Source organism: Xiphophorus hellerii, chromosome 16 (genome assembly GCF_003331165.1).
Source record: "Xiphophorus hellerii strain 12219 chromosome 16, Xiphophorus_hellerii-4.1, whole genome shotgun sequence".
NCBI lineage: Eukaryota > Metazoa > Chordata > Actinopteri > Cyprinodontiformes > Poeciliidae > Xiphophorus > Xiphophorus hellerii.
In genome coordinates, this window is record NC_045687.1 from 3,459,410 (window position 1) to 3,530,206 (window position 70,797).

The 70,797-nt window shown below is 38.0% G+C and overlaps 3 protein-coding genes and 2 long non-coding RNA genes across 10 annotated transcripts; 3 read left to right on the plus strand and 2 right to left on the minus strand.

The window, feature by feature from the left end:
• The first annotated feature begins 5,055 nt into the window (after window positions 1-5,055).
• ntf4 (neurotrophin 4) lies at window positions 5,056-19,181 on the plus strand. Of its 2 annotated transcripts, XM_032588489.1 has the most exons (3): window positions 5,056-5,531; window positions 5,772-5,847; window positions 16,165-19,181. In XM_032588489.1, the coding sequence occupies exon 3, from the start codon at window positions 16,184-16,186 to the stop codon at window positions 17,201-17,203; it is 1,020 nt and encodes a 339-aa protein (XP_032444380.1). In that variant the 5' UTR covers window positions 5,056-5,531; window positions 5,772-5,847; window positions 16,165-16,183; the 3' UTR covers window positions 17,204-19,181. The 2 variants fall into 2 exon arrangements, with proteins under 2 accessions (XP_032444380.1, XP_032444379.1); XM_032588488.1 differs by lacking the exon at window positions 5,772-5,847 and having other exon boundaries at window positions 5,057-5,531.
• Window positions 13,317-15,121, minus strand: LOC116736176 (uncharacterized). Its single transcript, XR_004342499.1, has 2 exons — window positions 14,749-15,121; window positions 13,317-13,780 (listed from the first exon to the last, which is right to left on the minus strand). It is a non-coding gene; the product is annotated as an uncharacterized LOC116736176 (long non-coding RNA).
• A 1,315-nt stretch (window positions 19,182-20,496) lies between the features above and the next one.
• On the minus strand, window positions 20,497-59,287 carry ppfia3 (PTPRF interacting protein alpha 3). 3 transcript variants are annotated; one of them, XM_032587850.1, is made up of 32 exons: window positions 59,106-59,285; window positions 56,476-56,512; window positions 55,894-56,344; window positions 48,566-48,667; window positions 48,228-48,467; window positions 48,095-48,154; window positions 45,035-45,163; window positions 43,763-43,855; window positions 42,868-42,920; window positions 42,691-42,784; window positions 42,482-42,616; window positions 41,631-41,714; window positions 41,370-41,501; window positions 40,775-40,837; window positions 40,613-40,692; window positions 39,038-39,206; window positions 36,749-36,939; window positions 35,541-35,778; window positions 34,433-34,566; window positions 33,758-33,912; window positions 33,582-33,681; window positions 32,873-32,954; window positions 32,594-32,794; window positions 28,745-28,810; window positions 28,304-28,330; window positions 27,966-28,141; window positions 26,969-27,066; window positions 26,462-26,637; window positions 25,849-25,917; window positions 25,612-25,774; window positions 24,330-24,394; window positions 20,497-23,007 (listed from the first exon to the last, which is right to left on the minus strand). In XM_032587850.1, exons 3-31 carry the CDS (start codon window positions 56,239-56,241, stop codon window positions 24,339-24,341), a joined length of 3,714 nt encoding a protein of 1,237 aa, XP_032443741.1. In that variant the 5' UTR covers window positions 56,242-56,344; window positions 56,476-56,512; window positions 59,106-59,285; the 3' UTR covers window positions 20,497-23,007; window positions 24,330-24,338. The 3 variants fall into 3 exon arrangements, with proteins under 3 accessions (XP_032443741.1, XP_032443742.1, XP_032443743.1); XM_032587851.1 differs by having other exon boundaries at window positions 24,330-24,391; window positions 55,894-56,512; XM_032587852.1 differs by lacking the exons at window positions 20,497-23,007; window positions 24,330-24,394; window positions 25,612-25,774; ... (1 more) ...; window positions 26,462-26,637; window positions 26,969-27,066 and having other exon boundaries at window positions 28,016-28,141; window positions 28,304-28,587; window positions 55,894-56,512; window positions 59,106-59,287.
• Window positions 39,213-41,037, plus strand: LOC116735770 (uncharacterized). The gene is made up of 2 exons (XR_004342426.1): window positions 39,213-39,451; window positions 40,589-41,037. It is a non-coding gene; the product is annotated as an uncharacterized LOC116735770 (long non-coding RNA).
• Window positions 59,288-63,178: 3,891 nt separating the features above from the next.
• LOC116735969 (uncharacterized) lies at window positions 63,179-68,114 on the plus strand. 3 transcript variants are annotated; one of them, XM_032588165.1, is made up of 7 exons: window positions 63,179-63,507; window positions 64,286-64,342; window positions 64,455-64,511; window positions 64,614-64,688; window positions 64,776-64,832; window positions 65,191-65,238; window positions 65,314-68,114. In XM_032588165.1, exons 1-7 carry the CDS (start codon window positions 63,280-63,282, stop codon window positions 67,540-67,542), a joined length of 2,751 nt encoding a protein of 916 aa, XP_032444056.1. In that variant the 5' UTR covers window positions 63,179-63,279; the 3' UTR covers window positions 67,543-68,114. The 3 variants fall into 3 exon arrangements, with proteins under 3 accessions (XP_032444056.1, XP_032444057.1, XP_032444058.1); XM_032588166.1 differs by having other exon boundaries at window positions 64,286-64,333; XM_032588167.1 differs by lacking the exon at window positions 64,286-64,342.
• Window positions 68,115-70,797: the final 2,683 nt, after the last annotated feature.

Here is a 70,797-nt window from a genome sequence, read left to right on the forward strand (position 1 = left end):
CCTGACTGACCGGCACTCTGGCCCACAACTTTCTCCTGCTTTTTGTGGCTCCCACTCAGACTTTCAGTCATGCGCCCAGAGGTGGAAATATCTAAGTACGTATTGGACAAGTTGAGGCAGGGAAGGCGATAGAGAGTAAGGGTGGAGGTCTGCAAGGTTTTCAAGTGACTGGCGGTAAACGCCGAGAGGTAGGAATACCGAACGGGAGACTCCAGGGAGTGTATGCGTGTGCGCACAGACGTGTTTGTGTTTGTGGTGAAGACGAACTCGCGAACGATTCTCAGTAAAATGACTTGGGAGCTGCTACTGTGTGGAGAAAACAAACAGAAAGAGAGAGTCTGTGCTTGCGTAATCAGACAATAAGTGTGAGCATATCAACGGTTGCTTCCATTTGAGGGCACTGGCAGTGTTAAATGTCTCGTTCCCTGAGTGAAGACTGCACTTTAGTCTGTCTCTCTATACAGAATAACCCGTTTTAGCAGCTTGAAAACCCTCTTTTCATGACCCCCCTCCCCAACCCGTCTCCTCTCTGGTCCCTATCTCTCTCATCCCTAAACTCTTTCATGAGCAGTCTCTCAGGGGCACGGCGGTAACTCAACCCAACGCTCTTTTGTCTCCATTCTTTCCCTTATCCTTTCATCTTTTTAAACATTCAAGGGAAAAGGGGTTCAGTGAGACAGAAACCACCAATTGGTAAAGGAAAGAAAGAGATAGCATGTGAGAGAGTGACAGAAAAAACAGGGGGAGGCAGAGTTTCTTCCACTTTGTGCTCATCATCCAGTTTATGGCTCTCCTTTTCAACAAGGCCATTCAAGGTGGGGAGGCTCAGTGGCCATTCTCGCAGGTCAATGGCACTGAACTCTTGTCTGGTATGTGCTGCGCCGAGGACCTGCTGAACTGTCTGCCGGCCCGTTTGTCCCTCCACGGACCTCCGCTGCGTCTCCTGTCCCCCAGAGACCCGTCGGTGTACGGAGCAGCCAGCCAGCTGCTCCCGTTTCCAGACATTTACCTTTAAAGGTGATCTGTTAAACTTCCTTGAACAAGTTATGATAGCTCTATTAACTATATAAAAAAAATTTTTTTAACTTTTTGCAAAAAAAACAAAATCACCCTTAAGCCGTGATGTTTCGCTCACACATGAAAATGGCTGCAAAATGGTTGCACAATTACACAACTGTACATCATTGAAAAGCAGAAGTGGATTCTCCTGCACAACCAACAAGTTTAATTTAATTTATTTGGTTGGTACAAGTCACATTAATTTTTCTTGCTACAAACAAAGGTTAAAATGAAAAATGTTGTTGAGGATTTAACAAGAATGCATCAAATGTTTTCTGGTTGGTAAGTCAACAAAAAAAAACACTTGCCTTTTCCAGCAGCCATTGTACAGAGTATTTAGTGGTAAAACCACTAGCCTGACCTCTAAGCCTGTCACAGGTTGCTAAGTAACAGGCTAAGCTTGGCTGGAGTTGCTAGGCAACAGAGTAGTGCCAGTTGAATGAGACTTAATCAGGAGGATTTTGAAACTGCTAATTTTCCAGACACCAACCAAAACATTAACCGGCTGTCAACAGCTGGGTCATTTTTTAACTGCTTGGGCTGTTTTTCAGTTGAGACCCAAACCAACCATGTAAAGTGTGAATTATACATAACATGTGTCCTTTAAAGACAATCGCAAAACAATTTATGTGAAAATAAATCCTTACATTAACAAAAGTATGTTTCACACCAAAACAAAACTTAAAAAGGTGCAGAAAGACCTCAGCAATGATCTTCGAGAAGAAATAGTTTCTTAGCATCAATCTGGAAAGGCTTAGTCAGCCAAGTTAGCAAGTTTTCAGCAGCCATTGTACAGCGCATACAACGGTAAAACCAGCTGACCAAACAAACTGTAGCTCAGCTAAGGTTGCTAGGTAACGGATGGAACTCTGCTGGGGTTGCTAGGTAAATGACCAGTGCCTGCTGAACTGTTACATTATAATGTTTTTAAAAAAGATCTCCAAAAAAACATTAATTTATTGGCAAAAACGACTGGCTGTTGTTTTTGTTCTTTTTTAATTGTTTGGACTGTTTTTAGAAGCAGCTGAAACCCAAATGGACGTATAAAAACAGTCACAATATGAATTTTGCATAAGGCCAAGATGTCCGTGCTCATCCCACCTGCGCTGCAAGAAAATACACGCCTGTTTGTGCTGCAGCCTCTGCCAAATCACATAGCACTGCAGCACTTAACCATGAAACCAGCGCCTCTAGAAATCTGCACGGCCACAGGTGGCTGAGCCAAGCAGCAGAAGGAAAAACACCCAAGAATGAAACTCAAACGCAGGACAGCAGTCTGTTCAAAATCCGTTGCAACATAATGCATTGGGAAAAAAAACAACTTTGCCTGCAATGCCAATAAGTATTTTTGTTTAACAACCAACTGACTTTATGCTGCTACCGTCTGGATCCAGACCAGACGTTATTATGATCTCGCTAAGTGACATTTCTTTCTGAATTAGGAACATGGAAATCTCAGTTTTGCATATTTCAGTTGATCTGCAGCAGCTTTTCGACAGTTTATCTAATAATTTTCTGATTTAGATAAGAATACCGGTGAAGTTGTTTGGATACAGAGGGCCCTCACCCATTGCCGGTTCAGTAATTCAGTAAAGAAATTCTCCTGTAGTTGTGGATTTTTCATAAAGGAAATCTAAAATATTGAAAAGAAAATGCAGCTTGAGAAGCTGAAATATGCACAGCGCACAATTCAAGGATAAATTAAATAAATTAGGACAAAACTGCGACTTTAAAAAAAATCTACTCACAAAAATGTTAATGCAACACAAAGTGATTACCTTGTTGTCATGGTAACAAGGAACACATCCACCTGTTGACTTATACTCTAAAAATCTTCTTTTAATTGCTGTATTAAAATTTGACTAAATAGTTCATGCACCTGTTGATTTCTTCATTATAAAAGCCACACAGTATAATGCTGCCACTTCCTTGCTCATTTAGAGCATTGTGATTTATTTTCTTCTTTTAAAATAACATCTATTAAACTGCAGAGAACTGATCTGAAAGAAATAGCAGAAATACGAAAGTGTGAAAGAATCCAAAGGGAGGTTGGTACACATGATCCGTAAGCATGTCCTAACTATTATCATTAATTTAGTTGCTTTTATTATTATCAGTAATGTAATCAAGAACTTTATGTATTTTTTTAACTTTCCTTTTCTATCATATCAACAAAACCCCATTTTGTACTACCTAATGGACCGCACTGCGCTCTGTTTATGATTTTTTTCCCCACACATTTCGTTTTGTTTCTGTTTATTCACTTAATCTTGATACATGCATTTAATTTGTTTACATCACAATAATGAAAAAAAAAATTTAAAAGCATGTTCCACACTTGTGAAGATGCACAATTTATCACTATGATCTAAGATGGATTATCATATAGTGGTTTAAAAATGCAGTTATTCTGACATATTTTATTAAAGTAACTCATGAATTAGGAAGAGGGGGGCAGTAAGGACCCCAGGCCTCAGAAGTCTTAAGTACACCCCTGTTGCAACCAGAAATAAGGATTTAAAGGAAAAAATTTTAAAAGGTCTAAATTATGTTTCTCTCATGTTAATTTTTTCCCACATGTGCACCTTTGTTTTATTTGTAAAAGCCAGAATCAGTCATGTTTGCCACATGTTGTGATACTGAAAATCTGGCAGAAGCAACCAGGAAGCAATCTCCACGCAGACTGTTATTTGGCATTGAACTGAAGGTTACATCCTCCGGTTGGCTTGTGCCAAAAGGAATCATGTTGCAGCTCCTTGCGCTTGCAGATGGGAACCTTAATGAGTTCGGGCTTCCAACTTTGCTACAGCCTGTTTGCAATAAGTAACTCAAATACAAGATCATATAAAACTGAAACGTTTCTGGCTGCAGGCCAAAACCGCGTTGGTTTCTGTTGCAGTTTGAGTTAAAATGAGCAGAAAAAAATGACAAATGCACATTAATATTGTAAAAATTGATAGCGTTTAGCATAAACAGCCTTGATTGTTCCTTTTTTGTATTACAGTTTAAGTCAGAAGTTTACACACACTCATCTTGTGTTTTTAATGAATTTACAAAAATACATGCAAAGGTTTCAACTTATAATGGATTTAATTTAATTGACTCTGGGTCAAAATTATACATACACCCCTGTTGATTTTGTTTCAAACTCATGGGAGTCCTGAAACATCCCAACCAATTTCCTTTCATCTGAGGTTGACAGTTGGAGAATCCCTCTAGATTACAAAATGTAGATTTTAATAACTTTGCTTTTTATTGTTGTTTAAATTAATGATCATGGAATATTTTGTTGCTTAGAAATAACTTCAGAGTGTAAATCAACATTTTTCCGCCTTATGAGCAACTCATGCATCCTGTCAGGTTCCTGTGTGTTTCTGTTGACCAGAAAATGCACAAATTGGAATTACAAAAATTAATTTGCTTAAAGTAAACACACCAATTCCAATAAATACATTTCTGTTGTGTCAAAACTAACTTTTTGATCATTCTTGAATTACAATCAGGGTCCGCACAAAATCGGTCCAGGCGCCTCAAATGGACCTCGGGCCACACTTTGAAAACTGTAAAACTTTCAGCATCACTTGAGAAAATCCACAATAAAATGTAACTTTTACAGCCAATTCTTGATATAAAAAAATATTTGAATTAGTAAATAATATACTTGATTTACTCTTTAGATAAAGACGTCAAACGCAAGCTTCAAATGAATAACTTCCGTGATTGGTGTATGTAAACTTCTGACCGCATGTGTTTATGTTAATATTACAGTTTACATTTGTTGTATGACTTCTACAAGTGTTTCTCGTTTAACACCGTCTTCCCCCTCCCCAAAAAAAGGTTAGTTGAGTCAAGTTAGCATATAACACCGGAAGTGTCCTATTTCAGCTTCAAAATAAAAGCACTCCGTCGCTCCTACACAGGCGCCGCTCTGAAAAGAGTTTTATTCAGAAGTTCCAAACCGGAAGTGTTGTTGGTAGCTTAAGCTAGCTTGTAGCGTGGGTTTCAGGCGGAGCTCAGAGCCATAAAACATTAGCCGAACTTCTTCCCCAGCTCCACTCGCTCACCTATTTGAACTGAAACACACTTTCCGAGAAAGCGCCCTCCACGGCGGACCAACATATGGGAATATTTCGAGGCTCACTTCCATTTTTAAAACTTCCCACGTTGCATTTTCCCCCTCCTTTCATTGGAAGCGCTCCCTGGAGAACAGGAGTTTTTTAAAAATAGTTTCTCAAGCTGCGCTACTTTTATTTATTCCATTCTTCCAAGTGGGCTCCTCTCTTTGCACGCATGCGATGTCACGGATTACTAAACGGAGAAAGAAATGTTTGACTTTGTATCCAGTGTTTCCAAGTGAAAGTGATTTTTGAGTATTTTTTTTTTAAAGAAACCAGTTGAGCAACTGGCGACAGGACTCTATAATCAATGTGGTGTCAGCTGGAAGGACGCGGGGTCCGGATCTCACCTAAACGGTACATATATAAATCCTCCTTATTGTTACTACTATTATTTACATGAATAAATGTTTTAAACTAATGCAAACTGCTATAAAAATAATCACATTTAGCCCCATAAACTTTAATTAATCTATTTTCCTCTTGTTCAGACATGCGGAGACATGCAAGCTTTGTAGCATTATTCTCCCGCTGTGTTTTTGAAGTTCTCCCACTTCATTTTTTTTGCATTTATCTTGGCCGTCTTGCGCTTTTTAGGCTGCTGCGCATTTTGTTTTCTTTGGCAGTCACTCAGGTGAGGTGAGAGCTACAGAGTCACGGTCCCGACCCGCAGGTAGATCACACACACAACGCCGTGTTGATGTCTAAACTCCGGCTTGTCAGCGAGATAATGGGCCGAGCTGGCGCTGTGGGTGGCATTCCGCTTTTTAGCGAAAAAATGCAAGTGCGAACAGCGCAAGGAGAAAGTTTTTCCTCTTATAGTTGGGGGTCTTTGCATGGATTGAAACGATCACAAAGTTTGAATTAATTGGATGTTTGCACGGCGGGACGCCAAACATTAACCTGGATGGGTTTTTCTCCCCCTATGTCACTAAATTAGAAACATGCAGAAGTTGCACCCGTCTGAGTTTCAGAGGGTTTCTGAACAAATATGTGCAAAAATAGAATGAAAAAAACCTGGTAAGTGAGACAAAAATCATGTGGAATGTGTTTAAATTGGCATTAGAGGTTGCAAAAGTTGATCCAAAACATATAAAATCTTTTGGATGCAAACTAAACATTCAAAAAAAATAACCTTCTGCCTTTTTAGAGATTAGAGAAAGTTTCTGTTTTGGTGGAAAGTTTGACTTCTTTAACAAAAGGTCATCCATTTTCCAAAGATTTAAAAACCAGAACTTTTCAGGATTAAAACCAGACAAACTCAGCATCTCCTCAATCAGATCAATTAGCTTTTAGTGTAAAGGTCCTTAAATTTAAAAACTTGTTCATCTCTTCTGGTGAATTAAAGTTCAGTTTTATTGGAGCAAAACGTTACATTCTCAGAACAGAAAAACTCGAAAAGCAAATAAAAAGCTTAATAAAGAGACTGTAATGATTTTATTACAGATTAATAAAAGAGAAATTAAGATTATTAGCAAGAGAAAATCCAGAAAAATTAATTGCTGGATGTTATTTGTTTATGCATGAAAGAAGTATTTGTTCTTCACCTTTATGGGCTTTTTAAGCTTAAAGGAAAGTAAAAGAAAATCCATCCTGCTGGTGATGCATTTATGGCTCAAAAGAGGTGGGATTTCTTAGCTTTGATGCATTCATTGAGTAGGAGAAAACATTTTTGACTCTCGTTTTTAAGAGGGATCTGCTTCAGTTTCCTGCAGCTCCTCGAGTTGCACAACTTCAAAGAGTCCTGATTAGCGCAGGACGGGGCGCAGTCGCAACTCTGAGCACGCAGAGCGCATTACGGGGCCGCCAGGCTGACGTTCGCCACGCCGGAGGAGGGCGACTACTCTGCAAACACGCTAACGAGCAGCAGCCTCCGCCAGGCGCGGAGCCGCTTTGTGGCGTCTGCTCGCCATAAAGCACCACCATTTACGTAAAAATATTCAGTTCAGCTCACGTTTCCCATGTTTCTCCATGAAGTTGAATGTATTTTGTAACTCTGGAGGAGCTGCAGAGATTCACAGCGGCAGGAAAAACAGCCAGCAGCATCATGCTGTGGGGAAGACACAGATCAGGCGAACCTGAAAGTACCTTGAGTTTCACCCTGCAACATACAGAGTGGGTTAAGTCGAACCATGATCATGCATTAGAATGGCCTAGTCAAAGCCCAGATCAGAATCTGTGGCAACACCAGAAAACTCAGGTTTATAAATGATCTCCATACATTCTGACTGAGCTGCAACTACTGGGCGGCTCTGCAAAATAAATGTTTCACATTTTTATTAGTGCACAACTTTAAAGCTTTCTGCACTGCAAAAACACAAAGTCTTACCAAGTATTTTAATCTAGTTTCTAGTGCAAATAAGAAATAAGACAAAACTAATTTACAAGTAACTTTTAATCAATATTAAAGAATTAAAACAAGATCCTATATCTTGGCGAAAAGTTACTTTTTAGTTAGGTTTTACTTTTTTAAGTGCATTAAGATATTTGGACAAGAAACTAGACCAAAAATACTTGGTGCAATTCTGTGTTTTTACAGTGAATATAAGTAAACCACATTAAGATCTGTTACGATTTGTGAATAATTTTGCAACATCCTGCTAGATGTTTGTTTTTTTGTTTCACTTTTATTTGTTTTCTATTGTAACAAAGAGATTGTTATTCAAATGAATCAAAATGTAAAATGTTTTATCTAAATGTGTCTAAATACAGCTCTCCTTCAAATATTTGTTCAAAAAATAGAAAAATCTGGTAAATTTGTTGAAATTTTGTTGGATTACACTTATAGAAATAATCAAATTAAATTTAACCAAGTAAATATATTAAGTTATAACGGTAAACAAAGGAAGTTTGACAAAACATTTTGATTAAAAGTATTTTCATTTTTCAGTGTACATAAGGAGGGGAAAAGTTGATATTTTGACACATTTTTATCATATTTACTCACACAAAAGGCAGTTAAAGAGTTAAAAGAAGCACGAATGTCCAAACTTCTTCTGTTTCTGAGCATTTCCATGCAAGACGTCCAATTAATCTGCAGTCATCGTCTGCGCTAATCAAACAATAAGATCACTGAAATGAATTCTGGTTAAGGTCATAGTTGGGTCTGTTTATGGGTTTCATGTTTAATTCAGGGTTTTTTCCCCTCTTCTTCTCTTCATTTCAAAGAAAATCAAACATGGAGATCAGGACCTTCATGCAGACCGGTTGGGTCTGAGCCAGAAGGGGTGGAAGAGCGTCGTGGTCGTCGGTTAGCGCCGCGGCTAAATGATGCGCGTCATTGTAGCAAATGGAGCGCGGCGATGAAGTGCCGCCGCGTTTTTACAAAAACAACACTTACGGGGGAAAAGCCTGCCTGTCTGCTTTCAACAGTCTGAGAAATACTGAGCTTAGGATGGTTTCTCAGGTCTGGATAAGTAAGAAAGCAGCGATTCTTCTAGAGTTTACTCACAATTCTGTTATTTAGAACATAAGAAATATACATTTTGTCAAAAAAACAGCAATTAAAGCTCAAATATCAACATCTACCTTTGATTTGCCACATTAAACCTGAGTTTTTAATCAAAATTTGCTGATAAACAATCAAAAATAGAAATTGACCATTTTACTCTTTTTTTAGATCCTTTCATGGTTTTGAACTGGATATTTGACAAGAAAAATAATTTTATTCATAGAAAATCAACCTGTTCTTTAAAGAATCATCATCCAGTTCTGATTTGAACCAAATTCAGCCAGTTTTGCACTGCAAAAACTATTCCAAAACTAACTTGGAAGTAACTTTTCAGCAAGATATAAAAACTTGTTTTAAGTAAATAATTTGTTAATATTGGTAGTTCCACTAGCAGATCATTTCATTGGCAACATGGGAAAAATGTCTTGTTGTAACTGAATTCATTTCCAAGTAGAACTAGTATTTTTTTTAATCAATATTAAGAATTATTGATTTTAAATAAGCTCCTATATCTTGCTAAAATTTACTCCTAAGTCAGTTTTGTCTTATTTCAAATGTACTAAGATATCTGCTCTAAAAATTAGACCAAAATCTGGGTAAGATTTGAGTTTTTACAGTGCGATTCATGGTTTCTGTAACATACAACTAAAAGAAAAAAACATTTTAGTGCCTGAATTTATAGAATAGTTATTAAGGAACATAGTAGTGGCAGAATAATGCTGTGGGAATCCGGTCCTTGATAGAAGTTGATGGAAACCAGTAATAGGATGCAAAACTTTAAAGACTGAGGTGGAGGTTCACAAACAAGCAAATCTACCAAAGCATATTTATATGTTGGAACGGCCTAGTCAAAGTCCAGACCTAAATTCAATTAGGAATATGTTGCAGAACTTTAAATTGACGTTGACATTCGTTTTCCATCTTTGTTTGACATTTCACTGTCTGGTTGAGACAAAGTACTGACCCGGTTCGACAGAACTGATTACAGACATTCACACATAGATTTACAACAAAAACATCTCAGAGGTCAATTTTTACAAATCTAACGTCACAAACATCACGATTCTGGATATAAATGTAGAACAAAACAGTCACTGCCCAGCTGGAAGACGATGTTCATAAGGTCCAGGGCCGGCCAAAGCCTTTCTGGGGCCTTCAACAGATTTTCATTTGGGGCCCTCATACCAACATGTCAACACTAGATGCTAAGCTTTTTTAAATAAACATTTCATCGCCTGAAATGCAATAACACAGCATTCCTTTAGCCACAATTATGCCATTTGAAGACTTCTGGGTGGAACATATTTGCAGAAAAATAAGTTGTTTTTTTTTTATCTCAAACTTGATATTTTTGTATTTGTACAGTTTTGGCTTAACATTTGCTCTAAATATGTTGTTCTACCATCAGTTATATATTTTTTTTGCTTTCTAGAGCCTCGTTACTTAATTAGTTGACGATTATTTAAATAGTCCAATTTATCACAATTAATCTGATTATTCATGCTTGCTTGATGCTGTTGAGGGGCCCCTAGTTGTGTGAAGGCCTTAAGGAGCCGCTTAACTCGCATATATCTTGGGCTGGCTATGTTTGTGGATCATATCAATAACAAAAACTCAATTAGTAAATTTTCTATAATCAAAACCTGCAAAGCCGAGTAATTAATAGTCGGAAAATGCTGGAATCCTGGCTCAGCGCCACCCAACTGGCACGCTTCTCCACCGTTTAGAGATCTGTCAACATTTGTAGCTTATATGCAAATTTTCCCTTCATTAAAAGTGAAATTTGGCAGACTGGATGGATCGGTTGCTGGCTTGATGTGATTTATGTTCGGAGCACCCGAGGGAACCTGGTCCCTTCCCCTGCTGCCACACGCATTGTGTCCGGGGCGCGGCTGACGATACGTCCATCAGTCGTCACAGCAACTCCCTCACTTTTTATCTCGCGTCCACCTGAGCTTAGCGCCCGGCTCCCCGCAGCCCGAGGAAACTACGATCGGCGCTCCAGTCATGCATCGCTGACATTCCCGTCATTCTGACAGTTTCAGCTCTTTCTTCTCGCAAACAACCAAATCGGCGCTGCGTAGGCCGATGCACTGCAAAAACAGAAAGTAGTAGTTTTATCTAGATTCTAGTGCAAATATAGTTCAGTTTCAATAAGAGAAAACTAACTTACAAGTAACTTTTCAGCAAGAAATAGGAGCTTTGTTTCAGTAAAACATCCATTTAAAACATAGCAGTTCCTCTGGCAGATTATTCCACTTGTAACAAGACACTTTTACAAAGTTATAAAGAGAAATAATTTACCAATAAAACTAGAACTTTATCAACATTAAGTAATATTTGCCTTAAAACAATCTCATATCTTGCTAGAAAAAAGTTACTTTTAAGTCAGTTCTGTGTTAAAGATTTCAAGCCAACTTGTTCCTGGACTTTATTTACTACACTGCAAAAATACAAACTTTTAGTAGGTATTTTTGGTCTAGTTTCTACTACAAATGTCTTATACTTGAAATAAGAAAAAATTAGCATATATGTAGCTTTTTAGCCACATATAGGAGTTTGTGTTAAGTCAAGACTTCCTTAAGACTGCCAGATTATTTCAGTTATGGGGAAATGTTTTGTTAAGTTAAATAATCAGCCAATTTTAATCAAAATTAGGGAAATATTGGCTTAAAACAAGTCATCTTGATGAAAACTTACTTATAAGTTAGTTTTGTCTTATTTCAAGTTTACTAGAAAGAAAACCAAAACCACTTTAGGATTTGTGTTTTTGCAGTGTACCAGTAGAACAAATAAGTCAATTTTGTTTTATCTGTTTTATTGACTGTTTAATTTAACTACACTGCAAAGAAAAAAAAAATCTTACAAAGTGTTTTTGGTCTAGTTTCTAGTGCTAATATCTTAGTACACTTGAAATGAGACAAAACTAATTTACAAGTAACTTTTCAACAAGATATAGTAGCTTGTTTTAAGTTAATAATCCCTCAATATTGATAATAAAAATATTATTTCACTTGTAAGTGAAATACAGTGGAACTAGTTCGTTATCAATATTAAGTAATTATTGACTTAAATAAACCTCCTATCTTACTAAAAAGTCACCTGTAAGTTAGTTTTGTCTTATTTCCAGTGTACTAAGATATTAGCATTCTAAATTAAAAACTCTTGGTTTGATTTCGTGTTTTTGCAGTGTGCGTGCCGCCTGAATGAAAGCCCGCTGTGGCTGCCACAAAGACGGGGGTGACTGGAATATTTGTCGTGTTAGTCAGAGGGCAACCTCGTGTTGAAATGCGGATGAATCATGCCTTCCCGCCTCGCTGCGCTTCATTTCATCCACACAGACTCACGGACGGCTGAAAGCGTCCGTCTCCGTCCCGGGAAATGTTTACATTTTTCAATGGCTGTGTAACCGTTATCACAGCTCCTGGGAGCGCCCTGGGAGTCGGTACTGGCTCCGTTTGTAATAACAGTTACAGCTGAAATGATGCAGGTTATGGCATGCAGGATATTTAATGTTGCCATCTCTCAATAACGGAAGCTCATTCAGCCTAATGAATCAGTCGTTTGACGTTCCAGAGTAGAACAGAATCGCCCTGCGGCTGAGTTCAGCAAGGATACCTGAGGTTTAGGCGTCGTGTGATCTGGTGTTTGATTTACAACTAAAATCCTGTTAGTCTTACAAGAGCTACTGGCAAAAAGAAGCAGCATTTTTTAGATTTTATGTCAATAAAACCTCCACCTTGTGCTAACAAGTTCAGCTTTCAGGTAAAACAATGCCAAAACACAGAAATAAGTCAGTTTTGTATTTTTCATGTTCACTGGAAAAACATTACATTTTACCAAGTATTTTTATACTTCAAATATCTTCAGACTCTTGAAAAATGATAGAAACCAGCTTACAAGTAACTTTTCAGCAAGATATAGCTTTTTATTAAGTGAGTAATTCCTTAATATTGATGAAAAAGTTCTTGCTAAGTGAAATAATCTGCTACTGGAACAAGTACTTTTTTATTTTAATCAATATTAAGCAATTATTGACTCAAAACAAGCCTCTATTTCTTGCTGAAAAGTTATTTACTAGACCAAAAATACTTTTAAAGAAGACTGGGACAAAATTTCTGTTCAGCAGCAAGGCAAAAAAAAACAAACATTTTTGTATTTTTGGTCTAGTTTCTAGTGCAAATATCTCAATCCACTTAAAATAAGACAAAACTAACTTACAAGTAACTGTTCAGCAATATATGAGCAAATAATTGCTTAATATTGATTAAATCAAAAACCACTAGTTCCACCGGCAGATTATTTCACTTACATCTAGTATTTTTTCATCAATATTAAATAATTACTAACTTAAAGTCTTATTTCTAACTGGAAAGTTACCTATAAGTTAGTTTTGCCCTTTTTTAAGTGTACAAAGATATTTACACTAGAAACTTTACCAAAAATACTTAAAATTTGTGTTTTTTGCATCATTGCTGTTAAGGAATTTATTTATATTTTCTTTAGAGTGTTACTTTAAGTCAAAGGGTGTCCAAAGTGTGGTCTGGGGGCCACTTTGTGGCCCTTGAAATGTTCCTGTGCAGCCCCCAACCACAAGACACAAATATGACCAAGAAAATAGGAAAACAAGGAAATCTGTATGCCTTCTTCTTAAGAAAACAGATTACTGTGTTAATATTTTAGTAGTAAAGTTTAAAAAACAACTTATTTTTGTATTTTTATTTAAAAAATAATTCAATTTAGGGCAATTGAAAAGGGCAAACAAAGTTCAAGTCATATCATTCAAGCATCTTCAAAGAGGAGAGATCTCCAGTAGCAGTCAGTCTTGCAACCATTCTGGAGAGACCTCTGACTGAAGACAGTCTCATTACAGTCATGACATGCTAGCAGCTCAACATCAGGTAGCAGAGATGATATTTCATTGCAAAAATGTCCTGTATGACAGCATCAGTTGTTGGGAAGCTCTGCTCATCCTCATTTGCTTTTGCTGCGCCTCGTTAAATCTCTGTCAGGTTAGAGAGATGAAGTCTGGGATACGATCCTGACCCGTTGTGATGGGTGGATGAAGTGGTTTGAATTTCTCTTTCAACTCCTCTGGGGTTTGGGGTCATAGTTCAAGTATTATTTGAGCTTTGAAGGTGCTAATCAGATCCTCCTGAACAAAACAAACAGGAGGCACCTTGTTGCCACAGTTACGCTTCATAACAATAATCCTAAAGTAAAAAAGTAGGAGTAAAAATCCTTCCAGCTACACAGCTGGAGGGATACCAGGGATCAAAAAATCAGAAGGAATAATTGCACAAAAAAAAACAACAAAGCCTAGATCGTAGAGAGAGAAAAGTTTCCTATCTTTCTGTCCTCATAACGCATAAAATACTAACTTACCTTCTTAAGTTTTGAATTTGATGTGAAAGGCGATTTTGTTCGTCTAAGGGCATATGTCACATAAATCCTTGTAAAAAAATCTAACAATTTTTGTAAGAAATTCACATTTTGCACGTTTTGTACTTCCATTTGGATCTTTACTGCTTCTGCATTGAGATGAGCCGTTTCAAAAAACTTCAGAATGTAACGTCACAAAGTATCAGTGACAGCCCGTTACCTAGCAACCGCAGCGGAGTTCTGCCCGTCACCTAGCAACTCAAACTGAGCTCCAGCACGTTTGGTCAGCTAGTTTCATCTCTGTATGCGCTGCATAATGGCTGCTGGAAAAGAGAAGTATTTTATTGTTGACTTACCATCCACAAAACACTCACTGCATTCTTGTTGGTTGTGCAGGAGGCTCCACTTCTGCTTCTCAGAGATGTACTGTTGTATAATTTTTCATTTGTTTGAAGCCATTTTTACATGCGAGTGTAAACACTGAGCCAGCAGCAAATTATTTGGATGTAAAATGACTAGAGGCCCTAACACTGCTCATTTTGAACCAAGCTAAATGTAATGAACATGCTTTGTATAGACTGTAGACCTAAACTAATCCGTTCAAGGAAGCATAACAGGTCACCTTTAACAGGAAACTTTAGATTTTCAGGGGAAAAAGTCACAGCTCTGAATTAGCAAAGCTCTAATTTATTCTCTCTGGTTCTCTTCCATTGATTTAACGAGTCTGAGTTGAGCACATACCAGATTGTCAGCGTCTCCGTTTGAAGGTCAGTTCCTCATTCAGCAGAATCTCCAGCATTCCCCTCCTGGGCTCCACATGAAGAAAAGTGCGATCTCTCTGTTCTCGGTCCTGTTTTTCCACAAGTTCTGCCAAGATTTTAAAGCCATACGTCAGCAGCTGAAGCTCTTCAGTCATAAAGCTGAGAGCCGCCAGTAAAAACACTCGTTTTACACCCTAATTGGGCCTCACTGTTTCACCGTCAAAGCTGCCAGAGCCGGCCCAAAGTATATGTGAGTTAAATGGCTGCTTAAGGCCCCCACGCCACTAGGGGGCCCCAAAGAGCATCAAGCTAGCATAATAAAAATATTTATATTCAAAACAACATTGAATAATACAAACTAAATGGTATTACACATGGAAAAACTATTTCTATATTATTATTATTATTTATAGTTGCCAACCTTTGGTTACCTAGCAACTCACTCACTCTTTTGTTGCCTAGCAACAACTTGTTCGCTAAATTGCAAAGCAGCAGTTTCAGGTTTTGCCAGCATTCCTCATTGTTCTTAAAAAATAAAAATAAAAAACAACGGAGTGGAGTGAAAACTGAGGATAAAACAAGAAAGATCCCGCCACCAGTTTTTACAGTATTTCAGACATTTTAAACAAAAAACGAATCAATAGTTATCGGTAGATTGATATGAAATGCTTATGTCAGGATAAGTGTCTCAGCCATATCGTCCAGCCCAAAGTTTAAAATACTTAAAATAATATGGCACACTTAAATACCATTCAGCATTTCAAAATTATTAAATTTTTTTAGTTTCCTGCTCCTGTAAGGTTAAAATCATCAGTCATAACACTGGTATAATGTAAGCTAAATACAAATAATGATGACAGAAGCCTGGGAATGATAAATCATCTGGTATGAACATGTTGGTGTGGGGGGCCCAAATGAAATCTGCTTAGGGCCCCAAAAAGGCTTTGGTCATCCCTGCCCACAAATTCTTAAAAGTTATAATAATAATAATACATAAGATTTTTGGAGCACATTTTCAGAAACAAAGACACTGATATTGTCTTAGGTGAAGTGACATTTGTGACATTTGGTTTGTAAAAATTATGTTCTAAGATGTTATATCTAATTTTTTTTTTTTATCTATTATGAAGGGCCCAAAATGAAAATCTGCCCAGGGCCCCAAAAACGCTTGGGCAGGCTGTGGAAAATATGAACGTTGTCTTCGTAATGGGCAGTTATCGTTTTTGTCCTACATTTATATCAAAACTCGTGAACTTTGTGACATTTGGTTTGTAAACATTCAGCTCTAAAATGTTTTTGTTTTTTAACAGTTGTTTTTTGGGCGGGGCGCAGGGGGTCTGGAAGCTGAAATTTTAATTGAAATATGAATTAACGCCGTCTCTCTTCTCCTTGTCAGCTGATACGTCCTGGGAGTGATGCACTGGCTTCCCCTGGTTGCCATGGTGATCGCCTCGGCCCTGCCCTTCCCTCACAACCCCGCGACCGCGCAGCCCAGCGAGGATCGTAAACAGACCTCCACCTCAGAAGAGGAGAACTGGATAACCTACGAACCGTTCAGCAGTCCGGACGTTCCCGCAGAAGAAGAAGAAGCAGAACCACTCAGGACCGAGGAAATTTCCCAGGAAAACTCGCTACCAAAGGACTCCAAAGCCAGCAGGAAAGATGGCGACTCGGACCCCATACCGCGCCATTTTAGGACAGGCGCAGCCGAGGACAGCCCCTCCGTAGATGTCGGGTTGGGTCTGGAAATAGACGAAATGTTTCTGGACGCACATCCCCGCGTCCTGTTCTCGCCCTCGCCGTTGCCGCCGGAGCATCCGCCGCTGCTGCTGATGTTGGAGAACGGGCTACTGGAGGACGACAGCGACGGAGACATAGAGGGTCACGGGGATCGCGCCGCCGACCGGACCACGCCGACTCCGACATGGGCGGACTACAACAAGGGCCCCGCCGACGAGGCGTACCGCCCGGTGAAACGGGACAAACGTTCACACCTGATGGATACCCGCAGGGGGGAGAAGTCCGTGTGCGAGTCAGAAAGCGCGTGGGTCAACAACAAAACCACCGCCATCGACTCGCACGGCGAGCGGGTCACCATCGTCCCGCAGATCCAGACAATGACGGGCGCGCTCAAGCAGTACTTTTACGAGACGCGGTGCCGCCGGCCCGACGGGCAGAGCGGCTCGAGCAGGACGCGGGGAGCGGGCGCGAGGTCCGCGGCGGCCGGCGTGGCCGGGGCCAGCTGCCTCGGCGTGGATAAAAAACAATGGCGGAGCGAGTGCAGAGAGAAGCAGTCGTACGTCCGCGCGCTCTCCAAGGACGCCAAGAACAAGATGGGATGGCGGTGGATCCGGATAGACTCGTCCTGCGTCTGCGTGCTGCTGTCCAGAACCAATCAGGGGAAGGACGTGATGACGAGGCGCAGGAGAGTCTAACGCAAGGAAGGAAGACACGTTTGGACGTCCTGTCTCCTTCCCCCATTTTATGACTTTTACAAAAAACAAGAAGACCTCAATGCTAAATGATTTTAGGGAAACTGTTATATAGACAGAGGTGGGTAGAGAACGATGGCATGTTAGGAGCAATTAAAAAAGAATAACATTTGTGGAAATATTGAGAAAACTCTGAGCATCGAGAGTTGAACATTTGCAAGAAATTTTGTTTAAATGCCTTCTAAAATTTTCCAGAAAAGAAGGAAATTTCATAATTTCAATCGAATTTTCTAGAAAAAAAGATGGAAGTTTCTTAGTTTAAGCAGTCGGAAATTTGTGAGAAAGAAAAAAATTCCAATTTTGAGATCTGAGAAATTTTCTAGACAAAAATTATAAATTTCTGAGTTAGAAAAGTCAAAAATTTACAAGAAAACCAAAAATGTTGAGATCTCAGAAATTTTCTACAAAAAACAAGGACATTTAGAATTAGAATTAGAAAAAAGAATTAATTTACGAGTTTGAAGTCAAAAATATGAGAAAATAAATCGTATTTTGAGGTCTCAACTAATTTTCTACACAAAGTCTTTCCAAAGGTCAAATATTTTCGACTTTTTTTGAATCTCAGAAATTTCCGTTTTTTCTAGAAATTCTTTTTAGATGAATCTAAAAATTTGAGTTTACTTGGCAGAAATTTACTCCTTTTTTCCTTAAAGAGAATGACCCTCATACGCCGCTGTAGTAGAGAACACAAATGTTGTACTCAAGTAAGAGTAGCCCGACTTCAACAAGGGATGCAAACAATTAATAAAATTAGTTCAAATTGATTAAGTCAGTGTTGTAGTTTGGCTGCAATCCGGCAGAGGGTGCTGCTGGTCATGCTTAAGCGAGCCAGTTAATACAGAAACAAAGATGGCAGCGCCATACCAGAATGGGAAAGAGAAGCGGTCCAAACAAAGTCATGCAAGATGCACTTTATGCAGTTCTGTTTAGAAATATAAACATTTGACAAACTCCTAAAGTTTAAAAAAAATTTGGGTTTTTTTGTTTTGTTTTTTTTTTTATTCAGCATATTATGACAAATTTAGCCCTTCATGTTATGGAAAGACAGCCAGAAAACTCAGGGTTTTAACAAAATGGCTGCTTATCAACTCATTAATTGATAACATGCATCTCTAAATTCAACACATTTTTCCTCAAGTAAAAGTAAAAACTACAAAAAATTACTCAAGACTGACTAAACAGATCATCTGATTTAGAATGAATAAATGTGACGTTGTGTCCAAATTCTGGTGTTTTAAAGACTAAAGTGAACAAATTAATACATACAAATATCATGATTACAGAATAACAGCTTGAGGCAGCAGATGAAGCATTTTTCCAAATAAAAAAACTATAAAACTAATATTGTCAAATGTACTTTGTTGAAACAGGGTGAAATGCTTCCAGTGCCAAATGGTTCAGCAGACAGAAAATTAGAAAAACAATTCAGTGAAATTAGCTCAAGAATAGCAAAACTTTGTAAAATATATTACTCAAGTAAAAGTATATTTTTCAAATAAATGTAAGTAGTTACTACCCACCTCTGTATATAGAGATTTTACACCAAGAAGTACTGTTTTTGTATGATTTATCTTTCATAACCTAAGTTATTTTTGCCTAGTATGTAAGCATGTCTTTGATATTAATATATTTCCTGCTGTGTCTACAACACGACACCAGTATACCTTTTCTGTATCGCCGTGTGTATTTATAGAAGACGTCTTCATGCAGTAGTAGCTCTCTCCGGTGTCTGATGATGATTCCAGCCTTTGGGTCACTCGCCTTGTAAAAGCAAAGAGCGCCACCTACTGAGATTTAATTTCACTGCTCCAAACTGTTACAGCTGTGGGTGAATTTTACAGGATCTGGGTTGTAAATTATGTGACACCTAAAGAAGATCTGATTACATGATATGATAATTAAAGACATTTGTATTTTAGTATTTTTGAGCACCTTTTAATGCATTTTTTAAATTAGCTTTCAATGCATTTGTTTTATTTTTAGTGCTTCTTTGCATATATTATCATTTTTCTATATATATATTTTCTTTTTAAAGTGCTTTCTCTGCAAAAATCAGACTACTTTGTTCGTGTCGTTAAGATTTTGTTTATTTTCAAAGCAGGTAAAGCTAAAAAAGGTATTATAATAAACTTATTTATCCATTTTTTATTGCAGAGATAATTCAAATCATTTCAAAAAATACTTTATTTACTCCAAAAGGAAATTAAATGCATCTCAAATCATCTAAGGATTTTCAGAGTTTTGACCAGGAAGGATCTCCAGTAGCAGTCAGTTGTAACAAATCAGAAGTGGCCTAAAATATCACAATTTAGCAATTGTGATATTTTCCATTAAGTAAGATGAATTAATATCACACACGTGAAAAAGTTTGTTCACTCAGTGAGTCATTAAAAAACATCCTCCTGCCACTTCCTGCCCGAGTCTTTCCCCCCGGTAGCAACATCCGGTTGTTGATCACGTGACTTGCGTGATGCGGAAAGAAACGTGCTACCATTGCAATTTTGCGAAATACATACAGCCGAAAAATATGACGGCTTAATAAGATAGAAAAAAATGAATGAATGAGAAAAAATTAGTAAAACAAAAAAAAAAAAAAACTGAGGCAAAAATTTTGAGGTTAATTTCAGAAATGTCAATGGGTTTTTTTTTTTCTAGGAAATTTCTGACATTTTTTAGATTTGAAGCCCAGAAAATTTCTAAAAGTAAAAAAATTGACCAGCTCAGAAAAGTTTTCTATCTAGAAAATACATTAAATTAATCTCAAAATTTCTGAGTTTTTATGTTCCTATAGTTTTAGGAACTATTCCTACACTTAGGAATAGTTTTTTTCAAGAAAATTTCTGAGAAATTAATTATAAGTCTTTTTGGAGAAATTTACTCTTTTCTATCTAATAAGTCATTGCAAGCAGCAAAATCACCTCATCCTAGCAAAATACCATTCTTATTCAAAAATGGGATTTTTTGTTTTGTTTGGCTTTTCCATTATGCAAATTTATTTTTATAATTCCTATTTGTGAAATTGTAATGTAAGTGGAAATGCAGCTAATGAAGCTTTTCACACTGGAATTTCAGCTGGACTCTTTCTGTTATTACGTGACAAAGATACCAAATTAAATATTTTTTATAAAGTAATATAGAAATAATAATCTAAAACCTGGCTTTGTGCTATTAATGTATCATTTATAGTCCTAAAAACAGAGAAAAAACAAAACAGACCAATAAAAACAAAGAACTGCATGATTATCAGCAAATCCACCTGGATTGCTTTATTTATTTTTGCTTTTACATCACCATTTTCATCATCATCATTGTCATTATTATTAATATTCTTTATTTTTCAGATATTTTCATCTTATTACTACCACTGGAATCATGGAAATCTGTTAAATCGTTGCACAATTTGTTCCTCAAAATGTACACATTTAGCGTATTTGAATGACAATTCTCAATGTTTTCATATTTACTCTTAAAACTCGTCCAAACGAAGCAAAGAACGAAACCGAACATGTACATACGTTTATCCAATACATACCTGAAGAAAATAAATAGTTATCGTAAAAAAAATAATAAAATACAACTGAAAAAAATACACACATCTTACAAATTTGTTTCCTGCCCCCCCAGATGCCCCGCCCAGCCGCCCCAAACCCACCCTGTAGGTTTATCATACAGATATATATTTTTTAATGACACCTCATATCATCTTCACTACCAAAAAAAGTTGTTTTTTTTTTAGGTCATTGTCGTTATTGGACATGCATCGTAAACACAGAGGCTAAAGGTTTTGTTTTCTGGGCTTCCTCAGGCTGCCCTCTCTCCTCCACAGACAGCGTTTCCTTCCTGTTATGGCTTGTGTGTGCAGTAGAATGACCAACTTCTGTTCACATTTTTAATTTTTTTTTGCTTTCCATCCTCTTGGATCGGCTGTTTTTGTCTCTCTGTCAGCTCCGTCCTCATAAAAAACTCCCAGTGGAAACTTCATAGTGACTTGGTGGGAGTCTCGGTTCTTACTGGGTAAAACTGGAGGCTACTGTCTAGTTAGCATAGCATAGCATAGCTTTAATCTAAATCAGTAGTTCCAAAACACAAGCAAAGAAAAAAAGGAGAGTCCGAATAAGCTGCTGCTGGCTGTAGCCCCCAACTCAATGTTTACACTCTCACCTGAAAATGGCTGCAAACAGATGCACAATTATACATCTGTAGATCTTTGAAAAGCAGAAGTGGAGCCTCCTGCGCAACCAACAGAATGCAGGAAGTTATTTCTAAATGGTAAGTCAACAACAAAACACTTGTCTATTCCAGCAGCCGTTGTATAGCACAAATAGAGGTAAAACCGGCTGACTAATCATGCTGGAGCTCAGCTAGGTAACGGCAAAGTGTGACGTTTCTGAAACGGCTCATTTTCAAGGCACCAAAAAGAATTATTTTATTGCCAAAAAACACCTGCATGTTTTTTTTTTCTTTCAAGTGCTTGGACTGTTTTTAGAAGAAGTTGAGATTCAAATGAAGGTTTGAAACTGTGCAGAATATGAATTTTGCGTTATTTACACCAGAGCTTATACTTTGGTTTTGGTTTTACGAATAAGGAAATACTTAATCTGTTAAAACATCAGAATAAAGTCGTAATACTTTGAGAAAAGTCAAAATATTACGAGAATAAAGTTGTAAATACATCAGGTGCTACTGATAATAATCTGATGCTGATGTATTGACTGTTCTCAAAATATTACAACTTTATTCTCAAAATATTATGGCTTTATTCTTGTATAACTACGACTTAATAATGGTAATTTTACAACTTTATTCTACACTATGACTTACCACAAAATTAAGACTTTAATCTCACATTACTGCAACTTTATTCTGGTAATATTATGACTTTATTCTGATAATATTATGACATTGTTCTAATATTATTTCTACTTTCCACTCACACAACTTTATTTTTGTAAAAAAAAAAATTCTTAGCTTGGCTCTGATACTCTGATGTAGTAAATAAGTGCTGCAGCAGTAACGCTGCCTCTTTTCAATAAATCTACTTAAATATAATTTTTCAGTTTAAGATTTTGCCACTAGAGTGAAAGGCTGATCTATTTTAGTCTGAATAACCAACATAAATCAATTTAAGGGTCATAAAAGCTTCTGGTGACAAAGTTTGCTCCACCAAATACCCTCCTTTGATGCCCCTTTCAAAAGAGATCACTATCCGCCTTCAAGGTGCCAACAGACAATGGATCTCTGATGTGGTCGGACATAAATGGTGGTTGAATTCAGCCGTGTTTTACCACACCACCCGATCCTGGTGGGGATCAGGGAGGCCAATAAAAAGGGGCTGCGCCGGCGGAAACCGGACACCAGCGGAAATAAAGGAGCGCCGGTGTCGTTTCCGACACATCTGTCTGTCTCCCAGAATCTCTTTTCAGCTTTAACACCCTCTAGATCCGAACTAAACAATGAGTTCAGGTTCTGGCCCGGCCCTTGGTGTCGAGCAGACGTTCTGATGTTTGAGCCTGTAAGATGATAAACGGCGGCGGACACTTAGACGGAGAGAGAAAACAGCCGGTCCGATTCAACCCACTAAATCTGAGAACAAGTTCATACATTCTTCATGTCATTTTTCCCCCTATTTTCCTTTGCTACTGTTATTGCAGAATGGCCAGGTTTGCGTTTAGGTTAATTGGTAGAGTCATTGCTTCGTTCTTTGTGGATGAGTGAGAGGGTCCTGTAGTCCCAATCCAGCCAGCGCCCTGAGGAGAAAAAAGAAAAACACCTTTACTCGTTATTATTGTTCTCTGTATCTTTCATTTTAACGTATTATTAACACACATACAAGCAGACGCATTAGAAAGATTAAAAGAGTGGCTTCTGGATGGTAAATCAACAACAAAACACTTCCAGCAGCACATACAGTGGTTAAACTAGCTAACCAAACGTGCTGGAGATCCGCTTGGGTTGCTAGGTAACCGGGGGTGGGCTCGGCTGGGGTTGCTAGGTAACTGCGGAATGCTAGTCGAATGTGACCACAGGTGGGCAGAGTACCCACAAATTGTACTCAAGTGAGAGTAGCACTACTTCAACATGTTTTTACTCAAGTAAAAGTTCAAAGTAGCCGTCCAAGAAATTACTCAAGAGTGAAAAAGCATTTGGTAAAAAAGCGACTCGAGTACTGAGAAAATGATAAATCATTTAATATTTTAAAATTACATTATCAGGTTGACCAAAATATAAAGTTACTTGAAAATTTTGGCATTTTAAAGACAAATAAAACACTTGTTTTTCCAGCAGCGCATACAGCGGTAAAACCAGCTAACCAAATGTACTGGAACTCTGCTTGGGTTGCTAGGTAACAGGGCTGGGCTCAACTGGGGTTGCTAGGCAATGGGCGCAGTGCTAGTTGAATGTGACCGGAGGTCAAAAACTGCACTGAAGTAAAAGCAGCACTACTTCAATCTATGTTTACACAAATAAAAGTAAAAAGTATTTGATCCTCTGTAGATTACAGAAAATCAACAATAAATTCAAACTCAAGCCATCCGCTAATCCGCTAACAGCAGAGCTAAGTTTTAGCCTAGTAATTTACTGCACTTTGTTCCCCCACAATAAATTTTTACAGATCAATTCTAAAGCGCTAAAGTTGTTTTGTAAACTTTCAGTTGAATGAAGTTAGCGCATTAGCATTAGCTTCTGCTAAATACCGTGTTGGTGTAGCGCTTCAGCGTTAGCAGAACTAATGTTTATGTTCAGTGTTTTTGGGTTAACAACCAATTCAAGTATTTACGTTTATGCATTACTGTAATTTAAACCTGGAAAAAGAAAGCTAAAAAGAAATGATTAAAATCCCAAATCATCATTGACACTCAAGCCCCACCAGGAGTTCATGGAAACCCCCGACCACAACGGTAAACTGAAGACCTCGGGGGAATGTACTAAAATTCCCAGACAGGTCAGCAAACAAAATGCATCAAACGACGAGTTCAAACGCTCGACACATGTGGAAGCCATCAGCACAGAAACCAGCGGCCACACGCAGGAGGAACCCTGTCAGGCCGTTTAATTGACATGTTCTCACCTCGGCGACTCAACAGGAGTACGTCCTCACTGAGGCAGATTCACCCCGGGCACCAGAGCTAGCTGCTTTGGAAACCAGGAGACAGAAACACAACGTCATTAACGTAACAGCAGTGACCTTTCTGGAGGTATTAAAGGGATTATAGCATTCCTCTGTACTTTAAAGAGCCTGCACCTTGTTATTGTCGGTTCCTCCGCTAAAGGAGGAAACAAATTCCTGAAGTAAGCTAATAGTAGAGTAACATAAAAGCAGGTTGTATATTTTAGTGACTGCACCTTTTGCCCTAATTCCTGACAAGCTCATCGAGTGAGCAAAACTTTTTAAAGTAGCAGCGAAACAACGCAAAACCACAAAACATTACCACGTATTATTTGTCTACTTTCTAATGCAAATATCTTAGTGTGCTGGACATAAGACAAAACTAACTTACAAGTAACAAGATATGGTATGGAACTAAATTGAGGCCATAAAGTTGGTTCAAAAAATGTTATTTGAAACTGAAAAAAGGTTTGAAAGTGAAAAAAAGATTTGAAACTCGGGGGAAAATTTTGTTGTTGGAAAAGTTACAGATCAGAACTTTAACTAGACTCAGTTAGCTTAACTTTAGCTGACTCAACTACTTCTAGCTAACTAAAGGTTAGCTAAAGGTAAACTCAGAATTGAAATTAGCGTGCTAGCTTACCTTTAGCTAACTGAGTCTCTTTTACACTGCAAAAACACAAAATCTTACAAAGTATTATTTGCCTACTTTCTAGTGAAAATATCTTAGTACACTTGACATAAGACAAAACTACAGTAACTTACAAGCAACTATTCAGAAAGATAAAGTACGGAGTTAAATTGAAGCCATATAGTTTGTTCAAAAAGTTTTTTTGAAACTGAAATTGACAAACACAATAGTTACTGGAAAAAGTTGTGAAACTGAAAAGGTTTTGAAACTGGACAAAAAAAATATTGTTTTTGGCTCTAAGAATGAAAAGTTAGATATCCGCACCTCAACTAGCCTCAGTTAGCCTAGCTTTAGCATCATTACCCGCTCAGTTTTACACTGCAAAAACACAATATCTTACAAAGCACAAAGGAAAATGTTACAAGTGACACATTTTTAATCAATATTAAGGAATTATTGACCTAAAACAATTTTTTGTTACTTCTTGTTGAAAAGTTACTTGTCAGTTAGTTTTGTCTTATTTCAAGTTTACCGAGACCAAAAACACTTGGTGAGATTTTTGCAGTGACAGAGTTAAACGTGAGAGCTCCGGAGGTGAAAGGTCGGGCTCACCGTCACTCTGAACCTTTCTCAGGGTGACGGAGGGCGTGGAGATGGCTGAGGCACGGAAGTTAGCGGGCAGCGTCTCAGCGGAGTCGGAGGTCACGCCCCGGAGGTCCTTCTCCCTGAACATCTTCCTCCAGGAGGGCGAGCGGGTGAACGTCTTCGTTCCATCCTGCCCAGAAAAACACCCAACAAGTGAAATAAAGACGCTAATGCTGACGTTTTCAAAAAGCCAAGTATTCTGACCTCATCGGGTCGTCTCTCCGTTCCCATGGAGATCAGGGAGTTGTACTCCTGCTCCAGAACCTGTCTGGCCTGCGGGAGAGAAGTGACAAAAATCTTTTAAATACTTTTTATGACTCAACTTTAAATTCAAATTTGTGAAGGCGCTATACGAATCTAAGATTCCTGCAAAACCAACTGGATTTTAACCAATCAGATGTGACATTTTAGATCTTTTTGGATGATGGGAAGCAGGAAACTGACAGTCCGTTTACAGTACCTATTGGGGTTGCTATGGGTTACCTATAGGACACGTTCAGCATACCTAAACTACTACCTTAATTTGAAGCCAAATTTATTTGTATAGCACTTTTCAAAGTGAAAACATCATAAAAACATTGTACAGTAACCAATTATGAAAGAAGCAATAAATATTATGTTTCAAATGCCATCATTTGAAATACACATCAAACATGAATGCTTCATTTTTTATGGTTGAAAAGCCGCTGTAAACAGGTGGGTTTTAGTCTGGATTTAAAGGAACTCAGGGTTTTGGCTGTTTTGCAGTTTCCTGGAAGTTTGTTCCAGCTGCTGCTCCATGTTTGGTTCTGGTAGTTTAGGTCAGTAAATGCATCACCTGTGTGTTCTGGTTGGGGATCTGCAGCAGGAGGGCCAGGTCGGTGTAGTCAAAGGTGTCGTCCAGAGCCAGCAGAGCGCCGTGGACGCCGCTCTCTCTGAGGTTGTCTGCGTACTCCTTCAGGCCGATGCTCTGGACCCAGCACATCACGCGCTCATTGGACCACACCATCACATCTGGACAGGAAGAGCAGAGTCTGATCACCGATAAAGTCATAAAATTATCCTGATAGGCCTGTTTCTAAAATAGAAGCTAATAAATAATCAAAGTTTCTGGCTCTCTAGCGTGACCCGGCCACTCGTATCGGTTTGGATCTGATCAATCTACATTTATTCTGCATTTAATAAATGAACTGCAAATATAAAGCTTTAATATGAGTAATATAAGAATAAACAACTGTGTTATACTGGAATTATTAATAAATGCTTTTGGAAAGACAATATTGCTTTAGTCTGTTAGGATTTTAGCAGAAATGGTGAAGTAAGATGATTAAAAAGAGGAGATTACCTTTGTTCTGGTGGACGCTGTCCTCTCTCCTCCTCTCCAGCTCTTTTCGGTCGTAATTCAGGCGTTTTAGGCACATGATGCCGTAATGCAAACTGACCCTGGGCAAGGTCAAAAGAGCAGGAGAGTTTAACAGGTACAAGCAGGTAACTGGGGGCTTCGCTTTTAATCTGTGAAGCACTTGAGGCTTTCAGCACAGAGCCTTGATCTGACGCCACGCCGAGTCGTCACTGTCGCAACAACGGGAAGATTCCCCTGAAAAACGCCCTCAGTTTTTCAGTAAAAATAACTTCAAACTTATGAATTAGAGTGATTCATAAGTTCAGTTTCTTCAGAAACTCAGTTCAAAAGGTGCAACAAAAAGCAAAAACAGATGAGCTATAAGCCTAACGCATTAAAACATAAAAGTTTGGGAAATTTAAAGTGGTAATTTTGACTAATAAATTACATGAATTTCAACACGTTAAAACAAATTGCATTTTTCTAACATAAAAAGATTCCAGAACTTTGTTTCTAGAACGTCTGTAATATCAAAATTTTCACTAAACTCATAATTCTGACTTTTATCTCAAAATTCTAACTTAAATTTCAGAATTTTTACTTTAAGTCAAAAATTCTTACTGTTTTTCTCAACATTCAGAGTTTTTTTTTTTAAATTAACTTTTTCTAAAAATTCTAACTGTAATTTCAGAAATTTTACCTTTTTTTATCCGAATTCGAACCTTTTTCTGAGAATTTTGACTTTTCTTGTCAGAATTTTTACTATTTGTTCTCGGAATTCTGACTTTAATTTCAGAATTCGGAATTTTTTCTCAGAATTTTGAATTAAATTTCAGGATTTTGACTTTCAGTCAGAATTCTGACTTTAATCTTCTGAGATCAAAACTCTGAATTCAGTTAATTTAATGAAAACAAAGAAATCTTGAACCAACAAATCTGCATACATGTTTTAAGTAAGGAACAGCAGTCAGTTTTTTACAGTGTTGACGGCGCGCCGTACCTGTGGAAGCTGTCCACCATCTTCAGCTGTCCCCTCAGCTCCTTCTTGGTCAGGTGGTCCAGCATGCGGGCGTCCACCAGCGACTCCATGAAGTAGCTGCGGTACTGGGGCAGGCCCAGGCTGGGCAGCCAGTCGTTGCCCACCCACTCATGATTCATGTCGCCGTAGGCCAGAATCTGGAGGGGGACAAGCGCAGATGATCGACGCTGAATCACACTCAGCTTTACATTTCACGTCTGAGCGCTCATGAGTCACTGCAGATGAAGGAACTGACAAAATAATCGGCGCGTTTTGTTAGTAAAATAAAAAAAAAATATATGAAAAAATGTGATCCTCACCTGATCCCAGCTGAACTCCTTCAGTTCCTGCAACGCCGAGAGAAAAGACAAGGCAGAAAGAGAGGAAGACGGAGCGAGTGGAGTGGTGGGGGGAAGGGAAGGGAAGAAGCGGTGTGGACGGATGGAGGGATGAATGAGGAGAAGCAAAAGAGGGAGAGGTCACAGCAGCAGCAGCAGCAGCAGCAGCAGGAAAAGAGGACAAAAGTGAGGAACAGTGTGTTAGTGAACGGGTAATTAGTTTGAAGCAGTTCACGTAGAAACAGGGAGATGCTCAACACTATGGCCTGGGCCCACAGAGGAGACAGACGGAGAGAGGGACAAATACAGAGAAAGAAGAGGAGGAAGGGGGGAGACTCATCAACGTGATTCAGACCAGACCAGACGATTATGCACAAATCCTGACCATAAAAAGGGAATCTGACGGGAAACGGCACCACTAACCGGAGGCTTGGTGGCGGCGTTCAGGGACTCCATCTCTGCGTGGGTCATCCACACGTTGCTGGTGGACTGCAAAAAATGTAAGCACAGACGTTTATTCTGAGAGGTTAAAAAACAAAACACAGATTGCCTTTTATGCCTCGAGCATCGGAGGTGAAAGATTTCCCTACAGGAGCCATCAATCAAGCAGCAAGGCGTCCTACAGGAACAAAACGTTCAACCGGTTTCTTTGAGCTGATAGTATCTGTTCAGGGTGTCGAGTGAAATCCTTTGAATGATTGTTTCCCAACGTTTCAATCAAAATAAGCAAACAGCAGGAGAGGTAAAGCCAAGACAAACCCAGCCAGGCAACAGCGTCAAATTCCACAACAATCAGGGAGAAACTTCAAGTTTCTTCTGGAATCTTCTTTAAAACAAAAAACATCCGATAGAAAGAAGAATGACGCTGTATTAGGGCTAATATAGATATAAAACATACATTTCTGTCGAAAAACTTAGCAAATTTTTAAATTAATCGCAGAAATTTTCTAGAAAAACTTGTAAATTTCCAAGTTTCAAAAAGAAACTTGGAAAACAGCTGTCTTAGCTGTTTTGTCTAAGACAGCTGGACAAAACAGAAATTTTGAGATTAATTTCAGAAATTTTCTAGATTTTTTTTTTTTATATTTCTGAGCTCCAAAAGTTGAAAATTTGCAAGAGTAAGCTCAGAAGTTTTCTAGACAAACTTGGACATTTTTGAGTTTCATAATTCAAAAATGTTCACATTTTGGATAAAATAAGAACACAGTCCCATCAAAAAAAACTCAGAACATTTTAGAGCTATCTCTGAAATTTTCTAGAAAATTTTCTAGAAAATTTCTGAGTTTGAAAACTCAAAAAATGATGATAAAATATTCAGAAATTTGAGATTAAGTTGAGAAATTTTCTAGAAAAAAAAACGTTCAATTTTTTCTAGAAAAAAAAATCAACTTTGAAAAAACTCAGAAATTTTGACATCAATCTAAGAAATTTTCTACAAAAATCTTGAACATTTCTGAACTCAAAAAGAGAAACATATGCAAGACAAAGCTCAGAAATTGTTTTAGAAAAACCTGGACATTTTTGAGTTTCACAAGTGAAATTCTTTTTATTTTTGGAAATTTTCTGAGTTTAAGAAATTAAAGAAGAGGAGTAAATTTCTGTCAAATAAAACAACAGCAAAAAAATTCTAATTATTTCCAGAAACTTTCTAGAAATAACTTGGAATTTTCTAAGTTAGTTTCGTCTTATTTAGAGTTCAATAAGATATTTTCACTAGAAACTAAACAAAAGGTTTCCTGTTTTTGTAGTGTTTCCTGTTGTGTGCATGCAAGGTTAGCCAGAGGCAGATCTGTCACACCTTGGAAAGATTTTTATATTCGTAGCCTTTGGGTTGTTCAGATCTGGTGTCCTGCTGTATCTGGTCACTCGTCAACATGGATACGTACAGGTGTGAACTCGACCTGGACGGGTTGAGGACACGGCGTCCAGGAGAGCAAGCATTTCATTACTGAGGATTCTGGTAATCCAGGTTATTCCAGGGAAGAGTTAATAAAAACTTCCAGCTCCAGAAAAACTCCTATCTTCAAAACTTTCCCAAGACATTTGGCAGCAGCAGAGTTTAACAGAACTGTTTACAGAAGGCATTTTTCACCAGATATGAAGCTAATATTTCTGCCGCCTGAGGAAAGTTATATCAAGCTGATATTCTTAAACAAAACAACGAACACAAATCCAAAACTGTGTTTTAATTCAGCAGCTGAATGTATACAGGAATATAAACGGAGGCAGGGAGTAGTTTGAAATTTGACAGAAAATTCGGGGTGCTGTTCTGGTACTTTCAGGCGTAGCTTCAGGATGTTCAAAGTGGGAATTTTTGGATCTACATTCCCGTCCCTACAAAAAATAAAATCATTACTTTATTTGTTTAACTAAAAATGTTTATGTTTATTTTTGAGTGGGTAAAATGGTGACAGACAAGTTTCAAACAGTTTGTAAGCTCTGTGAGGATACTACGACATGCTAACAGTTAGCTGCTAACAATGCTAAGGTTAGCATGCGCCTTAAAAATCCCTGTTTACATTAGAGAGTTTTACAGTTTTTAATGAGTCTGAATTGTCTCCTACAGCGATTATGCATGCTTTAATGCATAGTCTGTGATGTATTTAACTTTTATGCTGTTTAAGTACAGAAAAAGTAAAGATGGTTATGGTTGGGGTTAGCCAAACCCTGCTATAGTTAAAAAAAAAACAACAACAAAAAAAACATCCCAAATGTAAAAATGCACATTTTTCAGTCAATTTTTTCATAACAATATCAAACAATACATGTATGGGATATGTTTTTTATTTTTGAGAAAATAATTGTACAGAAAACTGTCAATAATTCTAAACAGGATTGAAGATTATTATTGATTATTATTGTACGATCATTTACTTCTCTTCTTTTGCACAAACTTGTTGAAGTATTTTTAATTCTCTGCAGTAAATGTGACTCATAAGAATCTAAAATGAATTATATGTCAGCGTTCGGACAAAGGAATGTGTTTTTGTAGCAAAAACATGCTATGTTCTTGCCGTATGACGCAGGCTGCATATTTATTTACATGAAGACTTGGTAACTGAGCATGTGGGGATGCATTTCAACACAAAGTGTGAACACACATAGCTGCAGCTGTCAACTTGTTATTGGATCGCTAAGCCTTCGTGTTAGCACCAAGTATGAACAGCAACACTAAGCTGCATGTTGGACAGAGCAAAAAGAACCAACTCCCTACTAAGAAAACTCAGAAAAAGTTTTTACAAGACTGCTAAGGTCAGCTCATATAGTGAGAACCAAAACAAAGTATTACAAACAAAAAGTGTATAAAGCAATAAGAACAATGTGAGAAACACTGCAAAACACAAAATCTTACCAAGTAATTTTGGTTTAGTTTCTACTGCAAATATCTTAGTGTTCTTGAAATAAGACAAAGCTAACTCACAAGAATGTTTTCAGCAAGATACGGGAGCTTGTTTAAGTCAATAATCCCATCATATTGATGAAAATACTCCAGTTCTACTGGCAGATTATTTCACTTAGAACATAGGAAAACTGACTTGTTATAAATCAAATAATCTGCCAGTGGAAGTAGAAGTTTTTCTTTTTCATCAGTATTAAGAAATTATTGATTTAAAATTTAGTTCCTAAAATAAGGAGCAAAATTTGGGCCATAAAGTTTGTTTCATAACTGAAACTGATTAAAAAAAAAACAACTTGAAACTGAAAATTAGCTTCTTTTTTTTTTACATTCCAAAAGTTGTATTTATAGCTTCACTACTTGCTTTTTCACTTTCAATGTTGCTTCTGACGTAATTTTTTAAAAATTAAGGATTTTCTTTTTAATTCTTTCCGTTTCAAAAAATGTCAGTGGTTTGAAGCTGAAATTTTCAGTTTCTAAATTATTTTTTCAGATCCAAATCTTTTCTTGTTTCAAAGTTATTTTCAGCTTCTAAACATTTTTGTCAAATTATTTTTTTTCCAGTTTCAACACATTTTCAATTTAAAAACTTTTTTCATTTTAAATATGTTCTTTTTCAGTTTAAAAAAAAATTAAACAAACTTTTTGGCCTCAATTTAGCTCCATACTGTATAGTGCTCAAAAGTTACTTTTAAGTTATTTCTTTCTTATTTCAAGTGTGCTAAGATGTTTGCACTAGAATCCAGATAAAAAATACTTGGCAAGATTTTGTGTTTTCACAGCGAACATAAGGGTTGTACCTGCCGACAACAACCTTTAGTGACGGTGCACTCACCCAGATAAAAGCAGATAATAAAACCAAAGTGAAGCCTTACTGAGCGAGTGCTGGCTGGGGCAGACGGGCTGGTGAGGGACACCATCTCCTGGATGGCCAGGCGCAGTTTGAGGCGGTGGAGCGGGTTACTGATGCCGATCTCCCGCTGGATCTCTGTGTCCGACAGGTTGGCCATGATGGAGCCGCTCTTTACGTTAGCGCGACACGCCGCAACGTACCAGGCGGGCATACCGACCCACAGCTGGAAGGAAGTGACACAATTAGACATAAAATTGTGCTTAATAATCCATGAATTTATTAGAATTTGAGTATGACATACCTCTAACCAAGACACAACAGTCGGTCCATCCCAAGATGCAAACGGAAGTCCTTGGCGACAAGCTTCTTCCAGAAGTTCATGTCTGACAAACAGACAAGAAGGGTTAATTGAAAACTGAAAACCAGATAAAGCAAATAATTAAAAGTGACCTATTATGCTTCCTTGAACAGGTCAGGATAGTCTATGGAAACACAAAACGTTGATGACATTTTTGGCACAAAATAATTCTTAAGATAATGACATTTTAGCTGTTTTAGGGACTCTTGTCACTTTAAATCCAAATAAGCACAATTATATAACTGTACATCTTTGAAAAGCAGAAGTGGAGCCTCCTGCACAACCACCAAGAATGCAGCAAGTAGTTTCCGGATGGTAAGTCAACAACAAAACAATTTGACAGTAAAACCAACTGACCAAACGTGCTGGAGCCCTGTATGGGTTGCTAGGCGACAGACGGAACTCTGTCGGGGTTGCTAGGTAACGGCATAGTGCTCCTGGAATGCGACTTATTGAAAAGTTTTTGAAACGACTCGTTTTCCAGACAATAAAAAAACACTAACTTATTGCAAAATTAACATAAAACCGCTGGGTGTTTGTTTTTTTAAGTGCTTGAGCTGAAGCAGTAAAAACCAAAATGAAAGTATAAAAACGTGCAAAATGTAAATTTTGCATAATAGGTCCCCTTTAAAACACCACAAGATTCACTGACTTCTTTTTGCTGCGACGGTCTTTATCTGCCGGACCAAGAGTTCCCGTCTTGTTTATCCCCATTGCGTCTCCAGATCCGAGATCTTCAGAGGGCGTAGACGCTGGGAGAGACACAGAAAGATCAACTCGACTCAAAAACAGAAAACCGTGGAAGGAGGTAACACTATTATTGTTTACCAAGAGAGGCAGACTCCTCACGCCCAGGTTGGCCCAACCTTCCTTTCTCCTTCTTCCCAAAAAGCCGACCGATGGAAGACTTGATGCTCTTCTTCTTGCTGGACTTGTGGAGAGAATCCTGGCTGCTGTTGGAGCTGCTGCCGTCTGCAGAAAGGCTGGGAAATGGAAAAGAAAAATCAGTAAATAGAAAAATATGGAGGTAAATTAGGGCCATAAAGTTTAATAAAATTAAACTAAAAAAAATAAACCTTGAATCTGAAAATTACTTTTGAATTTTTTTAAGATTCACAACTTTTTCTCAATTTCATAAGTATTTTTCCATTTCAAAACATTTTTTTTTTCAATTTTAGAAATATTTTTTGGTTTCAAAACTTTTTTTCAATTTCAAACATATTTTTCAGAATTCAACACTTTTGTCAAGTTTCCCTTATTTTTTCTTGTTTCAAAACTTTTCAGTTTCAAAATTATTTTCCAGATCCAAAACCTTTTTTTGGTTACAATTTTTTTTTTTCTTTGAGTTTCATTATCAACACATTTTTTTCCAGTTCTAAATAAATTTTTTCTTTTTCGGTTTCAAAAAAACCAAAAAAGGGGGACAAATCTTATGGCCGGAGTTTAGCTCCATAGGAAAAAATTTTACCACAAAAGCTGAATGTTGAGAATTGTCGACGTTACCTGCGAAACTCCCGGGGGTCGTCGAGCATGGCGCCCGGGTGGGTGAGGTTCATTCTGTCCAATCGCAGCGCGCGAGGAGTCGGAGGAGGCGTGGAGTCGAAGAGAGCAAGAGATCGATCGTCCTCTTTGTTGTTCTGGAACGTGAAATGTTATCTCAATTTTAAAAGTCTCAACGTATTAAAAGCAATTACCCCGAAAGATTTTATATTTTTACTTTTATGACACACCTACATATTTCATCCCCTGTAAAACCAAACCTAACGTTCCAAAAATTTGGTAAAATAAAGTTATTGATGATTAACCACTTTTTCCAGAGCGGTTTCTGAATAGTAAGTCAACAACAAAACACATTTGTCTTCTCCAGTAGCGCAAACAGCAGTTAAACCAGCGGGCGTTCTGCTGGAGTTCCGCTTGGGTTGCTAGGTAACGGGGCTGGGCTCGGCTGGGGTTGCTAGGTAGCGGTGGAATGCTAGCCGAATGTGACCAGAAGTGGAAAGAGTAACCAAAAATTGTACTCAAGTAACTCAACATGTTTTTACTCAATTGAAAGTAAAAAGGAGTAAAAAATTATTCATAACAAAATTCTAAATGAATTTCTTTCAATTTTCAGCTTCAGTGAAGTAACTCACTCCAGTATCCAGATACTTGCAATAATTTAGAATAAAATCACTCAAGTAAAAGTAAAAAGTACATAGTAGTAAAAATACTCCAAAAAGTATATTTTTTCTAAAAGTTGCTCAAGTGAATGTAATTAAAAATGACCCAACTCTTAATGTGACTTAACAACCGGGAGGTTTTTGAAACGGCTCATTTTCCAGATACCAAAAAATATTAACTTATTTCCCAAAAACGTGACTTGGTGGTTTTTTTAAGTGCTTGGACTGATTTAAAAAAAAGAAAAGGAGCAAATTGGAAGTCTAAAAATGTGCAAAAGTGAATTTTGCATAAGAGGTCCCCTTTAAAAGATCCCATTTTTGTGTTTTCTACATTTATCGGCTTTACTGGACGACTCCCTTTCTGGACGAGCTATTTTGCATAAACAGGGAAGTAAAGTAAAAATGTTAAACACTGGCTGGAGGTTTTGCATTCCAGGACCGGTTACTGGTACCTGTCTATCGGTCTCGCGGGCCGGGGAGTGAGGCAGGCGAGGGGTGGAGTGTCCAGAGCTGGGGGGAGACGGGGAGGCCAGGGTGGAGGACGTGATGGATGACGGGATGAAGCCCCGTCCAGTGCCGTCTCTGCCCAAAGAGGAGGGATGTGTGGGCGGGCTGTCCAACGCCACGCTGACCCGGCTCTCGATTTCCTCAGCTCGCAGCTCTGTGTTCTCCTTCTCCTCCTGGATCAGCCTGGTTCAAACAAAACAAAACAAAACAAACTCCATTTTTGTACTTTAGCAATTCCTCCATTAGCATTTAGCGCAATCAGCCAAAAACAGGCAGGAATTCATTGTTCATGAAATATTTTTGACTTTACTAGAGGCATTAAATAACCAAACAGTCTTGATTTTCTGTTGAATTATGTATTATGTTAAATGATCAATAACAGACTAATCTTATCACAAGATCTTTGAGTGAAGCAGTGGAAACGAAAAGAGGCACAGAGTCTAATATTTCATCGATGTATAGAAAATTCAATATATATGAAATATATACCTAATATTTAATAGTGTAATAAAACACAATCACATTGAAAGTTAAGAACATTCTCAAAAGAAGATATTAAATCAGACTATTTATCAAGTTTTGTTTGTTTTGTATTTGCTTGAAATTTAAATCCAGTTTTGTTGTTTCAATAGTATTCTTATTGTAAATGGTAGATGGTGAATTGCAAAGATAGTAATAGTTTAGATTTCAGAGATTTACTCTTTCAATCTTGTAAATAAATGTTTTCTTTATATATGTGTGTGTATAATTGATATTTATATTGGCCAGACTGTTTTAGCTCATGAGGAATTGGAGCAACTTTCCTGGATTATGTGCAAATGTTACAACAACAGTATCAAAATCATGTGTTTTTCAAAGTAGGTTAAAGGTCAACGAAGATAAAAATCCATAAAAAGGAAGAAGGCCAGTTGCTTTTTCTACCTCAGACATTTTATTACAGCTCAGATTTATCTGTTGACCCTTTAAATATCAACATGTTCATGAATCGGTTTTAAGAACCGTAAAATTTAATCTCTGTGTTTATTTCTCCCCTGATGCCGTATCAGAGAGCTGATGGTGCGTTTCCAGGTAGGTGATGATGTGGGTCAGGCTGCAGTTTGTGGGGAGGGATTTCCTGAATTATTGCCTCCCTGCTTCCCTCCCTCTTTCATACTTGATCTCCTTATTGATGGCCTCCAGCTGTTTCTGCAGCATGATGGCCAGGGTCTGCACGTCTGTCTGTCCGCTGGGGGAAAGCAGCTCGAATCGAGGCTCCCCGTCGTCCTCGTCATCGGAGCAGCAGCCCACGTCCAGGCTCTGCTCGTACCCGGTTCCCAGCAACGCCCCGCTCTCCCAGTCTGGGTACTGCGGAGAGAAAGGCAAACCAGAGCCTTTGTGACACAAAGAACTGTGTTCAGGGTCTGGACTCATTTCTGTTTTCCACAATTCAAGAATAAAAAGTACAACTTTTAATTCCCCAACTGTATTATTATCCTGGCGGGCCACCAGGCTTTACTTGCGCCCCCACCAGACTGAGAACTGTTCGTTTATTTCTTATACGTTTTTTTTTTATAGACCCTTTGCGTGTTAATGTTTACATCAAAAAATTTTGCACCTGCACACAACGGTGGAGGGCAGAAAGACGATACTTTAAGGTGCCATGAAGGGATTTTCACACAGCAAAGGGAAAAATGTCGCACAAAAACATTGAAGAATAACTCAAAACCACTTGTATTCGTGTTTTTTCCTGCTCCCTGCGTTGGCTACGCTACATTCAGACTGGTTGCCATAGCAACTGATAACTACGCCACTATATGCATCAGGATTCAACACCAAAAAACATACACTTTAAAATCTTACTATACACAAGTGAAAAGCAGGAAGAAGAAAAAATCTGCCGCTTTCTCAATAATTAGAAAATACATTTTCAGGGTAGTATACATTAAATTAACAAATTTAAAAATATATATATTATTCTCTTTGTTATTAACTCAGAAGTTTAGAAGATTTAATCTTATAAACTGTTTTTGTAAATCTTGACTGCGAGAAACTTGACCAGCTTCTTCCAGTGACGCTGCGTTCAAGAACAAAGCAGAAATCTGAATTTCTGAATTCGACAAGAGAAAGCAAATGACCGTTAAGAAACAAATTGTGTATTCAGCTGTGGTGAGAATAAAAAACATTCTCAGATTTTGTTACAGTAGCTCCTTGATTATCCTAATTGCAACTCGTTAAATTTAATTTGCCTGATTCACTGCTCCTGTCAGCCGTTGATGTCATTACGTTTGACAGCTTTATTAACCCGTAGGCCCGCTGTGGAGCAGGAAGAGCAGGTCGACTACAAACAACTGTGCAACAAAAGGGACACGTTTCCAGCGATTGCTACAAAAATATCGAGGACATCGAAACCCAAAGCAGATCATTTGAGGACGTCTTCATTTCACCGTTTCTGTAATTTATTTGTGAGATTTTTGACTGAACTGGTAAATTAACTGAGTGTGGGAAAAGTTTCAAACCTAAAATAGTTTAATAAATGCATTTGCTTTATTGGTTTGATACGATTGTTTTCCCAACAGTTGCACCTCTTCTGGAGCTCTTATAAATAAAAAGTGACATTTAATTTCTTTAAAAAAAATTGTATTTAGAAAAAGAAACAGTCAAAATCTCAGGATTATTTGTGTTTTTGTTTAACTTTTTGTGGAAATACCTTAATACGTATGGAATAAGACAAAACTAACTTCAAAGTAACTTTTCAGCAAGAAATAGCTGCTTATTTTAAGTCAATGATTTCTTTATATTGATAAGAAAAATAACTAGTTCCTTTAAGATTATCAAACAAGATATTTTTTCCACGTTACAAGTGAAACGTTTACTCTTTCATCACTATTAGGGAATTATTTACTTAAAACAAGCTTATATATTTTGCTGAAAAGTTACTTCTAATTGAGTTTAGTGTTATTTCAACTATATTAAGATATTTGCACTAGAAACTTGGAAAGATTTTGTATTTTTGCAAAACTACATTGTTTTACAAATGTTGCCCCTTTTGTTGAGCTCTTATAATTAAAAAATGATATTTTATTTAAAATTATATTTAGCAAAGCAGAACAGCTAAAATCTCTGAATACTTGTACTTTTGTTTACTTTTTAGTGCAAATATCTTAATAAACCTGAAATTACAAAAAACTAACTTATAAATAACTTTTCATCAAGAAACAGGAGCTTGTTTTAAATAAGTAATTTTTTAATATTGATCAAAGAAAAGTACTAGTTCAGTGTTATTTCAACTATATTAAGATATTTGCACTAGAAACTTACTAAGATTTTATATTTTTGCAGTGCAGCTATACTGTTTTCCAGTAGTTGCTCCTTTTCTGGAGCTCTAATAAATAAAAAAGCCATTTTATTTCCTTAAGAAGACATATTGAGGAATAAAAACAGTAAAGGTTTGAATTATTCGCACCTTGCTTGAGTCCTCATGGGCGGTGCTCCAGCGGGCCCTGTGGCTCCGTCTGCCCACCCCCCCGACGGAGGCATTACCGAAGGGATTCAGGTGAGTGGTGGAGCCGGTCGGGAGCGACCCGCCTCCATGGGAATACCTCAGCTCCAAGGCGCTGCCTGGCAGAGAGCGGCTGCAGGGAAGACAAAGGAAAGATATCTCCAGATAAGATTAAAAGGCCAATTATCCTCGTGGTGGATGAGGTTTTTGTGGTAACTCGTCTGTGACAGTTTAACAAAAACAAACAAGTTGAGGAATGTTTCGTGGGAGGGCATTTAAAAGTGGGAGAAAGGAGGTAAAATCTGAAGCTCGGTGTAACTGGAAGACACCTGGTGAACGCTGTCGACAGGAGGCTCTGACAGATGGTAAAAGTGACAGGTATACATGTTGGGTAATTCAGGTGTCTATGCAGTGAGCGTGAAACATATATCATGGCAGTTTACGTGAGCGCTGACAGCGTTTAGTGAGTGATTTATCGGCACAGGAGACGCTAAAGTTTAGCATTTTATAGGCAGGCAGGATTTAAAGAGTCTAACACACACACAAAAAAAACGAGACATTGTTTACAAAACATGAACTACTTTCAATCTGTGTACACAAAAGATTTAATGATAAATATTTATCACAAATTACAATAAATTCCATCGCATTGCAGAGTGTAAAGCCACGGCGCCATTTTGTGATGTAATGAGGGTAAGTCGAAGTGTAAACAACTATGGTGGAAAACACAGAAGCGGAAGAAGTTATCAGTGATTTTAGCGATTTGAAAGTTTTGGAGGAAGATGCTCCAAATGATGAAGAACTCACGACTTTTCAAACTCAGAAATTTCAACGTATTTCTATTAGATTTCTGAACTTAATCTAAAAGTTTCAAAGGTTTTTCTCTCAAATTTTTGACTTTTGAGAATCAAAGATTTTCAAGTTTTAAAAAGAAAATCTCTGAGTTTAATCTCAAAGGTTCTCAGTACTTTCTAGAAAACTTTCTGAACTCAGAAATTTCCAAGTTTTCACTAAAAGTTTCTGTTTAATCTTAAAATTATGCAGTATTTTTTTTTGCAATTTTTTGACTTTTCAAACTCAAAAAAATTTCCCGTTTTTTCTAGAAAATTTCTGAGATTAATCCCAAAATTTCTAAATTTTGTTCAATGAATTTTCAACTTTTCTAATTCAGAAATGTTCCTATTGTCTCTAGAAAATTTCTGTTACTAATCTCAAAATTCCTGAGTTTTTCTTGCAAATTTTTGACTTTTCAAACCCAGAAATTTCCAAGCCTTTTCAAGGAAATTTCAAGATTAATCTCAAAGTTTCCAATTTTTTCTGCCAAATTTTCCACTTTTCAAACTCTGAAATTTCCTTGTAGTTTCCAGAAAATTTTTGTATTTTTCCAGAGGAAATGTACTCCTTTTTATTTCTCTGTACAGTGGCTCTAACACGCCATCGTGTGTTTCATACAGTTGATTTAAAAGCTTCCATGTACACAGATAAAAACTTCATCTTTGTTTTATTGTGTGACAGACTTTCTGTTAGCGGCGAACGGACCTGGAGTAGGAGCCTCCGGGTCGGGCTCTGAGCTGGTCCACCTCCAGCTGAAGACGCTCCAGCTCTGCAATCAGCTGATCCTGGAAGTGAAAAACGACAGTCGGTTCAAAGGAAGAGAAAGTGTGCAGAGAGGAACAGGAAGGCTGCATGCAGGAGTCGCACCTTGTTTGCTAGCAGATCGTCTTGGAGCTTCTTCATGTTGGACAGTTCCTCAGAAAGGGCGTTCTGTAAGGAAGGTTTTAACTCTTCATCAACAGGAATTTACACGGCTACAAAGCAGAATGGATGTTGAAACAATGAGAGGAACATTGAGCTTAATTAGGGAAAATATGGAGAAACAATGGTGTCTTTATCCTGCTGATTGGTTTAAAATGTACTAAAATGATTTAAAAAATATGAAAAAATAAACATGGAAAAACCTGAAATCTAATTTAATTGTTTTAAATACATCCATCAAATCATCCATCCATCATTCATCCATCCATCCAACAATCCATCAAATCATCCATCCATCCATCCTCCATACATCCATCCAACCATCCATCCATCCATCAAAGATCCATCCATCCATCAAAGATCCATCCAACCTCCATACATCCATCCATCAACCATCCATCCATTCATCAAAGATCCATCCATCCATCAACCATCCATCCATCCATCAACCATCCATCCATCCACCATCCATCCGTCCATCCATCCTGTCTTTATTTCTTGTCGTTTCCTGTGTTTCATGCTGATTAAAGATGGCCGCCACCTTCTCCTCCAGAGCGGCCATCCTCTCCTTCAGGTGGAGCTGCAGCCTCTCGTTGGACTCAGACAGCAGTTTGTCCACAGTGTCAGAGAGACGCTTGTTGTGTTCGTCGTTCATCCGCTCCCTCTGCCTCGCCTGGGGAAAAACACGGAGAAGGTGGGAGGAGAGTTTAACACTCAGGACAAAGATTTCCATCTTTTAAAAATCAGCGCGCCTTTGTATCGCAAAAAAAACGGGGGAAAAAAGAGAGAGAACGTGACTCACTCTCTGTAGCTCCTGGTTCTTCTCCTCCAGTTGTGCCTCCATCTGTCGCAGCCGCTCCTCAAAGTTGCCATGACGCTCCTCCGCCTGAATGATCGCAGAGGAAGACGGGTGAGAGCGGCGGCCATGTTGCAACACTTAAACAAATTATCACAAAGGACCGAGTCTGCTAATTGGTTACATGCCTGTGCAGATGACAGCGTGGCGGGAGGGAGTCTGTTTGCCTGCTGCTTAGTGGGGAACTTAATACGATGCTGCCACGAAAGCCGTCCTGCCTGAACACGCCAGGCGAAACTACGGCGAATGGAACTGAGTTCACAGGAATCTAAAGAGCTTTAAACTACCACAATAAAATGATCTGGTTGGTGTTTATCATCATGAGATTAATTTAAACTTTCTATTTTTGCTTGGATGTATACACTTGGAATTTGCCTCTTTTTATAAAATATATCTAAATATTCTTAAATCTTACATTTATTTTTTTGTCACAATAATCAAATTTTCTTCCCATATCTTGTCTTTGCCTTTCAGCCACGTCTTGTTCTGCTGGCAGATTATTTCACTTATAACCAGAAATGTTTCATCAATATTAAGGAATTATTCAGAATTCTGACATTTTTCAGATTTTATTTTATTGGCTCTAATCTTTCGTGGGTTTTGCATTTTACACAATAAAATGTTCAGTTTCTTATTTCAAAAAAGGAAATTAATTATATTTTTATGTGCATCTTTTCATGTATTTTCTAATTGTACATAAAGGGTTAAGAAGCCTGTGGAATGTGTTTTTTTTTTTTAACGGATCAATCATCAGGATAATCGATCGATACCAGACCGATGCTTTTGTTTGCACACACCTTGTTGAGCGCGGCCACTCTCTGCGCCAGCTGCGCCTCGATCTCCGGCAGCGTCTCGGCCCGCTGCAGCGTCTGCTGCAGCTTCTGCTTGGCGTCGTCCAGACGCTCCTGCAGCTGCCGGTTTTTCTCTTCGCTCTGCGGAGAAACGGGCAGAAGCTCAGAGCGGCGGTCGCCCCGGGGCGGCGGCCGCAGGAAGAGGCTTTCCCCACCTGTCTGTGCAGAGACTCCTTGCTGGCCAACTCGTTCTCCAGCTTGTCTTTTATGTCGTGGAGAGACGTCGCCTCCCGCTGGGCGCTCAGGTACCTGCAGGCCGCAGCAAGATGGCAGCCGGAGGAGTCAGAGCGCTCCAACAGTTCACAGAAATAAAAAATTTAAAAAACACAAACCTGCGCTCCAACGTGGTGATTCTCTCCTCCATGTCTTCCCTTTGACAAAGCGCCTGGAGAAATAAAAACGGGGATTAGACGAGACTTGCTGCTGACACTCCTTATGGAGCCGATTTAAGAAGATAAAAGAGCAGGAAGTGGAGAGAAATAAATGTATATCATATGACTTTCAACCACTTTCCGTTGTGTGTTTTTCCTTCCACTAAACCTTCTATTAATACACTAGAAATATGTCACTTTAAAAAAACCATATCAGTAAATAATACTTAATATCTTAATACTAAACGTATGTTTTACTTCTGTTTTTCTTCAGATGTCCTGTCTTTGCATTTCACGCATCCCATACAGAGAAACTGGTTATCTACCCTCCACTAAACTTTCTATTTATTCTTGGCTTTATACATTTGAAATATGTCACTTTTTATTATATAAATCATTATAATGTTTTACTTTAATTTTTCTTCCCGTCCTGACTTTGAATTTGAGGTATCCAATAGAGAGGCTGGTTGTCTACCTTCCACTAAACCTTTCTCTAAATTTCCATTTGTGCTTGGATTTATGCATTTGAAGTGTATAATCCTCGTGTTTCTTTCCTTTGACAAAGCATCTGGGAAGATAAGGATGTTTAAAAGTTGTAGATCTGCTGCTTGTTGACAAATGAAAGTTGCTGTTGACAGATTCCTGCATCTTGCGGCTCTGATGTCATTAGATTAAAGAGCAGGAAGTGGAGGGAAGCGGTTGTGAAACTGACTCGCCTGCCTCTCATCCCATAACACATGGTTCACTTTTCACAGCTTGTTCTGTTTACGGGGTGGAGGTTCTTCGGGTTCCAGTCTGGACCCGGTCTGCTGCCAGAGGCTTCGTTAGCTTAGCAAGATGCTAAAACTCTCCTCACCTCCTTCAGGTCCCGCTGCAGCTTCTGGTTGGCCTCCTCGGATCGGGCCAGCTCCCTCCTGGCCGACGTCAGCTGCTCCTCGATCTCACCAACCTGACATGAAAAACTCACATTATTATTTACAATTTGACTTAAATAGAAACCGACACAACTTAATCCAGATACAGAGGCTCTCAAAGCTCTTTTATTGTCCTACACTGCAAAAAACACTAAATGTTAGTAATTTTTGTCTAATTTCTTGATACTCTTGAAATAAGACAAAACTAACTTATAAGTTAGTTAATAACATATCGTTAGCAAGACATAGAAGCTTGTTTAATTCTAAAATTATTCAAAAAGTAATAGTTCCATCAGCAGATTATTTCACTTAAGACATGGAAAAATGTAACAATCTGCCTATGGATCGAGTTATTTTTCATCAGAAAAAGTTATTGATTTAAAATAAGCTAAAACTTTACCAATAAAAAAGTAGAAAAGAGAGAAAAAGATGGAAAAAAACAACCAATGCAAGAATTAAATCTAAAAATATAGGAAAAAGAAAAGAGAAAAAAGAGACATCCAATTAAAGAACAGTGACAGTAAAAAAATAACAAAAATAAAAAAAATTAAAATAGAGATAAAAATGAAAAACATCAGAATAAACGACCAATAAAAGAAACAAAGCTAAAAAAAAATTAAGTCAAGTTAAAGTTTATTTATGCAGCACATTTACAACAAATAAATGACAAAACAGAAAATAAAATTAAGTTTTTAAAATAATAAAACAAATATAAAATTGAGGGGGGAGCGAAAAACTCAAAAAAGGAAAAAAACAACAACCAAATAACCCAAAAAGAAAGAAAAATAATTAAAAAAGAGAAAAGACAGAGAAAAAACCAACGAATAATAAAAAAAAAGTTTTCAGGAATCTGCAGGAGTTTGTTTTAAGTCAGTAAATCTTTAATAATGATGATAAAATGTTTCACTGGCAGATTATTTCACTTATAGCTAGTATATTTCCATCAATATTAATGAATTATTCACTAAAAACAAGCTCATATTTGAACAGGACCACTTAAAACAAGCTTAAAACTGAAAAGTTACTTGGAAGTCTTGTATTATTTCAAGCAAACTAAGATACTGGCAATAGAAAAAAAACACGATTTTGTGTTTTTACAGTGTGAGATGTGAACAACAACCGTTCACATCGTCTCCTAAACAGCTAAATATCCTCGTAGATTTGATCCTATCAATCCTAACTCAGTGGATCTTGACTGTTTTGGTTTTTGGTACCTGTCTGCACATGAGAGCCAGCCTCTCCTTCAGCTGCCCCAGCTCCGATCTCTGCCGCTCGATCTCGCCCTCTCTCTGCCGGTCGATGTCGGCGTCATCCAAGATGGACGCCGGTCCGTTGGGAAGGCGCTGGGGGGGAAAACATCCACATCAGCTGACAGAGCGATCACGACGTTTTGATCAGCACAAATAAACTCTGATTAGGGATCAATTTCAACTCCACAGGGATTGGGATGATTCGTCTGAGATGAAATGAATCTCTGATGTAATAAGAAGTTAATATTTGGCGTATATAATAAAAATAATACTTTATTTTTACAGCACTTTTTAAAACAAATCTTACAAAGTGCATTACATTAATAAAATAAATTAAAATAGAAAAATAAACACAAAAAGTATATCAAATCCATTAAAAATATCTAACACTATAAGACAAAATTAAATAATAAAAACACAAAAGAAATTCAAACATTGAAAGGAAGTTTTAGCTAATGATTTAAAAGAAAACAATTAAGTTTAATATTTCTTATTGGATGGTAGATAAAAATAAAATTATGTTTTTAAATAAATGAAGCATTTATAAATGCTCAGAGAAAATTTAGGCAAAAAACATAGCTAGTCGTCTCATTTATTAAAAATGTTAAACTCTGTGGTATTTTTCCACAAAAAATTTTTACATTTACTGTAATGAATCCACACTAACAATTATTTTTGCAATTGATCGTTCTGACGATTAATTAATCAATTAATCATTTTAAAAATTGGCACATTTGGGATTTTTTTCATTTAACCACTTGAGCCTATTTTATACATTCATAAAATGCATTAAAAAAATATGTATCATTAGAAATACATGAAATGATGCAAATAAACAAATAATTAAATACATTTTTCAACTAATCTGCAGCTTTGAAAGATGACATCATCAAAATGTGAAAAGTTCAGCCCTTTATTCTTGACTTAACACAATGTAATGCTGACTTGTTCATAACGTTTTGTATTAACTGATAAATAATCAGATAAAAAAATCACTTACATTTACATTACTTATTTACTTATTTATTCTTTGAACCAAGTGAAACTAAAACTGTCTGACCTGAGGAGTTTTCTGTAAACATATTTAGAGTTTTTTTTATTTTAAATACAAAATGTATATATTTTTTTACTTAGTTACTGCTCTGACTTTGATGTTTAAGCAAATTGCCTTTTCTGAGTACAATCCGCTTAACGATTAATTGATTACTAAATTAGTGGAAGATTAGTTGGATTTTCCAAAAAAGAGGCAATGGGAAGTTGGAAACATTTCTGACGTAGTAAAGAAACGATGGTGCCCCATCAGTGCCTTACCAGAGGCACAAAACCTTTATCTGAGATTTGTGGTCTGTTGTAGTTTGCAACTTCTACATCTTCTTTATTACAGTCTTGCATAGCATCAAATTACACTTTGATTCAGTGCAATCCAGGGGGGGTTTTTGCAAAATTTGAACAGTTCAATCAAAACTTACGTGACAATTGATGGAAACAAAGCGTGTTTGAAAAACTTTTTAGCCAAGAATACTTTTTTTGGTGTTTGAAACCCGTCTTCATCTGTCAAATGTTGATATTTTGCCTTGTGGTGCTACTTTAGCTTACTTCAATGCATTTTTGTCTCATTCAGTCTTCCTTAGAAAAGACTAGTTCAGGTGGATATAGAGAAAAATAAATAAAAAACACACAACGCACTCTCACTGATTGAAGCTTGAACTCTCCGACTAAGCTCATAAAAATAGAAGATGGTGCATAACTTCCTCCTCACTGAATGACACTGATGGCTGGAAGCCATATGGCACTGAAAAAACATTCAGGAATACGCAGCAGACTGTTACAAAAGCTGCAACAGCTTCTGGCAATCAGGAGCCTCCTGATCGGCGCTCCAGCTGCAGAGTGAAGAAAGAATTATGCAGCATTTTAGACAATTTATATGTTTTACTGACGAGTGGAAAAGCAGCTTTGCTTCTGGTTGATATGTGTCAGTTTCAGTCCCAACAAGAACCAAAATATTTGTTATGTCAGTTCTCGTATTTATGGGATTTTATGCTGCATTCCAGTAACCAGAGCTGGATTTCAACATGGCGCCATCGGTAGCTCTTACAAACATCATTTTAATCTTTACTTTCCATAAACGTAACATTTTTTTAGTTTAGACTTGCAGGTGCTTCATGTAACATTGATTTTAGATGGACTTTTGAAAGAGTGTCTTAAAATAAACATGTTTTTCACCACATCTTAGTACTGGTGATAGCGAGGGGCAGCCATATTGAAACGCGAAGTCCATCTCCCAATTCGTAACTGTCAGAGTTGCTCCCAGTTTCCAAGAGGAAAATTTGACTTAGGAGGTGTTCCAGTTGATTTAACTGATTGTGAAGTTGGGATTACTGGAACACAGCAATAGTGTAGTAATAGAAATTAACACCTGTTAGTCCAGCAGATTTGGTTCGATTGGGGAACAAAATTGCAACATTTGTTACTTTTTCAGCTGCTGTGGAATGATTTCACACTACACTGTTTCAAATTATCCAAATCCTTAGAAAAAGCTGTTCCTCTAATCGCCTGTGGTGGCGCTATACCACAAACTACTCGAGAAAATGACACAAAAACCTTTGAAAAAGACACTGAGTGCAACTTCCTTCTTCACAAAATGTAAACAAAAATGGAGTAGCATCAGATTTTAGCGATTTGTCTTTGGTAAAAGACTCCGAGCCATTCCTTCTGCTAGCGCTAGACTCGCACCTTTGTTTTGGTTGTATTTACCCAGAATGCCGTGCACTGTAGTCCACTTCCTGCTTTTGGAGCGGTCTCCGGTCTGCTTGGCGTTCACATATGCATTCAAACCACACCAGAGTTTATCCAAACCGAGGTTTATAGGTGGACCAGAGTTCACTTTGCGTGTTGCATGTTCAGAGTTCCCCAAACAAACTGGACTTTTTAGCTAATTGGACTGGAGTTTGATTAAAGTGAACCAAAGGATCTGGTGTGAATGCTTATTCTGCAGGTCCAAATCTAAAGAAACCATCACTTCACCTCTTTGCCGTTGTCTAGTCCTTGCTGCCTTCGCTTCACTTGTTCCCTCAAAGACACAACCTGAAACAACAACAAGCACTGATTAAAGGTGGAACTCCAAACATCCGTCAGGCTGGATGAACGGTGTGATCACCTCCTGGGAAGAAGACTGCAGCTCTTCTTCTAGGACCGACACGCGCTCCAGCGCCACCCGTAGCCGTTCCCGCACCTTCTCATCCAGCGCTTTGTGGTGCTCGAACAACGACTTGAGGGCTTTGAGGACTTCCACCTCGCTGGAGACGCCGGTCTGAGACTGGGTCAGCCTCTTCACCACAGTCATCCTCAGGCTGCGCTCGTGGCGGGCCACCAGGCACTCCAGATGTTCGAGGAGCAGCTGGAAGTTTAAGGTTTGCACACTGTAAAGCTGTCTGGAGTGATTACAGCATGCAGAGTCAGTGGTGTGAGCGTGAGGAGGCACAGAGGAGCGCTGACCCGTGTGTTGTTTCGCTCCGCCTTCAGCTCGGCTATCTCCTCTTCCCTCTCTAGCAGCTGTTCCCGGCAAAGGTTCAGCTCTTTGGTCAGAACCGCAAACTCCTGAAAGGTTGGAAGAGGTTGTTAGTATCGACCGACTGCTGCATGCTGATCACACACACACATGCACACGCCCACACACGCTAAAGATAACACACTCAGCACACTGCAATGGTCACTGCAACTAACATGCTCCAGTGAACCACTGCATGATTCTCTATGGAAAACCATAAAAATTACTGATGTGACATGATGACAACTTAGAGATGCATCCATCCATCCATCCATCCATCCATTGATCCATCCATCCATCCATCCATTGAGCCATCCATCCATACATCCATCCATCCATCCACTCATCCATCCATCCATCCACTCATCCACTCATCCATCCATCCATCCATCCATCCATTGATCCATCCATCCATCCATCCATCCATTGATCCATCCATCCATCCATCCATTGAGCCATCCATCCATACATCCATCCATCCACTCATCCATCCATCCACTCATCCACTCATCCATCCATCCATCCATCCATCCATTGAGCCATCCATCCATCCACACATCCATCCATCCATCCACTCATCCATCCATCCATCCATCCATACATCGATGTATCCAACCAACCAACAATCCATCTATCCAATGATCCAACATACATACATCCATTGAACCATCCACCAATCAATCAATCAATCAATCAATCAATCAATCCATCCATCCATCCACTCATCCACTCATCCATCCATCCACTCATCCACTCATCCATCCATCCATCCATCCATCCATCCATCCATCCATCCATCAGCTTCCCTTACTGATGTCCCAGACGTCTGGCGTTTTTGCCTTAGAATCAGCTCAATGTTTTCTCAGTAAATGTTTGATGGTTTGATAAATCTTGATTTCATTATCAGACCAGCAGCTTGAGCTTTAAGTATCTGTGAAGCCGTTCTGTGGAAACCAGCTTCCTGAGGCTGGCAGAGTACAGTGTGAGCTGCGCTGAGGTTCAACGAGTCCAGGCGCGTTAAACCGGCCCTTCATATTAAATATTACCACCGGGTTTATTGCACGTTTTGATCCTCAAATTGGTTTAATTGCACCGTAAGCTCAGCTGCCTCTTTTACTTATCATTAAAAACGTGGAGTTTAAAACCATCCGTAAAAATAATGGAAATCAGACCAGTTCACTGTGAAGTTTCCAACTGGTCCCCACCACAGCGAATGATGTTATGTCGTTATGTTATTTACTCCCAATTAGCATACTGGGTATAGTATTTTTTACTACTTTATACTTTTCTTCCAATATTTCTCATAACTGTAATCTTATTAGATCAACAGACATCAGCACCTCTACAACTTCAGAAAAAAACTTAAAATAAAATAATAATTTTCCTGTGAATATTCCTTGAAGTGTTCAACTCTGAATGTGAATTAGTCTTTTTAGATGTTTGAAACCCTGAATGTAAAAACAGCCCCAGCAAAGGTAGTGTTTTATTTATTTATTTGGGAACACTTCTGCTTATCCACTTTTAGTAGAGCTAATTTTTCATAGCACTTTAGGTAACTTTAAAAACATCAAGTGCCTAAATTAATTATTCCAGATTAATTTTAAAACGCTAATTTACTTGCCCGTTTCGTAATGAATCTGTGATGAAGTTTTGATTTTTGTCTGTTAGGAATCCTTCGAGAAGTTAGACGTTCATAATCGTGCTCTTATTTTGAAGGGGGTGAAAACCGGCTGCGCAGCAGTTCCTGTTTCCTCTCCTCAAGTTCTCTCTGTATTTTTCTCCCAATAACGTTATTTCAAACAGGAACAAAATAAAACAGGACAGTAGAGAACACGATACAGACATAAATACAATATCTAAAGGTATTTAAATCGTGTCAAACTTAAAATGGTGCTCCACGGTTTTAGTGTTTTGTGCTAACTTTGAGTTAAAGTTAGCGCATTAGCATTAGCTTGGTATGTCTGTCTCAGCTCAGCTGTTGGTGGAGTGACTTTATCAGGTTACAGTCAAATTACCTTTTCAAAAATGTGTTCTTATGCAAAATATAAATACAACCTTATTGTTTAATATGAAGAGGAGAGAAAATTATTTTTAAAAACCATCTGCTAACTGCTAATTGAAAGTTCGACACATTACTCATTGAGTCATTATTCAAAATATACTAGAAGAGAAAAGGTGATTCAATTTAAGAGACATTATATGGCTTTACATCATATTCATATCTTGAAGAGCTAAAATATAAAATGATTATTTAATTTAATCATAAAGAGAGTTGGAGGAGTGAAATATAAGCAAAACAAGTTGCTGTTTAGAGTCTCGAAGCCATCAAGGAGATTCCCATTAATGCTTAAAGAATGAGAATACTATAAAATTTAAGGAAGATTCTAAGGAATAGGTCAGTTTGCTTCATAAAATGTTTGAATCGTATTGTTTTTTTAAGCGCTAAAATGTTTTCTCATTAAAAAAAGGAACTAGTTCATATATTTCCTTTAGTAGTTCAAGTAGCTACTAGAGAAAGGGGATTTTTTTTTATGCAATTAATTAATTGTCAGAATAATCAAAACAATTGCTTACAATAGCCATAATTGAAATCCTATTTGTGGTGTTGCTTATCAGTGTTTACCACGTTCATCTCTCCCTCTCTTAGATTTTTCCTGTGATTAAATTTTTGTTTTTGAGGGTTTTTTCTGGCTCGCACGCGACCATGGCGTGACACACTCATGACACACACAGGTCATCCTCGAACACGTGTGCATCATCAACTCATGCGTGTTTTCACTTATGCAAACGAGCCATTAAAGGGCACTGATGCATGCATGTCGCCACTGCTGCTGCTGCTGCTGATGTCTTCGCTCCACGTGTTAGCAGTGATCACTTTACCCCACACACAGCAAACCGGCGCCTCAGACTCTTCTTTCTGAGGCGCCTGCATTTCAGCCAAAATGCATTAAAAAAGTACAGCATGTACAGGCGACGTGGCTGGGGTGAGAGACACGAGAGGAATGAGAGGAAGGCAAGCGTTTGAAAAGAAGGGAGGAAATCACTGTGTGCAGATAGCATGTTCTGGGCCCAGAGGATGTCATAACACTGGGATTAATCCATGGGAAAGAAGGAGTGAGACACTTTCCTTCCTTCTCCTGTCGCTTTCTTTTTGTTCACAAACAACTTCCATACACTTTAATCCCACCAAGGTTATTATAGTTAACTAAAACCAGAGTTGGGTAGTAACTAGTGTAGTGACATTTACTTGAGTAACTTTCTTGAAAATATTTACTTTTAAGAGTATTTTTACAACTTTTACTTGAGTAGTTTTATTATGAAGTATCTCTACTCTTACTTGAGTAAAAATTCTGGATTTTCTATCTACTTAATGAAAAACAAACATGTTTTAACCAAAAATTCACCACACACAGATACACACCTGCAGCTTTTGTTAAAGTCTCATAAGTTTTTAATTGAAAAAACTGTTCAGAAACGGAGTTCCACTGGGGTTGCTAGGTGATGGACGGAACTCTGCTGTGGTTGCTAGGTAACAGGTGCTGATTTGTGACGTTACATTTTGGACGTGTTTGAAACAGCTCATTTTCCAGACACCAAATAACATGAACTTATTGGCAAAAAACAGCTGGGTGGGGTTTTTTAAGCGCTTGGGTTGTTTTTAGAAGCAGCAGTGACTGATATGGAAGTATAAAAATGTGCAAAATGTGCATTTTTTTCCACTGTAAGAGCTCTGTATGAGGGAAAATATTTTTCCTCAGAACTGCACTGTATAGTCTGGGAGATAAGGAGTTGGGTAGTAAGTTTTATTTTGAAAGAAACTGATTTGGAAAATATTTATTTTGCCTGATTTTGTTCTTTTTTTGTTGCTATTGTAATTTTTGTCTTTAAAATACCAAAATTTCCACTTACCTTTATATTTTGGTTCATCTGATGATGTAATTTTAAAATATCAAATAAATTTGATTGCTTACTCAGAACTTGAGTAAACTTTTGACCAAATATGTATAACAAGACATTTTCCCATGTTATAAATGAAACAATCTGCCAGTGCAGCTAGTACGCCCCTATAACTTGCTAAAAGGCTACTTGTAAGTTAGTTTTATCTTATTTCAAGTGTACTAAGGTATTTACAGTAGAAAATAGATCAAAATTATTTGGTATGATTTAACAACTTTGCAGTGTGAATTTCATTTGCTTCTTATCTTTAAGATATATTCTCTTTTTGGTTTTGTTTTCCAGTCTTGGCAGACAAACTCTGTGAACTCATCTGTGTATTACACTAATCCATGTTTTCTTCCATCTGCATGTGTGTGTGGAGGTGTGTGTGCGGGGGGGGCGCGTGCATGCGTGTGTGTGCGGGCGTGGGTGTGTGTGTGTTTGTGCATATTGATCTGCTCGTTCTGAGGTAATATGGCCCTTTCATGTCCGGTCACTCTGCGTTGCAGCACCTCGGCACCAGCAGTTATTTTGATCATTCAGTCGGAGCGACAAAGGAGGGGAAAAAAACCCCTGAAAAAGGTGCAAGCAACAAGGAGGAATCATCGCGGCCTGAGGCACCAGACTCCTGCCTGAAAATAGAGACAGAGTCCTTCTGGGTCGACTGCAGCTACAACCTGATTAGTTCTGGAATGTAGCATAATATTGGCAGCATTTTCTCTCCATCTTAAGGTTCTGGGTGGTCCCAGTTTGTTATTGAAACATCTGAAAAATCTGATGTGCTGTTAGTTTATCAGTTTGAAACTATTTTCAACTGTCTGAATGATAAAATATTCCGTCTAGTCCTTTTTTTGATTTTTGTTTTATTTCTCAGTAAGGGATTATGCCAGAAAATTGCAAGCTACATGTAAAAACTGTTTATTAACTAGCAATATAAAAGGAAGGCAGTGATTTCAGGATGAGCAGAATACTTATTTTTTATTTTCATTACATTTTATCTCCTCCATAGGAATTAAGATTCTAAAACAAATAATTCAACTGAATCTCAGTTTATTATTGAGAATCATGTAGAAGATCTTCATAAAGTTAGTAAAGTTTAAATATATTTTATTTCGGTTTATTTTTATTTAAAAACAGCCTAAATATATGCATTTATCTTTTATTTTGAAAGTCCGACATTAAGTTATAAATTTTTCAAAACTAATAATATTTAATGATTCTATTCATTCTTGTTTTATTTTATTTTTTTATTTTAATATTATTTTTATTACTTTGAATAATCCAAGAATTTTTTTTATTTAAAAAATATTTTCAGTTTATATTATTTATTTGAAAGTTCTTCAAATGCTGTAACATTTAACAGCTTACTAAAATCACAATGCTGTATACAGTTTTCAAGTGACTATATGTACTTATTTTAAGTATCTTAAAAGGTATTTTTATACTAAAAAAATGTAATTATATTTTTTATTTTGTTATTACTACCTTTCTAGATTTCTGTTTGTTGTGAAACAAAAGATTCAAATAGATTTATGAGTTGCAAATCTTATATAAAGTAAAATATTCTGTGCAAAGCCCAAAATTCTAGATGGGTCCACAGCTTCTCTTAAGAACTGTGCTGTCTTATTTTGACTTCAACACAGCAATCGCTTTTAAACTACACACATTTGTTTGATTAACTAATATTTTGGATATAAGATAAAATTCCGATTTGTAACAAATTTAAAGGGAAAATACTGAAAATCAGAAGAGGAATATAAAACTAAAACCTTTTTAGCTTAAAATAATAGTTTCCACTTTTATCCTTTGCCATTTTCTGTACAAACAAAAAGAAAACATTACTAAACGATTATTTTTGACAATTAATTTTCTGTTATCTGGTCTAAAAGAAATAAAGCTGATGAATTCTGTGACCATGCTGTTGCAGTTTAACTGTTTGTACCGGACCGACCCAGCGCCACCTGGACCAGCTGCAACAATAACATCCTGATTACAGGTTGATGCATCAATAATTCAGCACCAGGCCACTAACTGTCTACCTTCAAGTGGAGCTGAGACTTTGTTTTGATTTTGCAGGGATGCATTATTCTGTTAGCTAAAACTGCAAATTCAAACTGTAAGCATCGTCTCAACTGGATAAGATATAAACTTTTCATCTCTTCTATCACAGTAATATTAATACTTTATTTTAAATGAGCGTTTGCACAAGAAGCTAGACTGAAAATACTTGGTGAGATTTGTGTTTTTGCATTGAAGAGACAGTTCATGATCAAATGTGACTAAATTTAAAAGATTCTGCAAAGAGTGGGCCAAAATGTCTCCAAAGAGCAGCTGTGGACATCAAGAGTGGCACAGGCAGTTTGTCCTTGAACAGGTTATGATAGGTCTATCAGGTACTATTTTTACACAAAATCATTCTTAGATAAGGAGATTTTAGCCTAATGAGCTCAGAATGAGTTGGTTTATGATGTCTTGTCACTTTAAATTCAAATAATCTGCTGCAGGCCACGCCTTCCAGGTGAACATTTACATTCACCTGTGAAAATGGCTGCAAACAGATGCACAACTATACAACTGTACATCTTTGAAAAGCAGAAATGGAGCCTCCTGCACAACCAACAAGAATGCAGCAAGTGGTTTCTGGATGGTAAGTCAACAACAAAACACTTGCCTTTTCCAGCAGCCATTGTACAGAGCACACAGCAGTAAAACCAGCTGACCAAACATGCAGCTCCGCTTGGGTTGCTAGGTAACGGGCCAGTGACCGCTGATTTGTGACAATACATTCTGGAAGGTTTCTGAAACGACTCATATTCTAGACACCAACAAACTTTAACGTATTGCCAAAAAACAGGCTCTGTGGTTTTTTAAAAACTTGAACTGTTTTTAGAAGCAGTAGAGACCGAAATGGAAGTACAAAAATGTGCAAATGTGATTTTTTTTTTTTTTTCACTTAAAGAATTCTGTACTCTGTAAAGGGGTAAATACTCCGCTTGGGTTGCTAGGTGACAGACAGAACTCTGCTGCGGTTGCTAGGTAACGGGCAGTGCCTGCTGATTTGTGAGGTTACATGCTGGAAGGTTTTGAAACGGCTCATTTTCCAGACACCAAAAAACATGAACTTATTCCCAAAAAAATGGCTGTTTTTTTTTTCCCCTTGGGTTGTTTTTAAAAGCAGTAGAGACCAAAAAGGAAGTACAAAAACGGGCAAAATGTTAATTTTTCCACTTTAAGAGCTTTGTAAGTTGGTAAATACTTTTCCTCAACACTGTACTGTATTGTCTGGGATGTACGCATGCTGCCAGGCGGGGCGTCCCACCAGTTAAAGTCGTGTTTCTACCTGCGGTAGGGCGATGGACAGCTGCCTCTGCAGGGACTCCTTCTCGTGGCCCAGCTCTCGCAGGCGAAGGTGCGCCGTCCCCAGGCTGTCCTGCGTCTCCCTCAGGCTCTCCAGCAGCCTCTCCCGCTCCGTCAGCATGTTCACCATCAGCGACTCCAAGTTACCAGAGCTTCCCCCTTCATCACTTCCTCCTCCTCCGCCTCCTCCTCCACCGCCGCCGCCACTGCGAGGATCTCGGCTTCCATAGCCTCCCATCCCGCCTGCGCTCCCCGCTGGCGAGGACGAGCCGCCGCCACCGCCGCCTCCACGGCCGTCCTCTGAGATGGTGGGCATCACCTCGCACATCATGGTGAGGCCTGAGGAGTTATCACAGGGGGGACTAGGACGGTCTGCTGAGGAGCTTCTTCCTCGTCATGAAAAGTACGGCTGCTGGTTCTTGTAAGGAGGGATTCTGTCAGGGGAAGTTGTGAGGAAGACGAGGTGGAACGGATTGACGGTGTGGATTAGGTACTGGGGAACAGGGTAGAGTGGGGTGCAGGAATGAAAGGGAGAGATGTGGGTTTTTAGTGAGCGACCTCTGACCTCTTGGCTCCAAGGTTTACTGGGTTGCCAGATGAACCTGAAAGAAGAAGAAATCACAAGGTTATTTTTTAAACAATACAAACAAGGGGTGGACAATGAATTGATAACATATCGTAATGATCACTAGATCAATATAAATAAATAAAACGTCTGATTGTCTAATCAATATCACTGCAAAAACACAAAATCTTAGCAAGTATATTTTGTCTAGTTTCTAGTGCAAATATCTTTGTACACTTTAAATAAGACAAAACCAACTTACAAGTATCTCTTCAGTAACATATATAAGCTTGTACTAAATAAATAATTAATTAATGGTGATGAAAATGTACTTTTTCCACTTGCAGATTAATTTACTTATAATATGGGGAAAATGTCTTGTTATAATAATCTGCCAATGGAACTACAGTTTTCTTTGATGCATATAGATGATGACAGAAAGATAAAAAATAATGCAGCTTAAACTGAGTTGCTACCTCTTCCTGTTTACGTTGACGCTAACATTAGCAGCAAAGGATATGGATAGATGCTGCGGGAAATTATCAAGGATTGGTTCAATAGTTTCATTGGTTTTTACGTGAAAAGACAATCAGAACTGTCATTAGTTCTTATAGAGAAGGAAAAAACTGCCACCACTAAATCCCTAAGATAGCATTAGCATTGTTAGCTGTTAGCAGAGCTGGCTAGTGCAACAGGATAGAAAAGCAGATGTTTATAATTGTAATTGCTTCAAAAGTTAGTTAAAAAAAACTACTTAACTTTGTTTTTTACATAAAAAGAAGATGCTAACAAAAAAATGTTGAACTGGCATAGAGGCTGATAGAAACACCTAATTGTGATTTTTTTAAGCTTATAGCTAGCACTGCAGCACAGTCAGTCACCACAGAAGGTTAGAAAAGTCTAAAAATAAAGTAGACCAAGAATACTTGGTCATATTTGTGTGTTTTGCAGTGTAATGAAGAAATAGTTATTTTCCCGGTACGCTAACTTCCCCCCAAAGTACAATTTAAATAAAGTGGAAGTTTGACTAGAGTGGCCCATCCAGTTAATTTGTAAAAACTCTTAACTTAAATTATAAAACATTAATCCAACAATTACTCAGCCATAATAACTTATTGCAACCTCAACATGGTTGCAATAAAGAACATATTGTAGCAAGTAACAGATTTGTTGTTATAGAAAAGACAAAAAAAGAGCTGGTTCGAGCTAGCTTTAGCATAGTACCAAAGTTAGCAAAGTAGCAGTTTATACATTCATCTAAGACCAAAATCACAACTATTCGTTTAATTGGCCTCTCAAAATTGCTCTCAGGAGAAATAGTTGTTTGTTTTGTTTGTGTCTTTGTGACGCTGTGTTATAAACTGGTGACCTGTCCGTGATGCACCCCAACTTTGACCCAATGACCCCAGAAGTTATGCACCGTTTTCCTTAAAGATGCAATAGGAAATTTTTATAAAATATTTGTTTTTTATTTGTTAAAACTGTCACCATGTCGTGACAGTTTGTTTAAGACAGATAATCTGTGAAAAGATCGATCTCCTCTGTCTGAAGTAACTCACCGCACCAACCAGAAGCAACCAATCAGAGCCAGGAGGCGGGTCTTAGCGCTGTCAGTCAATAACTTATCTTTATCCACCGTCATATATGGTCAGACCTAGCTTTAGCATATGCTATCTGCACTGTACTATAGATTTTGACAGAAAGCGCTAAGACCCTCCTTCTGGCTCTGACTGGTTGTTTTCAGTTAGTACTGGGAGTACTGGGAGAAGGCAGAGGAGTTGGGTTTTGTCACAGTTTATCTACTATACTGTCACCACATAGTGGCAGTTTCAACAAATATGTAAACATTTTTATGTTTAAAAGTAACATACTGCATTGGATAAGTGGGTATAACCAATAGACTAACTTTTATTTGATCCTTCCTCTGACCCATCCATTACTCTCATACTAAAAAATAAAAGCACACATTGCCTCCTTTTCCCCCTCACACTACTGATTCAACCATAGTGCATATCAGAGCCGTCTAGATCTCATAATGGTAATGATAAATGCGTATGATGAAAAGACAGAATAATAACTGTCAGGCCTGTGTAGGTTACGGTACAAATATGCGGCGCAGCTGTTAACATTCATGTGGAGGGAATGAAAATGGGGTGTCATCATAAATTGTGTCACCGGGGGATTTTTATTTATATTTTTATTCTTTTGTTAACGTTTCCGGCACCCATTTGTGGAAACATTCAGCAGGCCTGTGATGTTTGTGTTGCTGGGAGGGAGAATGAAACGCTGTCTTGGGGAACAGAGATCGTACATTTCCGTGCAAGGTAGCCTAACGCCGCTATCACATCATGGTGGGAGGTGCCAATCATCCAGTAAATGATGCAGGCCTAATTAACGAGATTACACCAAAAGATGTCACACCTCTGGATTAAAATCTGTGGCTGCGATTAACACAAGTGGCGCAAAACGGTTGCGTTTAATCCAGTATTAAGGTGGATATTTCCCATCAACACCCCAGTGCTGCTGCTGCTCCCCCCTCCTTCTCCTCATCCTCTCCTCTTCACCCCCCACCCATAAAAACAGCTGGAAACGCGCCGCTACAAATCCGAACAGCTGTTTGCGCGGCTTACCGTTTCCATGATCGACGGAGACGGAAAATAAAAGCGCATATCCGGCCGGTTCACTCCATCAGAGCATCCGAGGAGAGACGGGAGGATGCAGGTTATCCCTGTTCCAGCCCGGTTACCAGCCTGGACCCATCCCCTCCCTGCCTGAGCTGCTGGAGCGACGACGGCTCCGAACCGACGCTGCGTCAAGCCGCACGCAGGCGGCGCCACAGCCACTTCCGGTACGGAGCATTTCCATTATTTTACAGACAGATTTTCACGTTTATCAGTCAATGGCAGAGTTGGGTGGAAACTACTTACATTTACTTGAGTAACTTTTGAGGGAAATTATATATATATATATATATATATGAAGTATTTCTACTCTTACTTTAGTAAAAGTTCTGGATTTTCTACCCACTGAATCAAAAACAAACGTGTTTTAACCAAACATTAACCAGACTCAGAGAGTTTCATAAGTTTTTCATTGAAATAAACGGATTTGGAAAAAATTATTATGCTTGAATTTGTTATTTTTGTTACTTATATGAATTAGAGTCATTTTGTACATTAAAATTCCAAAATTTCCACTTAACTTTATATTTTGGTCTGTCTGATTATGTAATTTTTAAATATTAATTAATGATTGATAATTTTATCAGTTACTCAGTACCTACTTGAGCAGATTTTTTTACTAAATATTTTTTTACTCTTACTTGAGTGACTTCTTGGATGGCTACATTTTACTTTTACTTTAGTAAAAATATGTTGAAGTATTGCTACTCTTGATTACTATTTTTGATTACTCTGCCCCCCTCTGGTCACGTTCAACTGCGCCGTTACCTAGCAACCCAAGACATGTACGTAGAAATGGCAAATTCAGTTTTAAAATGTAAACTGAAAGTTGATTAAATAGGGCAAATGGACAAATTCAAAATCAAAGAAATGCTAATAATAAACACCAGATAGAAATTTAAACTGTGGCCAATTTCAGAGGTGAGTACTCAAGTAAGATTAACACTACTTCAACATATTGTTACTCAAATAAAAAGTATGGGGTAGTAAAAAATACTCCTAAAAGTACATTTTTTCAAAAGTTACTCAAGTAAATATAACTAGTTACCCAACTCTGATAGCCAGCAAAGAAAATCCTTAAACTGTTAAGGTTTACAAATCATTAAATAGACTCTCGCATGAAGAAATGTCTTTTTTAAAAAACATTTCTTTTTTAAAAACAATAAATAAAGTTTATTTGTCTGTCTATCTATCTATCTATCTATCTATCTATCTATCTATCTATCTATCTATCTATCTATCTATATATCTATCTATCTATCTATCTATCTATCGTAATAAACAATAATTTTGAATAGTAAGCAGAATAAAAACTTTATTTTATTAGCTAATTAATTGTGTTTCCTGTTTCTTTGTGCAACTTAACGGCTTCCTGTCATCTTTCCTGCTTCTCGTGAAGATGCTGGATCTTAAAGGAACAAGTCTCCACCGAACCGACCGGCGATGCCCATTATCTGAACTTTTACCTTCCACCAAGCTGTAGGTTTCTGTCTCTAACTGCGCAGTATGAAGTACTTGAGACGTTTCCGCTACTTTATTCGAGCCGCTGAGATTCAAAACATGACAATTAAATGGAACAATTGCGCCCTCTGCTGTTGAATCTCGATAATGCAGAGAACTACACGCTTAAAAAATGTCTTCTCATTTGCGATACTATCACTATTTGGAGTAATTCTCCAAGTAATGTAAATTTCGGGCAAAAAATCTTCGTAAAAACGTGGAAATTTGGAGTTTTAAAAATAGAAAAAAGTATAAAATAAAAGAAAAGAAATAAAAAAGTAAAAGAAAAAACAGAATTGTTGAGGTTAACCTTAAAAACTTTTTAGAATAAAAGTGAGAAAATTCCGAGCTGCTGAGTTTGAAAATTTGCTGGAAAATTTCCGAAAATTTGAGTTTAAGCTCAGAGATTTTTAGATTAACTGGCAATTATGCAAAAAATGTTCTAGAAAATTGCTGAGAAAACTCACCAAAGGAAATTTCTGAGTTTGAAAAGTTTAACATTTGCCAGGAAAAAATGTTCCGAAATTTCGAGATTAATCTCAGAAATTGTATTTTAAAACCTCAGAAATTGTTGAGGCAGAAGAAAAACTTGGACATTTTTGAGTTTGCAGAATTTAAAATTTCTGAGAAAAAAACTAATCTCAGAAAAAATTTGAAATTTTCTGGGGGTTTTTTCTTAAAAATTTCTGAAATTAATCTAAACATTTTCTTATTTTTACAAGCAAATGTTCAACATTTCAAACTCAGAAATATCCTTTTCTGAAATTGCTGAGATTAATCAAATCTTTTTGGCAGAAAGTTGTTCCTCTTTTCTATAATCTACAACATGCTGTTGTATTAACCAACTTAAACTTTAATCACGTTTATATTTTCCTAAGGTTTATTTTAAAGTCCTTCAGTTACGTATCAATGAGAATAAAAGTTATGAACAAACTCCATCATCATCTTCTTCTTTTTCCCTATTTTTTCTTCATTTTATTCATTTTTATTATCATTAGTAAAAGCAGCATTATGATGTTCCTAAATACTGTCACATTGTCATCTTCCTCCTCATCCTCATTTTTGTATTTTTCAGTTTGTTCACCTTTATCATCTTCATCTTTATAATCCTCAGTATCATCCCTGATCTTTCATCGTAGGTATCCTCTTTTAGTCACTTTCGAAAAATATTAACTTCAGCATTGTTTTAATAAAATAAAGCGCTTACTTAAAGTTTTCCATTAGCATACTTAGAACTTCTTTCTGTGTATTTCAGCTATATTTTATCAACTACCCAGGAACTTGAGGCTTGTGAAGGTTTCTTAAGAACGATACGTCTGACTCTAAGAAATGTCACTGACCTCGTGGCAGAGAGATCTTTCCTTAGACGTCTATATTTATCAGGAGTGACAGCGGTTACTGACGAGCGGCAGCTGGACGGACACTGGGAAGGGAGGCGCCCTGGAAGGTCACCAAAGGTCAGCGGGTTAGAGGAATGCAGATAGGAATGTGACAGTTTGGGGTGCAAATACTTTAACAGGCCAGCCAATAAAGATGGAACGAAATCACCTGGGAGAAGCGACAGAAGAGACCAAAACCTGAGTTTACAAAGACAGACTGAACCTTCTGATAATACATTAACAACTATATAAAAAAACATTGTGGATTCTCTCCAATTAACGTAGGATCAGAAGTATTAGGGCCGTTGTAGGTAGAAAAAAATAGAGTAAGGTTTTTCCAAAAAACTCGGAAATTCTGAGATTAATCTCAGAAATTTTCCAGAAATGATTGCAAATTTCTGAGTTGGAAAACTCAAAAATTTGTAAGAAAAAACTAAAAACTGTTGTGCTCAATCTAAGAAATTTTCTAGAACAGCACATATGTGAGTTTCAAGACATTCCAAATATTTGGTTAAATTTGTGGAAATTATGTAATCAGATAAATTAAAATAAAAATGTGCAATTACTATTATTTCCACAGATAATGCCAAGAAAAATTGTAAAAATGAGCAAAGATCATTATTAAATAACAAAGTAAAAAAGAAGAAACACTTCCAAGTGAAATTTTTTCAAACTGATATAATAGAGAAGTCTGAAGCGAATACTTACAGTAGATAAATATATTATACAAGAACAGTTCAAAGTACTTCTGTATGATGGATTATGCTGATTGTAAGTCAAGATTTTTCCACTAAAATATTTATTTTATTTTATTTTTTCTTTTAACAGATTACATTCCTAAAATAATGGCCTCAGTTGTATTTCAAAAAAATATATCACCACCTCTTTCTTTCCAAGAGATGGTTTAGGTACAAAAAAAACATTTTGGCCAAAATTACTTTGGCCATCATTTTAGGAAGGTGACAATCTTAAAAAAGAGCAAAAAGTAACATATCGTTTCTTTTATTATGCGTTATCTTTATGAAATCCCGATTGTATACTTTAAAACGTACTTGTTAGTCAATTAGCCGAGAAAAAAGACACATTTAAATAAAAATAAAACAAAACGCAAGTTATCAATCGCGTTTCCGGTGTACACCGGAAGTAAACACAAATGACTGGAGGCGCTTCCTTGTTGCTGACAAAAGTGGATGATTCTTCCCCAGATTTATATTATGTTATTTCACTAAATATCAAAGGAAAAAATGCCTCGTAGAAACGAGATTCCTGAAGGCATCCGGTCGAAAGTTGTAGATCTGCACAACGCCGGGATGGGATACAAACTGATTTCAAAGAGTCTGGAGCTGCATCACTCCACAGTTAGGAAGATTATCCATAAATGGATACGATTTAACACCGTGGCGACCCTGCCGCGGAGTGGGAGACCCACGAAGAAGCTTCCGAGCAGGACACGGACAGCTCAGCCGGAGGAGGTGAGCCGGGTTAACGGGAAGCTGCAGCTTTTTACCCGGCAAAGGGAATCAGTGGAGCGGGTAAAAGATGCTTAGGAGCTGGAAGGGCTCCAGGTTTCTGGGATGACAATGGGATCTTTAACATCACTGGTTTGGCGTGAATAATTTTATTTATGAGTGTGTTTGTTTATTTTTTTTCAGGAAGAACATGTTGAGTTTTACAGCATTAAAGGCAAAACTGACATATTGCAATGTCTCAATCTAATTTCTTCATGTTTTTCTTCCATCCATCCAACTTGATCATTCCTCCTTCCATCCAGCCATCATCTCTCTCCATCTAATCCATCCTCCTCTATCATCCATCCATTTTTATCCATCTACCAATCTGCTTCTACCATTCATTTATCCATCCATCCCTCCTCTAATTTCCATCCATCTTTACCATCTATTCATCCTCTTCTATCATCCATCCATTTATCCCTCCATCTTTCTCTATCATCCATCCATCTTTACCCATCCATCCATCCCCTTTTATCATCCATCCATCCTATGATTCTGTTGCATTTGTGTCATTTTATGATTAATGAAGCATAAATGAACCATTGATTCAAGAGCTTTGCCTTTTAGCTCAGAACCTTCTTCAGCATCATAGCATATCCTCTACTCTAGCATCACTGGTAAACAGACACTTGAATCCTTCTGCTTCATGCAGAGACTGTTGGCCAACTCAGCTGGTTCAAAGCTGATGATCCAACTTGTTTCTTAATTTGGACACGATTTATATTCTTTTGTTTTTTAGGCTGATCATGCTGGGCCTGCCGGTGATAAAGGAGGGAATAAGGCAGAAGTAAAACATGTATATATTATTAACATTTATCTTCACTCTTTTAAAAATGAGCTCCGTATTTTACTTTTGTATGTTTGTTGTAAATTTAATCTAAAGATAACATACTTTCCTCCATTTCTAGGTTGATCTGCATTCAGCTGGACCAGCACATCTTATTAAAGACCCAGATAAGAAAATGGTAAAATAAATATAAATAATAATAGTAATAATAAATGTACTCAGTGTGGGTTGAGATTGTTAAAGTAAAAGACGACCATTCCGTTTGTCTTTTAAATCCAAGCGAGAGATGAACAGTGAGTGTGAAGATGCTGACAGTGCGGACTATTCATCTGATTCTGACGAAGAAGACCCCATGGTGCTAAATGTTTTAATAAACCTAAAAGATATGCTACTGGTAGAAACTGTAAAATATTCAGATTATATTTTTTTCTCTGACTTTTAGCTCAGGATCCTGTTTCCCACAGTATCAAACGACAGAGAAGATCCAGACCACAAAACGGTAAAATAGATTCATGATGCTGATTTTTGACTTCAATGAGCTTCATCCAGTCTTTGGGACTCTCCTGGACAAATCTATTTTCTTTTATTGAAAAACATGAATTGGCGTGTTTTCATTAAGCGAATTAGTTTTCGGGATTCCAGTTTCTGCAGAATATGGCCAATAGAATCCCAGCTTGAGATGCTGCAAAAAAAAAGATACATTTATTTGAAGATTTTGTTCACGTCTTGACCAGGGTTGACCATAATTGTAAAGGACGGCGTATTCAGAGTTTTTTTCTCCAAAGGGAATAACATGTTTTATTGAACTGTATTTGCTTAATTCATCTTTTTAAGTCTCTGTCTTTTCTGTTTTTCAGCGTAAAAATTCAGCTTCATGTGACGACACACCAGAAGACGATCCCATGGTTTGTTCCTCCTGTATCCATTTTTATTTGATATCATCCCGTTTACCTTCTAATTTTCTCTCCATAACATTTCAGGAACAGATTTTTGACCCAAACTTTGACGATGAGAAGAAGATTTACGCCGGTTCTTCGGTCAGTGTGAGAGCGCTCCTCCTCCTCCTCCTGGCCTTCATCCTGAAGCACGACTTGTCAAAAGCAGCCACCAAAGACCTCCTGGCCCTCCTCAACCTCATGGTGCCTGGATGCATTCCCAGCTCTCTGCAGTTCATAAAGAAACATTTGACTGACATTGACAAGAAGACAGAGATCCACTTGTACTGTCCCAGGTGTGAAAACTACCTCGGTGTAGAGCCTGGGACCGAGTGCGGAGTGTGTCAGCAGCGCTTGAGCAAAAAAAGTCTGCTTGAAAAGGCAAACTACTTCCTGGTGTTGCCTCTAGAAAACCAACTGAGGAAGGTCCTCAAACGCCTTCACTCAAAGCTGGGCAAGCATTTTACAAAGGACGATTACGTTTCTGACGTCAACACCGGTGGTGAATATAAGCACGAAGAGCAGGAGGGCAGTATTACACTTACCTTCACATGTGACAGCTCTCCTCTTCTCAACTCATCCAAGTTTTCAGTCTGGCCCATCCTGTGCACGATCAACGAACTTCCGTATGTGGAGCGGTGTAAAAATGTTCTGCTGCACACGTTGTGGTTCGGCAAAGGAAAGCCCCTGCTTCAGTGTTTCTTTACGCCGTTCATTAACGAGCTTCATAAACTCTCTCACGAGGGCTTCACTTGGGAAGACGAGAGCGGATTAGAGCTTAACACCAGAGTGATGGCGAAAATCTGCGTCTGCGATTCAGTGGTGAGGTCAGCGGTGCAGAACTTTCAGCCGTTCAGTTCGGAGTTTGGCTGCGGGTTCTGCTACCACAAAGGAGAGCTGGTTCAGAAGGGTCGGGGTTACACCAGAGTCTATCCGGTTCAGGTTGACGGATGTGACCTGCGGCACATGGCTGAGACGGAGCAACTGGCCACAGTAGTGATTGAGAATGGGTATCCACAAGGTCAAATGGGTGTCAAAGGTCACAGTCCGCTGCTTCTGCTGCCTTCGTTTGATGTCGTCAAAGGTTTTATCCCAGATTACATGCACTGTGTTTGTCTTGGGGTTGTTCCTGAGTTTGTCAATCTTTGGTTGGATCCTCTTTATGGCAGAAAGCGCTTCCACCTTTCACCTCAGAGTTTGAAGAACCTGGACAAAGCTTTGTCTGCCATCCAACCTCCAGATGAGATCAGACAAAGACCTCGGCGTCTCAGTGAGAGGATGCATTGGGAGGCATCCGAGTGGCGAGCGTTTGCTCTTCTCTACTCTCCTGTAATACTGAGGAAGGTTTTACCAAACCTGTACTACAAACACTGGATGCTTCTCATTTCATCACTTCACATCCTCCTCTCCCCGTTTGCCTCCCAGGAGGAGATCAGCTGTGCAGAGCTGTGCCTGGTTCAGTTTGTCTCCCAGGTACCGTCTCTGTACGGACTTGAGCATTGCTCATTTAACTGCCACTTGCTGATGCATCTCACTGACTGTGCCCGTAACTGGGGATTACTGTGGGCCAACTCCACCTTCGTCTTTCAGGGTGTCCACAGCCGACTCCTGCAGATGTACTCCAGGGCTCAGTCTGCGCCATCCAACATCTTCAAGCAGATAGTTTCCTATGATGAGATTATCTTGAAAGGAAGCAATGTGCTGAAAGATACTGGTACAGAAATCACAGACCTGTTTTCCTCCATGACAAGCTGTGGTATCCTTACCAAATCATCCAACTGCATCAGTGAAGATGTGTTTACTTTGGGATGCGGATCTCAGAGATCTCTAACTGTGAGAGAACTTGCTGCATTGCAGAGCAAAGATACACGGCCCGTTACTGAATACGCACATTTTGTCTACAGAGACATGCTGGTCACCACTTTGGACTACAGCGTCTCTTGCAAAAGGAACAACTCAGTCATAGAAACGACCAGCGGCTTTGTTCTTGTAGAGTCCGTGGTGGTCGTCGAGGGGCATTGCAGCTGTGAGAGATCGTCCGACTGCTCCTGCAGAGAACTGGTTGCTTTCTGCAGAAAACTGCTTCCCTCAAACTCCCAACCAACAATCCTGAACAAACAGATCAACAGAAACATTGCAGAGTTCCTCGTAAGAGTGAGGATCTCGGATGAATTCTGCACAATGACATGTCGGGACATTGTTGCAAAATGTTTTGTGATGGAGCAGATGGGTCGACTATATGTCATCAGAATGCCAGTACTTGAGACACGATAAGTCACATGTTGAAATATCATTAAGCACATTTTGTAATATGTGTTTGTGGGTTTTTGCATGACATAAACGTGCTGGTGTTGTGTCTTAAATGGAGCAGTAGGTACAGTACATATTGAAGCACACGTATTTTACACCAGGATCTTAATGTTGATCCTGCAGTGATCTTTACGTAGGTCTATAACAATTTTTTTATCATATCCAAAATATGATAAAAAAAAAATACAAACAATTTATTCTGGTTTGACTATGTTCTCATTTCTGTTGTTTACAATCAGAAGACATTCCTGTACCATATGAATGTTTTTGCTTTTTGTGCCTGGAGTTTTGTATTTGACATTCACATTTTTGTTATGTACATAAAAAACTTAATGTCATTGTACTATTTAGGTGTTGAAAGACATTTTCATATATTCGCAGTACTTTGAATATTTATGACAAACATGTACACATGGACTAAAATATCTGCATACATGCATATGAGCCTGCTATCATTGCGTTTTGGGGGTCTAGTTGTTTCCAAGTTGTAATCAGCCAGCTGTTGATTCAAGGTAAAATTAAATAATTTGGACATAGTTTTCTTTTGCTTTTTGCAATGGACCTGTACAATTTGCAGCAGAACAGCCTCATAAAACCAGACAGTTGGTTCCGGTGTCGTGCGGTGAGATTCATAGCTGGTGAGGCACTGACTTAATCATAATCAGATTTACAAATATAGACCCCCTGCATGTTATTGTTAACTCTGGAGGGCAAAAAGACTACATGTCATCCATAGCCGCGCTGCCGCAGTAGAATAATTCCATTAAACTCAATCAAACTTGGATATGTAGACATTATTAATTTCGCGCTGCGCTCCACAGCAAAGGGGAAAACCGTTAAAGTACAACTCAAAACCACGTCTTTCTTTCTCGCTCTCTGTATCAGCTCGGCGCAGACTCGTTGCCATAGCAACTGACAACAACGTCACAAAAAAACAAAAAACACTCAAATATTTCCCACACAAAGAGCAAAACATCCAGTCTGTTGCAGTAGCGTGGTTTTAGGTTATGGTTTTTGAGATTATTAATAAGTGATTGCTGTGGTACGAGGAGAAAACTATAAATATATCGCTGCACTTGACTGTGTGACTAGCTCCATGGCTAGCTCGCTATTACTGTCTCTTACTCTGCAGTTGTGGAGTCACAATGTCTGGGATCATGAGCGCCCCCTGCCATGAAGCAAGAGAACTGCCTGCCTCACCTCGAATCTGTTCTCTAAACGAAAAGAAAAGAAACACGTTACACAAACAGTTGGTGACAAAAAAAGACTGCACATTATATACATAAGCTAAATTATGGAAAAACTGTTCATTAAATGTTTTTTAGCCATTTTATTGGCAGACAGACAGGAGGAGCATGCTCCCATGGCAGCCAGTTAGCGAGAGGTTGACCAATCCCAGGTGAGGCTCAACTCGCTGCTGCTTCACCGGCTTCCGTGCATTTGAATGGGAAAATGCGAAAATTCAGCGATTTTGAAGAAAAAGTCATCAGAATTTGTTAAACTCCATGAAAAATAGGTACTTTATAGTACAAACCACAAGGTGAAAATAGCGATATAAATAATTTTATCATTATATATTATTTTTTCATGATAACAGGCGAGGCTCTGCCTCCCCTGACCCACATCACTGGTTTGTTCAGTGTTCTTAGATTTAAAAGCATTACCTTAACTTTTCCAAACCTTCTTCTTGTCATTTGTCAAAGATATAGGCTTGTTCATGTAGCAGCTACTACTACCAGAAACTGACAATATTGACTTGGTCAGTACCTTTCAGTCCATGAAGATAAAAAAAAAAAAAAAGGTTTCCCAGAGAACAGCGACACTGGTATTCCAACAGTTTCCAGTTAGGCCAGACTCATGGTGGCAAAGTGGTGATGTATTTTCAAATGTTCAAGAAACTATTTTGAATGGATTTGGACAAGGGGAGTGATCCTGCTGTATGTAAGCAACAGAAAACACGGTGTATGCACAACCTTTTGATATGATATTAGAATCTGCAGCTGTTTAATAAAAGCTCCAAAAGATTTCCCAATCTTCCATCTTGTCTCCTGTTGGTGTCAGTGCCAGCAAAGCGACACAAAACCACAGCTATGCTTCATAAAAGATTCCCAACACCTCTTTGACTTACTCATACAGATATGAGCAAATTTTATTGTTTGTGTTTGTGCTTTTGGGCCAGCAGAGGTCTTATACTGGTCAAAGGTGTTTGACCGGCTGTGTCTTCAGGAATCCGGGGGCAGCCTGTGATAATTTCCTCTTTCTGATACTTCTACTTCCAGTACGCTTCCGACTGTATCTCTAGGAAGATTTAGGGACTTTCCAATATTTTGTATGCTTTTCGTTGTACAAGATTCTTCCCTCAACTGTTTGGACTATATTAGCAACATGCCATAAAAAGTTATGATTGACACATTCAATCTCAAGCTCACCTAATGCATCTGACAAAGCTCTTGACAGGTTACATCAGGTGTGCCTGAGACAGTATTAGATTTGCAAATATCTTCTCCAGCTACTTTGTGTGTGGATTTATGAAAGACTTTGAGATGAAGGAGGAGCTGGCAGCTCTACGGCCAATGAAGGACACTAGAACAGGGAGTGGTTTGTTCAGAGGTAAATGTATCTGTAGAGGTAAGCTGGTACCTCTACAGATACATTAACTGGTAAACTGGTGAAGTTACCTCTGGTACTTTTACCAGAGGTACAAACTGGGAGGTGTTACAACTGATTTTTGTAGAAATTTGACCAGGGTAATGTTAGTTTTGAAATTAACCATATAATGTCGCAGTGGTAGGAGTTTGTCTCGTAATTATGATGGGTTCCCAGATAGCACAGAATGATTGAAACAACATTGAATCAATGTTAGCCAGAAACATTGAATCAACGTTGAACGCTGACATTGAAACGACATTGAAAGTGGTCGGTGACTTGTATGTTGAATCAACGTTAGGGTTTCAACCATAACTGACATTATATCAATGTTGATTCAACCATCATCTGTATGTCAACTTGTATGCATATTTGTGTTGATAGTACATTGAATCAGTTATGTACCAATGTTGATTCTACATTATATCAATGTTGAGTCAACCATCATCTGAACGTGGATCTGCATCCGGATGTCTGTTGATCCTACATTGAATCAATGTTGATTCAACACTCATTTGACTGTGGTTCTGCACACATATTTCCGTTGATTCTACATTGAATCAATGTTGATTA

Bases quoted from the DNA above. Each gene is read 5' to 3' on its own strand.
- ntf4 (XM_032588489.1), top strand. From the start codon at position 16,184: ATGCACTGGCTTCCCCTGGTTGCCATGGTGATCGCCTCGGCCCTGCCC.
- ppfia3 (XM_032587850.1), bottom strand. From the start codon at position 56,241: ATGATGTGCGAGGTGATGCCCACCATCTCAGAGGACGGCCGTGGAGGC. The intron at 45,164-48,094 runs GTGAAGTGATGG...TTTCCCCCCCAG, and splicing joins GACTAGACAACGGCAAAGAG to CGCCTTCCCAACGGACCGGC. The intron at 42,617-42,690 runs GTGGGGAAAGCC...GTTTCTCCGCAG, and splicing joins AGGAGTCTCTGCACAGACAG to AGCGAAGAGAAAAACCGGCA.
- LOC116735969 (XM_032588165.1), top strand. From the start codon at position 63,280: ATGCCTCGTAGAAACGAGATTCCTGAAGGCATCCGGTCGAAAGTTGTA. The intron at 64,833-65,190 runs GTAAAATAGATT...TCTGTTTTTCAG, and splicing joins AAGATCCAGACCACAAAACG to CGTAAAAATTCAGCTTCATG. The intron at 65,239-65,313 runs GTTTGTTCCTCC...ATAACATTTCAG, and splicing joins CACCAGAAGACGATCCCATG to GAACAGATTTTTGACCCAAA.